We start from the raw sequence: 72089 nt of genomic DNA on the forward strand, positions 1-72089 counted from the left end.
GTGTATTAATAAAAAATTCTTAATGCAATTTATTTTCAAAAAGTAAAAAATAAAAAGACAAATAGCGCGCGCAATCAAAGAGCGTCTGGTGCCTAATCAAAGAGTAAATTTCTCTAAATTATTTTATTTTTCTTTTATGTAGTAGAAAGACCAGAAAATTAATTTATTGTAATAATTAAATTTTTTAATTTATCTAATTTATATTTAATTTTATTTTTAGAATAAGAGTCGATTTAAGATAAGAAATAAATTATTAGTAAATCTAATTTTTTGTATCCCTGCAATATAGGAAAGTCTGTCGCTAAGGAATTAGAACGCTTTGACGTATAGCGGCGAATAATTGACGCAAACGGATCATCTATTTTTTTGCGAGCTTTCCGACAGCCGTTAGTTTTCACGTTCCACCTGTTACAAGCAACGATACTTGGCCTGAGTGCGAACACATACGTTCAACTGGCATTAATTATGAAAGTAGATCGCAATTCGTAACCAATAACTGCCAACAGGTATTATATTTTGCCAAGAGATTTAATCGTTCTATAACGAATTACCGCTTTTTATTATTGTCCGATTTAATTGTGACGCTAAGCTGCAAAGTGATTTTATAGGAAAGCGATGAGAAAAAAGGCATTATATATATAATTATGCACTCTTATACATATTTAATACTTTAACTTGAACGAAAAATCCAGTAATGTTCGCTCGATAAAAAAAATTTATGCAAGGTACACATAATTTTTTGTTATCGAGCCAATACAGTATCGGACCAATAAAATATTATTTTAAAAATAAAATACTTCAAAAAAAATGTTTTCAAAAGTTATATTGTTAGAAAGGAACAAATAATGATAAAATTAATTTTTTCGAAAAAATGAATTTTATAAAATCATATAATAGTCTTAATCATATTTTTAAATGGGATTATACATATTTTTCACATAATATGATTCCTCTAATTACTTTGTATATAAAAGTAGATAAAGCTTTCAAATTTAAATAGAGTTATGAAAAAATTAATATAATTAACGAAATGTTTTATACTTTATTCTTCCATATATTTCGACATAAATTATAAAATATTTTTTCCAATAATTTCACCTTAATACTTTTATATGCAGAAATATTAGAGAAACCATATTATGTCGAAGAAATGTATAATTCTAATGCCTCGTTTTTGAGATATTTTACTCTAATACTTTTTGTTCATTCTGTATAATACATGAGATATAGAAATATATAATATTACACATTACATATGTTTAATTGCCTTTAAGAAGATGAATAAAAATAATTTTAAAAATAATTTTTGGTTGTTTTTCTTTAAAAAAACATAAAATTGCCATTATGTTATATAAGTTCTGTATGTATAAAATTACGTATACATTTTTATATCATAGGTATATAATTACATATGTACAATTATTTCTCATTTCTTCAAACTACATTTTTTATAAAAGAAAACAGTGCAAAAATTATTTTTCTAATTATTTTTCTATTTTTATTATTTTTCTTATAAATATGAATAAATTATATAAGAGAAAGAGGCAAGAAGAAAACAATACATGAATAAATTATATAGGGTGTCCGGAAAATTGTTACAAATATTTCGGGACGTGATTTGGGACCCCAAAAGAAGGAAAAAAAGCTATATAAACATAGGTCCGGAAATAAGTCGTTTCCGAGTTATAGCCACTTTTATGTTAAAAAAAATCGTATTTTATAGTCCGCGTGACATTCCTTCTTAAATTTTTTTATTAAATTCCTAATTTTTTCATTTTTATTTCTTACTTTTTTAATTTTTGAATTTTATTATTTTTTTATTTAATTAATAATTTTATTTTTTAATTTTTTGTTTAATTTTTCGATATTTGTAATTACATTATTTTTTAACACATTATTTAATTAAATAAAAAAATAATAAAATTTGAAAATTAAAAAAGTAAGAAATAAAAATGAAAAAATTAAGAATTTAATAAAAAAATTTAAGAAGGGATGCCACGCGGACTATAAAATATGATTTTTTTTTAACATAAAAGTGGCTATAACTCGGAAATGACTTATTTCCGGACCTATGTTTATATAGTTTTTTTTCCTTTTTTTGGAGTCCCAAATCACGTCCCGAAATATTTGTAGCAATTTTCCGGACATCCTGTATTTGATTACACATAGTTTTTTTATCGAGCGTGACTCTTGCATTTAATAAATACAATAATAAATAATTTTATTGAATAATTTTAACACGAGAATAAAAGGCCCATGTCAGTCACAGCGATTCTTGGTGCCAATTAAATAATAATTTTTAATTTTTACAATTTCTAACTCAAACTGGCGCCGCATATTCGTCAGACTTGAAACATAGTTATGAAACCAAAATAGTAATATTAATAGTAATTAATAGTAATATTAATTAAAAAGCATATATAATATCCCCTTTCTCCGGAAAAGTTGTAAATTATTTTGTTGCGAAAAAATAACACTTCAGCCAGGTTTCGAACCTAGATCTCCCGAATTCCGTGCGGGCTTACTATCATCTCGATCACCGAGGTCTGTAAGAATATTTTCTCGCATTAACCAATATAAATTAAATAAACGTCCTTTTTCAGGCGACATTTATTAAACAATACGTATACTAAACAATGAAACGTATAATATTTTAATAATATGGTATGCATCATATAATAGTAATTTAAGTCACGTAGTTGTGAAAGATTCTCATCTCTGTTATGCTAATTTTATTTTTAATTTCATATTTTTTGTAGCACTTAATGTACTAGGCTTTGTCTTATGAGATTCGATCTTCCTTAATTATTAGAATACACACGCACGCACACACATGCGCGCGCGCGCACACACACATACGCACACGCACACGCGCGCACGCACATTATTTTAGACGAAATAATATTGATGGGATCCAATCCTAATCAATAAGTATGTAGAAGAGAAGAGGATATACAGCATTGTGTGTAGATATTATATGTCTACTTCTAATATCTCTGTTTCTAAATAACAAATTCTAATAATTACTTATGGAATTATTCGTTTAGTAGCCCGCGGTTTTTTAGTGACTGATATGTCAATACACAGTAGTTAACAATTGTTATAATTATGTATTTTACTTTGGAGCACTTCAAAACTTTTTCATAATACACTTTCATAATACACTTTATCTCACATATTAAATTGCGCATAATTTTCTCATTGTTTTTAAAGTTGAGCGTATTATCACACGAATGTATATATAACAGAATAGCTTTCTTTTTTTTGTAATTTAACTTTTTATTTTGCTTAACATGTTTTGAGTTATGTAAAGTTAAACAAGAATATGGAATTTTGTTAATATGGTTTTTTAAGCGAAATTTTCATATCGAAATATTTCTTCGATAAATCGAATGTCACTCTAGAGGGCTGTAGTCAGGAACATTAGAGATTATTTTATGCTTGTTATAAAATAAAGATAAAACAATGTCTTTAATTTTCTTATATTTATTCATATCTTAAATGTTTCTGAACGCAAAAAAATTCTAAATCAAAAAAGTTCAAAACGATGGAAAATTAAAAATATATAATTTTTTAACAAAATACTGTTTTGTGAACTAAATCAGTTTTCTAAATTTATTTTTAGACTAGTCATATTACCGCTACTTTTTCTCTTTCACTGATTATGTAGTGCGTCACATTTTTATAAATCACATTCTAAGTAAATAATATTTCATTATTTTAAGTCTGAAATCTGTTGAACAACACTTTGATGGATATAATTGTTCAAGTTTTAATATAAACTATTGATTATGAACAAAGTTATTCAATAAAACAAAAGTAATCCATATTATCCTCTTTCTTCTATGATTAATGACGAGTAAACTTCACTTATATTAATACGCAAATTTCAATTTCCGTTCATTATGATAGTTCGCGACTTTTCAGCTTGTGTGCTCTTGACTGAACTTGGATGTCATGAAGCGGAAATTTCAGTCGAACATTTGTTTCGTCGGATTCACTTAAGCGATCCGTTCAATCACGCACGAGTGATCGCGGACTGTTTCGAAAACAAGAGCTGGAAATAAGAGCCGTGGGCAGGCTCCGTATAACAGATAACAACGCGATGCGTGTCCGATCCTTTTCACTTCCGTGGAAAAGAAAAGGGAAAGCGGCCGTTGTTTTAGAATGAGAAAACTTATTATGTGCTCAGGATTTTGTAGATCTTATATATTTGAAAAGTGAAAAAAAGACGTTAGATATTCTAAATAATGAATTTCAAAAGAGAAGAGAAAAAAATCATCTAAAGTGTAACCTATAGAAGATTTGAATCTGATATGTAATATAATAAAAATTTGATATATTATTTTCTTTAACTTTTTAATTTTTAATATTATTTAACATTATATATTTTTATTATTAGTACATTAAAATCAGATAAATATGAAAAATTTTAAAACTTAATTACTTCTTTTGTATTGAGCGCTGTATTATCCAATTTACATGTAGTTTACATATTTTATATGTTTGTATTGTCTGAAAATAATTCATGTAAACATTACGTATTGTTTACATGAAAAAAAAACCGCGTTAACGTAATCTTAAAATATACGGCATAATCTTAAGTCTTACCCGATGACTTGCCGGGGTTGGATTCCTCGATTGGCTGGAGAGTTCGCGACATTGTCGTCCTTTTTGACGTCTCTTCAACTTGAAACGAATGCCGCGCTACGGTGCTCGCGTACCGTGATCGAGACGCTCGTAAACCCGTCGTCGATGTCCATCAATCCGTTGAATTTCGTGTCAAGTCCGACCGATTCGCCGTGGCTGCCTGTCGCATTTTTTATAAGCGTACATTAGAACCGGCACTGATTAATATAATTAAAAAAAGCCAAGCAAAAGATCCGGAGATTATCCTCCAATAGTCCAGACAAAGTGATGTATCTTCGGTCGATTTTTTTGTAAAGTTACTCGAATTTTGTTCACGACAGTAACAATGATATAATTTGTTAAATGTTAAAATCTTTTTGTGGAGAATTGTTAAGAAAGTCCTTCAATAATCAACAAATATGCATTTGTTGGTAAATTGTCTTTACGAAAAAAATGAAGATAATTGTTTTAAATTTGGTCCGAAAGTTTATTGCAATTAAAGTTTCCTTATTAAAAATTTTCTCTTTCCTCTTCTGCTTTCTTCTACTTCTTTTTTTCTGTATTAATATTTCTGACTCGTTTTCTTTTTTAAGTGATTATACCAAATTTATAAGGAAATAATTATTCCGGATATTGAGATTTATTTCAACAAAGCCATTCTTATTTTTTTCATTTGTAAATAGTTCTTTAGGAATTTCTTTTCCCTAAAAAGAACCAACTCTTAATGAACGTTTCTTCAATAAAACGATTAATCCCAATTTTTTCCTAGATAGAACTTATTCTTTGAAGCGGACTTATTTCTTTGTCAAGAAATTAGTTTGATTTTCTTCCAAATGTATCTATCTTCTCTTTTATTAAAGTGTACAAAATGTTCTTTTCTCATTACGTAGATATCATTCCATAACAATCACTCTTCTTTTTCTCTGAAAACAAAGATATTTGTACAGACACTCTAAAGCATTTCCCACCGTGCCTCTTTTCAAATACTTCTCTTGGCCGAAAAACAACACATTCGTTTTATTTTTCTAAGAAAAAAGATTTTCACTTTTTTTTGTTTCTCCCAAAAATGCGTGTTTATTGGTCTCAAATTCAATTTCGCAGAAAATACGACACTTTTAGTAGCACGTGCGACGGCTAACACATCACGTCACGTCACCTCGCGCAAGTCACGTGCGAGCGACTGAGGCACGACGACCAACGACGCGCAACTTCGACACGCGCGGCTTCCGCGGACTTTCGAATAACGGGCTGACGGCTCTATGCTTAGTTGTCGCTGCTTACAAGAGAGAGTACCGCGTACCGCATGAGAGCTACGTCGGCTACACGTCGATCGGCACTGCGCCACCGCTCTGGTCCCGGAATCTGGCCCCCGTAGAGTGGACCCCGCTGGAGCTGGAGAAGCTATCTTGAGTCTCCACAAAGTGGGAGACGACAGCCACGGAAATCTTCTCCCTCCTTTCTCGCTCGCGAGAGAATCTCTCGAGAAAGGAGAGAGAAAGAATCCGCGGAATAAAAATATATTGAAGAAAGAGAAAAATTCATTACTTTCGTTGAATGGAACTTGAACTTGAGTGGATTGTCTCTGTGGGACTAATGATAGCGTAGTGCATATTATAATTTGTCATTAAAAAAATATATTTCAGTAAATACATAAAATAGAATTTAATGTTACATCCTTCTTAAACCAAAAACATTTTTTTTTTTTTAATAAACAGTTTAAATATAACATTAATTCTAAAAAAACTTTGTAAAAAAATTGTATTGAAATATTCAAAAACAAATATTAGAGAGAGAGCATACAATAAACAAAATATTTAATACACTAGACAAAACAGGTGCTCTACAAAACTTTTAATATTAGAGGAAAGGAGGGACTTCTGGACCATTTTGTTTTTTGATAATACCCAAGTAGAACAACAAGTCAAAATGACATCAAAGTGATTCACAATTGTGTCAAAATAACATCAAAATGAATCATAATTAATTGAAAAGTGACTTTTAATGATCATTTTGCAGTCACTTTGACATCATTTTGACGTCTTGATGACTCCCTGTTCTGCTTGGGTAACTTAGTAAATGTTAAGGCTCCTGAGTCCTCGCCGCGGCCATATTGAAGTCGTGACGTCAGAAACGAGAAATTGCGTGAAATAACACATAATTTTGTTAAATATGTTATTTGTAAATAAAGCTAATTTGGATAAAACAGACTAATCAGATGGCTTTGAAACACTTCTAAATATCGGTTACGACTATCCTTTTTCGCCTAGCAGTCAGTAAATAGTCGTAAAAAGCATGTAAAGTAACGCCTATTCAGACAAGAAAACACACGGATAGTTATTGAAAAGAGTGAAAAATGAACTTTTATGTATAAAATTTAAAGAAATTTTACTCGCGGTCCATTTTTACGAATTTACGAGTAATTACGAGACAAGTCATGCATATTTTCACAATGAAACACATAATAACAAAATGACATGCACGACAACATCTCATCATCAATCTGTCACGTTTCACGTGTATTAGTTCTAATTTTGTCCGCGACGGAATGTCGCTACCATCAGCGCGGAGTTCTCGGTTGAGGAGTCAGGACTCAGGGGCCCTATTCTTGAAATCATGCAATTAATTTTCGTATACGAAAATGGCAAAGTAACCAATGGGAGAATATTTTTGAATTATTCCATTGGCTATTCTGCCACTTTAGTATACAAAAATTATTCGCATGTTTTCAAGAATAGAGGGCCAGGAGCCTTAACGCGACACAATTCTAACCAACGACAGTTTATTAACCATAGAATTCTATCAATCATCCTATAGGTAGTTCATCGGGTATTTCATTGGGTATATAAAACAAATGTAATTTATAATTTACTAAGAAGAGAAAAAAAGGATGCGTTTTCAGACGGGGGTCGTAGAATATATATTAAAAACTCTATATTTTGCGGCTTTATGATCACCAAATTTAATATTTATAATTAAGCAAATTATTACATCCTATATTTTTAATACAACTTTATTCTATCATTGTATGCAGAATTTATTACTAAATATTTGTTTATTTTAAAATAAACAAGGTTTAAAGACTCATCTCAATCAATCTTGACAACATCCAATTTCAAAAATATTTTTCTTCAACGACTGCACACATGATCTAATAATGAATTTTCTATTAATTAGATTTCACCTTGAGAGTAATAAGTTTATGATAGTACCAACCACATGCGTTTATTAATGTAGCGGAAATCTCGCTACTCTTCATATTAAAAACCTATCCCATAATAGGCAACTTAACAGAAGTTTCAGCAAAAGAAAACTATTATATTTTCTTTTTATACATATAAGCAAAATTTAAGTTATTGAAGTATACTGCAATTAATAATTAGAGACATAAAATAGAATATCAAAAAGTTTATAGATTAAATATTAAATTATTCTTCAAAAACTTAAAAAAATCATATTTTCAATATTTTAACATTGAACCTTATTTTTAAAAAAATCTGAAAAAATTTAAGGTAAATAATGTTAGAAAGATGTAACAAAAAAATCTGAAGTTAGTTACTTAATAATTTCACTTGAAAATTGACAATTTTAAACTTTTGAATTTTTTAAAATTTGAACTTGCATCTTAAAAATCTCCAAAAATTTCTAGATATGTATCTTGATGACTGAAACATCACTGACTTTTTTCATAGTTTTTTGTGAATCAGAATAGGAAAAAATATAATTGAATAATTGTGTTTTTTGTCACTATTGCAATAGCAAGGATAATGGATTAAAACTTGGTGAAAATTGTTTTTTCATAGAGGGCTAAAGTTTGACATATGATGAATCTATTTTAGGGTTGGGGCAGGTTTCATATACACCCTTTTCATCACCATTCCTATCCTATATCTGAAAAAGTGCATTGCATCGATACTCGATTTCTGGAAGTTTATATGTTGCTTTTCCGATGTACTGATTGATTCTCATTCAGCACTTACTTCGTGAACGTTTGTTATCGCGAAGATCGCATATTTTGACTTATGTGCATTAAAAAGTTAATAATATTCAATTTGTAATTTGTATGAAATTATGTAATATTAGAAGCTTTGTAGCGTGTGCGGCGCGCCTGTTTTGTTTAGTGTATGTATGTATGCATCAGTCAATAAATAAATAAAAAATTGAACTCGGCAATAAACATATAAATGAAATTTTATTATAACATTTTTAAATAAAAAATATTTTTAAATAAAATCTTTATAAAAATTAAATGATAAAAAATACAATTTGCAATTTATTATTTTAAAGTCTTATTATTTTAATTAATTAAATTATATTTTTATCAGTTTTTCTGAAATAATCATTTACTGATGATTATTCAGCGACTGATGCAGTGACCCTACAATAATTTAATACTTCTATTATAGTTTCATGCAATTTTCAGTTTATAAAACAGGCGCAATTTTCAGTTTATAAAACAGGAGCCAAGTGATTAAAATGACCAATGGAATTGAAAATGAAACAAAAACTTAGTTTATATTACAGTTTTATTAGTTTTATATTATAATATAGCTAGTAATTTTGACTTCATGACTGAGAAGTAGAAATTATATATTGTGCACAGAATCAAAACTCAAGACATCTATATCTGTGAAGAAAATAATTAATATGCAAATACATATTCACAAGCTGTTTTTATTTTATTGTATAATTATGTTGGCTGTTTAATAAGATGCATAAAATTTTCTTAATTCATATAAATTATTTTCAGTCTTAGTTTAATGTTGTACAAGTATGACACATTCATTACACATATAGAAAATTTTGTCGGAACACTACAAATAAATTGTGACAAGAATACTGATAGAAAAATTCTCAAAAACTCGTGTTCTTTTTAATCTAACAATGATATTATTTTTACCATCAAAAATAAAACAAAAAAATATTTGAAAAAGCTAATTTCTGTAATTTCGGTAGCATTAAAACTCCTGAGTATTCGCCGCGGCCATATTGAAGTCGTAATGTCAAAAGCGAGAAATTGCGTGAAATGACGTAATTTTGTCCAACATGTCATTTGTAAATAAAGCCAATTTGGATAAAACAGACTAAGCTGATGGCTTTAAAACACTTCTAAATATCGGTTACGACTATCCTTTTTCCGCCTAACAGTCAGTAAATAGTCGTAAAAAGCATGTAAAGTGAAATTATTGAAACAAGAAACACACAGTTAAGCTAAGTTTCCGACAGGCTATTTGTAAATAAAGACAATATGGATAAAACAGATTAATCAGATGGCTTTAAAACAGTTCTAAATATCGGTTACGACTATTCTTGTTTGCCTAGCAGTCAGTAAATACTCGTAAAAAGCGCGTAAAGTGATGCCTATTCAGACAGGAAAACACATGGATAGCTATTGAAAAGTGAAAAATGTGCTTTCATGTATAAAATTCAAAGAAACTATACTCGCGGTCCATTTTTACGAATTTGGTAAATATGAAACAAGTCATATTTTCACAATAAAACACATAATAACAAAATGACATGCACGACAACATCTCATCATCAATCTGTCACGTTTCACGTCTATTAGTTTTAATTTTGCCCGCGACGGATTGTCGCTACCATCAACGCGGAGTTCTCGGCTGAGGAGTCAGGAGCCTTTACTTATGACATATGAATGATATATGATGAAATAGGACATTAAATTTTAACTAATTTATAAATTTTATTATGCGCAAAAACATGCGTTTTCTTTCAGTAACTTAATCAAGCTTAAAGTCTTGCACTTTGTAATATAGGGACTCGTAAAAAATATAGAATTGTTTCAAAGATAAATTATATATCTTACAAATTGTACCCAAATAACCTTATTTTTAATTAATTTTAATTAAATTACTTTTCAAGCTCATACGATTTGTTACACTGATAATATCGGATTTGTAATTAATAGTTTTCTTTGTTGTTTTCAATACATCAAAAAACTTGTAACAATAGTGGACTCTTGTAGTGAAAAAATAAAAAAAGACGTCATAAACGTACATTCACGAATCGTCAAATTCCAATTATAATTGGAATTAAAACTGTTGTTCACTCGTTTCGTTATCTTCAAATCGTCTCGATCAGGATCTTCTTCAAGGAAACAATATTTTTTCCTTCAAGTAGCGAAAACTGTTCACAATTATTCGACAGCAGCAGTTTATCACTTTTTTTTCGAGCCAAAACCAGAAAATCCCATGATCGCAGCCATCTCATCAGAAGGGCCTGCGTCATCCTCGGATAGCTCTTCAATCTTCCTCTTCTTATCTTTTCGCTTTTCCTTTCTGTACTCTTTGATTTTTTCTTCCTGTAGATAATAAGGAAAGATTAATATTTGCGAACATTATAAAATTGTAAAACAACCTCAAAATCCATTAAAGATTTAGTATCGCTCGTTAATTTGACCTAATATTCACATTAATTTATTGACATAAACAAGTTTGTCTGTTTGATATTTCTCATTGGGGCTCCTGACTCCTCAGCCGAGAACTCCGCGTTGACGGTAGCGACATTCTGTCGCGGACAAAATTAAAACTAACAGACATGAAACGTGACATTGATGATGAGATGTTGTCGTGCGTCATTTTGTTATTATGTGTTTCATTGTAAAAATATAACTTGTCTCGTATTTACCAAATTCGTAAAAATGGACCACGAGTAAAGTTTCTTTGAATTTTATACATAAAAGTACATTTTTCACTCCTTTCAATAGCTATTCGTATATTTTCCTGTGTGAATAGGCGTCACTTTACGTGCTTTTTACGACTATTTACTGACTACTAGCTGAAAAAAGAATAGTCGTAACCGATATTTAGAAGTGTTTTAAAGCCATCTAATTAGTCTGTTTTATCAAACTTAGTTTTATTTAAAAATGACATGTTTGACAAAATTACGTGTCATGTCACGCAATTTCTCGCTTCTGACGTCACGACTTCAATATGGCCGCGGCGATGAGTGCCGCATTTATGCCCTTTGGCAATGAGAAAATTAAGAGATTTGAAGTATGAATTTGGCTCCTTCTGACTTTTATCTATTCCCAAATCTTAAGAAATTTGTAGCTGGAAAACGTTTTGGGTCAAATGAAAAGGTGATAGCAGCAATAAATGGATATTTTGAAGACCTTCCAGAATGGCACTTCAGAGTCGTAATCCAGTTATTGGAGAAACGTTGGATAAAGTGTATTAAACTAAAGGGAGACTACATTGAAAAATAAATACATTTTTTAAATAAAAAACTCATTTCTTCACTACTAAGCCGAGAACTTTTCACCTTGCCTTAATTGAGCAGTTAAAAAATTACAACATATTTACAAATATTTACAATATTTACAATAAATAAATAAAAATAAGCAAACAAATATTCATCCTATTACTATATATGCTTCATTTTTTTAACAAAAGGGGACAGAATACAGTTCATATTTTGCATTTATGTTTACAATTTTAATGAAGTTAAAAAAGTAATAAATGGAAAGTTATTAAAAAAACAAATTATTGTAAAGAAAAAATTGATAAATACTTAATAAAAATTCATTTTTAGATATCTAAATTTTGACAAAACTGCAATTTTTTGTTTATTGTGAATATGTTATAAACTTTCGAATGGATTAAGGCTCTTAAGTACTCGCCGCGGCCATATTGAAGTCGTGACATCAAAAACGTGAAATTGTGTAAAATGATTTTTGTCGTAATTTTGTCCGACGTGCTATTTATAAATAGATAATTTGGATAAAACCAACTAATTAGATTGTTTTAAAACACTTGTAAAAATAAATTAAGATTGTCATTTTTCCGCCTAACAATCAGTAAATAGTCGTAAAAAGCACGTAAAGTAACGTCTATTCAGACATGAAAACAGACGGATAACTATTAAAAGAAGTGAAAAATGTACTTTTATGTATAAAATAAATAAAATTCAAAGAAATTTTACTCGCGGTCGATTTTTACAAATTTGGTAAATACGAGATAAGTCATATTTTCACAATGAAACACATATTAACAAAATGACATGCATGACAACATCTCATCATCAATCTGTCACGTTTCATGTCTGTTAGTTCTAATTTTGTCCGCGACGGAATATCACTACCGGCAACGCGGAGTTCTCGGCTAAGAAGTCAGGGGCTTTAATCGTTTGAACTCGTTCAATTTTGCATTTTGTCATTTCTAAAAAAAAATTTACAAAATTTAAAAAATATGAATATATATGAAAAAGTTTGTATAATTTTCTAAAAATCTTTATACGTGAATTCTGATATATTTTAAGATTTCTCATTCTATAGTTTTCGAAAAAAATGTTTTAAATATGGAAAAATTTAAAGCATCTAAAATATTTTTTTCAGAAATCTTCATAAAATTGAAAAATGTTAAAAATTCTGAGAAAAACTTATACCATTGAATATATACAAATCAAATTATGTGACTTTGCTTTTGCTTTTTTCTAAAAAATCATTTTAACAAATTGCACAGTGAATGAAAAATGTCTAAGCATGATCTTGAAAAAACAAACCTCTTCTTTTAGTTCTTTCACTCTTTGTTCCAAGTCATAGTCTTTCTTCTTTTCTTCGAGCTTCTTTTTGTTTTGTGCAAATCTTGCTCTAACCTGATCTAATGTAGATCGTTCTATCTTCATGGACATCCCCAGATTACGTTGATCTAATTAAAAATTATAAATTATAAATAAAATAAAAATATGTAAATTCTACTATAAATTTCTAAAGTATTTAAAAACTTACGTTTTGTCCCATTGATATGGTCCAAAAAGTTAATCGAATCTTTGACAACACAGTCGCAAACATTGCAGTAATACCTATGGACAAAAATTAGATAACATAACTATAATCAATGAGAAATTTTTTAAGATTATATCATAAAAATAACAAAAATAATTTTATATTGTATAATCTATAAAATTATACAAATTTACATAATTTTATAGATTATATAAAATAAATTTATTGTAAAGTTCAATATAAATGTAATAATATAATTGATATTTTTTTAAAAATAGTTGAATTTCAAATTTCACCCTCCAGTTTGTGATGATGGTGTATTTTTATTAATGACAACACTCTTTCCCAATTTAGATTCAAGATCAACTTTATAATCTCTTTGCTTCAATAATTCTCTTTTAACTGCTGGCTGCTTGGGAATTCCTAATTCTTCCTCTGCAATCTCATCTTGGAGTCTTTGAAGGGCAATCCTTTCATATTCCTCTCGATTCCATTTTCTCCGGTGATCATCAGGTCGCTATAAAAAAAAGTTATATTTTAACAATATGATTAATATATTAATATTAATGACAACATAAGCATGTACTGTTTTATTTCTTTGACATTTCTGATATTTTTCTATTTTTAATTACATTTGTGATATTTAACCAAATAATTTTAGAAACTAAACTTGTACTAAATATTCACAACAAATTATGAAGATTACACCAAAATATAGAAGTCAAAAATCGAGATGTAAACAGATTATGTATTAAAAAATTAAAGTTTAATATTATTTACAGTTAAGACCATTGCACGTAAAAAGGTTTTAATAGTAATCATAAGGCTGCAGTTATAAAGCTTGAAAAGATGCTGTTGAATTTTGGTACAAAATATGACGCAATCTGTTTTAAATAAATAACATATACATTTTAACTTTTTTTATTTCTCTTCTTTCAGCAATAAAATTTCGTTTTGAAGTTCAAAGATAATTAAGTTATGACTACGAAAGATTATGTTAAATGATCTAACCATATTTAAGCTATAAAATCAAATTTATCTGAAAGATGCAAAGAAAGGATATCATATATGCTACCAGAATATCATATATGCTATTATTTTAAAACAGTTAACATCAGATTTCGTATCCATGTTTAATCATATACCTTTAAATTTTATAACTATAGCCTTATGATTATGACTACAAACTTTTTACGTGCAATGGCCTTTATGAACCAAAAAAGTGTAAATAATTACCATAGACATGTTTGCGTTATTTTTCTTCTCACAATAATAGAATATTTATCAAATATTTATATGTGAGGTTAGCAAGAATATATCAATATGCCCCTTGCCACTCATGCCATCATGCCAGCCATAGAGAACCTCTAAAGGGCCTCGTACATGAAATGCATAACAGAGTATAAGCGTAGCATAAGGCCTCTGGACCAATGGGAATCTTATGTAAATCAATATGGCGATTTTATGTTGGACGCTCATTGGTACATCGGTCTTATGTTGTGTTTATTTTATGTTATGCATTTCATGTGCGAGACCCTTAAGCCTGTTCTACAATAGCATAAACACAAGACCGTAAGGTTGTAAGGCATGGTTTTAAGAGCTCGTAAGCAAATGAAAAATTTTCATTTCTTACGTTACGACCTTACGGTCTTGTGTTTACTGCTATTGTAGAACAGGCTTAAAAGGGCCTCGCACATAAAATGCATAACATAACATAAGCACAACATAAGACCGTTGGGCCAATGAGCATCCAGCATAAAGTCGCCATATTGATTTACATAAAATTCCCATTGGTCCAGAGGCTTTGTGCTATGCTTATGCTCTGTTATGCATTTCATGTGCGAGGCCCTTAAAGGATCTCGCACATGAAATGCATAACAGAGCATAAGCGTAGCATAAAGGGCCTCGCACATGAAATGCATAACATAACAAATGCACAACATAAGACCGATGGGCCAATGAGCATCTAACATAAAGTCGCCATATTGATTTACATAGCATTTTCATTGGTCCGTCGCTCTTATGTTGTGCTTATGTTACGTTAAGCATTTCATGTGCGAGGCCCTTAAGGCCTCTGGACCAATGGAAATCTTATGTAAATCAATATGGCGACTTTATGCTGGATGCTCATTGGTCCATCGGTCTTATGTTATATTTATGTTATGCATTTCATGTGCGAGACCCTTAAGAGAAAGAATCGCCGTGGGGGGGTCACGTAACCGACTCTGTGATTGGCTGGCGGAAATGTGCAGATTTTGCATTGCGACCCCAGGGGGTCGATTGTGTATCATGTAACTAGAGAGAAAATTACAAAAGTGAGCAAATTCACGGCGGGTCCCGATAGCGCACATCCCGATAGCGCACATTCCGATAGCGCACATCCCGATAGCACACAACCACTCACAATGGCAGATGCCTAAAAATTTTCCGTAGGTTGGGTTAGATAAGTCAAGTTGATTGGTTGGTGGGCTATCGGGATGTGCGCTATCGGAACCCTCGCCCGCGGTTTCAATCGCCTAGTTTACATCGAGCACTTGATACGCGTACTAACTCGTAACTTTCTATTAATTTATCTTACTGTCGACAATACGTGTATATATAATACATATATTTAATTATCTTGATTCATATTATACCAACTTAATATACTATTTTTTAAATTTATTGCCGAAATCAAAACAATTTAATAGAAAATTACTAGTTAGTACGCGTATCAAGTGCTCGGTACAAGGGCCTAGTTTACACCGAGCACTTGATACGCGTACTAACTCGTAACTTTCTATTAAATTATCTTACTTTCGACAATGCATGTATACATGATACATATATTTAATTATCTCGATTTATATTGTACCAGCTTAGTATATTATTCTTTAAATTTATTGCCGAAATTAAAATAATTTAATAGAAAATTACTAGTTAGTACGTGTATCAAGTACTCGGTGTAAACTAGGCCAAGGTCATACTTTTAATTGATCTGAAGTAAAATCTGTAGTGATAATAAAAAAGTTCTGCATTCTTAAGGCTGGTTTATAATTACTTAAAGTAGGTTTATAATAGCCGTAACCGTAAGAAATTGACCAATAGTTGATGTAAGATATTGACCATCATAGTTAATTTATAAGAAAATAATCGACGATTAACCAATTTCTTACGGTTACGGCTATTATAAACTTTAAGTGTAGTATTAAATTTTAAACTATTAATATCAATAATGACACAAATCAGAAAAAACTGTTCTGCATGTGGTACATTGCATTACAACAATAAATTTATTTTTCAGAAGGACGGTGTGAACATAAGCAGATATATATATATTTATACAGCTCAGTTAGTCAGCTAGTCGCTGAATTGTCATCATCACCTTGGTTTATCTTGAGCGCCTACTCATGCAGAAATAATATCGGCTAACTAGAAACGAATTGTGCTGGAGACTATTTTATTGCCAATTTTATCAGGCAGTGTAAAATGTGGATCACTCGCAAAAACTGAGAGACATCACGGTGAAAGACGAATGTAAATATGCTTATCATAAGGATTTCTTTGTGCTCGAGCGAAATAATCTAGGCCATCCCTGGTATATTTGCAATATTTAATATTAATTAATAATACTTAACAATTACCTGCCGATTCCGTTAGCTCTTCAGTTCAAATGAAATTAAAATCATAGCTTAATAATATATAAGATAGTATTACAGTATACAAAAATTACTTAAATGCAACGTTTCTATTGGAGGAGTCCTAGGGAATATTACGAAAATAGCCAAACGGCAAATAAGTACATCCAAGGACTTTGATTCTGTCCATGGGGAAATTTTTCAAACTGAAAAGTCGCTATCTTTCTACATACTTACAGTTCATGATTAACGTAACAACCAATAAGCTTTAGTCGTTTTATTAATCATGTACTGCGAGTATGTAGAAAGTGGTGACTTCTCAGTTTGGAAAATTTCCCCATGGACAGAATCAAAGTCCTTGGGGACAATCATGAAACTTTTTCCCTAGGGCGGAAACGTGAAAAGTGAAAATCTTTACCATTGAAGTTAATGGAGAAATTTTTCACTTTTCACGTTTCCGCCTTAGGGAAAAAGTTTCATGATAGACTCCCTTGGGTGTACACCCAAGGACTTTGATTCATGATTAATGAAACAACTAGAGCTTATTGGTCGTTACGTTAATCATGAACTGTAAGTATGTAGAAAGATAACGACTTCTCAGTATGAAAAATTTTCCCATGGACAGAATCAAAGTCCTTGGGTGTACAACGTTTAGTTGATCGGAACGAAGGTAAAGTTGAAGGAAAACAAAACGAGTTGACCGAAGATTAAACTGCGTTCAAAATTGAACGAAGTTCACATGAACTTAAGTTGAACCACATTGGAGGAAACGGGCATTAATGTTCTGTTCTTCTTAACTATAAAAGAATTTTTATTTATTCATGGAATTGAAGTTTATTTACGATCTGGAAAAGAATAAAAAGAACATTTTTAGAAACATTATTGATTTTTAACATATAAATTAATATTGATTAATGTATAATGTAGTTGAATAATTTCAAAGTTATTTTTACTGATTATGAGTTTATAATAAACAGGAATTCTATATGATATGCTTGAAATATTATATGCTTTAATATGTACCTAATAATTAATAATTGTTTTATTAATTTTGATTTGTTTCCGATATAACCACAAACTTTAGAATAGATTAATTAATTTTTACAAACAGAAATTTAAACGAAATCCAGTGTTTAGACAAAAAAAATTACAATAAATCTAAATTCAAATCATTCTTTGTAACTTAATCTTTGATTTTTTGTGTTATTATTTTAAAAAATAAAGAGACTTTTCAAGCATGCTTCTCGGTCTCCACGCTTTCGTCATCAATCGGATTACATTTGAGACAGCAATCGTCAATCCGATTAGCCTAGGGAAATTTTCTATACTTACGTTGAGTACCATTGTTCAATCCAATCCGAGATCCGATTAGTTATCGTAAACACCTTGTGCAAAAATGTAACTAAATAGAACAGACCATCGATTCGGAGTAGAGTCAGTAAATCGAACGCTTCTACTCGCTTAAATTATTATACTAATATAAAATCCATCATAACTTACTATAATACAGAAGAAATTTACATTCTTTTATTATATTTTATGATTTGAATAGGTTAGAAATAAAATAGAAAATAACGAAGACAAAGCTAATCGACGATGACAAGATGGGAAAATAACTAGGCAACTTTATGAAGTATGTATGGATGCATGTAACATACATATGCATACATATGTATACATACAAATGTTCAACGTGTACAAAAATTCCAGGACAGGTATACATACGTTTAATAAGTATTATTTTGATAATTAATCACCTGCTTTACTCTTCATGTTATAATTTTTTTTGCTAGATCTTCAGGATTATTTTCTTAATTTAATTTGTTCAGTTTGTCTCTACTTATTGTCACAATCAAATATAATAAATGTCACAGTATATAAGTGGTCAATACAATCCATGCATATGCATAATAAACATAGTAAAAAATTATTCAAAAATACTTTTTTATCTTTTAATAATTTTTATCTTAATTATTTCATCTTAATAGTATTATTAACTAAAAATAACATGATATTATGAAACATATGTGACATTTGTATATTGTGAAATATTTGTTGCTGTCACATATTGGTTTAATTTTTTTTCTGTAGATTATGAATCTTATTAATTTTTATCATTTTTATTTACATTCTTAACAATTATTTTTATAGCTCCAAAATATACAGTTAATATTCTATGTTTAGATGTATTATAGATTTTTCTTTTATTCATGACTTTGAAATAAAAATTATTTTATGAAGCAAGAAAAGTAATATTTTTATGAAATATTTTTTATGAAAAATTAATGTACATGTTTTAAAATTCTAGAAAAAATGTAGTTAATCAAGAAATACCTATAAGTTATCTTAAGGAAGTTAAGAAGACTTGTCAACATGAATAAGACTTCGCAAAGTCAGTATATCACTATTCTTTATGTACAAGTTATAAACAATATATCTGACACATGTGTAAGCAGCGTAGATATATGCAATTACAGGAACTGGACAAACATTGAAGTATGTGAGTTTGGTTACTCTCACGCTTCAAAATGCTACAGTTGGCCTCAGCATGCGATATTCACGTACTAGAGCAGGAGATATGTTCCTTTCTTCTACTGGTAAATATTATAAGTCATGTTATATATGATGCAATCTTATTTGCCATATTGTCTTATTGTCATTAATAAAAATTATTTGAATGATTTTACTAAAAAAATATTGTGTATGTAAAAATCTATTGATTTATTTTTTTCTATTTTAACTATTTTTTAATAAGTTAAAATTTTCTTAAGAAAGTGTTTAATTTTTATTTAAAAATATTTAAAATTCTGGCAGGTATTGCTATAGATCTCAGGCAAGTTAGTTAATGCTAAGGTTTGTGGTACCCACTAAAAAAACCACTAAAGAGATTAGAAGCAATCTCTGTAATGATTTATTTCAGTGATTAATGATTATTATATGATAATTTCATCTTCAATTTTTAAGAGGTCACATACTTAGATGCACTGAAAATAGCCCTATATTTATTATTTACTTAGAAAAATTATCAAAGCAAGGTTTATATTTTTATATAAAGTTTTCTCAAGAAAATGCTAAATTTTTATTTAAAAATATTTAAAATTGTAGCAGATATTAAGTATGTTGGTTACCAAGATTTATTTATAGTCTATTGTAGAATTTATATGGTTCATCTAAAACACAAAAACAGAATAGATAGATAAATACTAAATAAATTTATACTAGCTAGATAAATCTAGTTTTTATCATAGCTGATTTTTAAAATTTGCATTTATTACAAAATGGCTCTTACCTGAATATAAGAATATAAATTTTCACCTTAAAATGATTTGTTTTTTGGCTATAAAACAAAACTAAGATCTAAAAAAAGTTTCTGGAATAAAGACTGTGTATTTTTATGTTGAATAAATAGAAAAAAATTCAAATTTAATCCATTTATTTGTTTCCGAGATATTGTAAGTTTTGATTTAATTGAAAAACAGTTTCGAGAAAAAAATTTAAAGTCAAGCGACACTCGTCCATTTCTTTAAAATGCTATAACATTTTATTTTTGTGCATTCTAATTTGTAACTAGGAAAATATTCTTAAGACATGATATGAGAAAATGCAAATATTGCAAAATTTTTTTACCATCTAGGTATATATAAGCCACCCCTTAAGTGTAACTAAACTGTATAAATCCCAAATTGACTAATACATTCCTATACATTATTTACATTTTTATATTTAAAAGTGGAAAATGATTGTTGTAACATTGGCTGGATGATTAATGTCAGTTTTAATTGTCTTAATATATAATAGAAAATTTTTATTAATTTCAAAGATAACAATATTATTTTTCTTTTTTAGCTGTTGTGATGGCTGAAGTAGTCAAATTGCTCACTTGCCTTGTATTAGTATATGTCGAAGAGGGAAACTTTGAGAAATTTTACAAAGCACTACATTTGACAATCGTGAAGCAACCTTTTGACACCTTGAAAGTTTGCGTGCCATCCCTTCTATACATTATTCAAAATAATTTACTTTATGTCTCCGCATCCAATTTGGATGCAGCTACACATCAGGTAAGATACACCTGTTAATTAAGTGTTTTGTCATCCTAAAAAATATAAAAGTATAACAATATAAACGACAAAGCAATAAAGCGGTCGATACAAGTCCAGGCACAATAAGTAATGCGCAAAATAAAATAAATATTAATGATACTTAATGTTCAGAATTATATATTGTAAACGCTTTGATTCTTCTGCATCATCTTTAGTTTAAGTTGGTTGTACAAAAATAAATGAGTTACTGTCAACCTAGAGGTAGAAGATTTATTCATGGACGAGATTGTCAAAATATATCAATAGATTTCAAACCGTTTATATCTTTTAATGTGCAATTTAATATTATATGGTTGCGTTACAACTGCATATATTTTTGACTATTGATCCTGAATAGAAAATATATTCACTTTATCAAACTTAACACTTGCATATTTTGACATCTTGTCTACAAAGGAGTCTTCTACTTTGAGGTTGACAATAACCCATTTATTTTTATATCACAAAATTATTCAACTTGTGCTGAAGATGGCTTGAAAGGAGAACTAAAACATCAACAATATAGTTTAATTTTGAGCAGTAAGGTCCGGTTGCACTAATGTTATTTTGACTTTAACGAGACTTAAACATGTATCTGTCTTTATCTTTCTAAATAAATAAATAAAGACAGACGCATATTTAAGTTTCACTTAAAGTTAGTAACGGTGATGCAATCAAGCCTAAGTGTCATTGATATTATTTGGAAAACAATTCAGTGTTTATTTAAATTTTATAAAAGAATTCTTTAAGAATTCCCGAATTTTCAAAGAATTTTACACACATTTTTTAATGTTTTTTCAATATAATTTACAAAGAAAAATTATTTTAGTTGAAAGAGAGGAAGGGGAGGGAGGGAGGGGAAGGGGGGGGAGAGAGAGTGTGTCAAACAGAGAAAAAAATTTTTTATAACATACCTTTCTTTTCATTTTTTTTTTTACAAAATTTCTTGAAGTCTCGTTTTGATTTATCTAAGTGTGCATGCTTCCTTAATCAAAGATTGTATGGGCTTAGTGTAAGTAAATAAGTACTAAATAAAAAAAATGAAAATTTTTGTTTCTTTTTGCGATTTTCTTTAAAACGAAGTAAAACTGAACAAATTAAAATAAAGATTTTTTCTTACAATTAATTTATCAATTCTCTACGATGTTTCCGAAGTTGTAATATTTAAATTTGGGACATCTTATATAGTTTAGATTCATGATAATATTTTAAATAAATGTTATTTTTTAGGTTACGTATCAGTTGAAAATTTTGACGACGGCGTTCTTCGCAGTGACGATACTACGTAGATCTCTATACTCTACCCAGTGGGGTGCTCTCGTGCTTTTGGTCATCGGAGTAGTCTTGGTACAATTAGCGCAGACTGTAAAGGCGCCATTACCTTCGGGTATCGAACAGAATCATTGGCTAGGCTTTTCTGCTGCCTTGAGTGCATGTTTTCTATCTGGCTTTGCAGGAATTTACTTCGAAAAGATACTCAAGGGTTCCGACATTTCGGTGTGGATGCGAAATGTGCAATTGAGCGTATTATCTATACCATTTGGCTTGGGGACATGTTTCTTACAAGACGGCAATGTCATACGCAGACAGGGCTTTTTCTTCGGTTACGATTTATTCATTTGCTATCTAGTGGTCCTCCAAGCAGGTGGTGGATTGATTGTGGCTATGGTAGTTAAATACGCTGATAACATATTGAAAGGATTCGCCACGTCCCTGGCTATCATAATTTCCTGCATAGCTTCCGTTTATCTTTTCGACTTTCATCTATCGTTTCAGTTCGCTTTGGGTGCATTTCTTGTCATCTGCTCAATATTTCTCTATGGTCATCAGCCAAAAATTGTGTCCCTCGATAAACACACATCTGCTGAGAAAGTCTGATAGTAACGAAAATACGAATGTATTTTCAGTGAAGTAATACTCGACATCACGTTTTTCTCAAACCTCTTTAACTAATGTTAATTTGATAATATGGATTTTATAACACTTAATAATCAAGAGTAGAAGCAATTTAAATGCATTAACAAAAACAATGCATTAAAATGAAAATTATATTTATAGAAATTTAGATAATGCTATTTTTGAAAACATTGATAAAATCGACCATAAGCTTTATATCGTAAAAAGTAATGAGAGAATTATTGTACATATAAAAGAATCACGAGTGCAATCATGTTTTTTATATCCACTTTTGATTCTGATTAACTTTGATAATCAAGACGAGAAAGTTAAGAATGGCAAACGAAACATAGAGGCCTGTAGAAACATGTAGATACATTAAAACGAAATTATGCACTACGATAGATAGTTTTACCCAGGGTTGGGTAAATTAATATTTTTTTTTATCTAATTTAAATTACATTTAATGGTTTATAAAATTGATTTAGTTACGTTGAAAGTTATACGAATAGAAAATTAATTCAATTAAAAGTTATGTTAAGATTAAATTAAAAATTAATTTTGAAGAGTATTATTTATATTAAATTAGAAAGTCGTAATTTTTTCAAGTTCAAAACAGTTATGATATGAATAATCAAATTTAATATTTTATTTGTAAATTAATTTTATAAAATATTTTTTATGTGTGAATTTTTTTTTATAATTATTTTCTTTTTTACACAGATAAGTTTTTTAATTTAGGAAAAAAACTACTAAGTTAAAATTTATGTGTTTTAAAAATAACTGAAGTTAAAAATGAAATCATTTAAAATTAATTAAATGAAGTTAAAAGTTATTAACTTTTAACTTTCTAACTAGTTACTACTCAACCCTGGTTTTGTCTACTTGTTGTAGATACGACACGATGGCATTTGTATTTATTTTTGTATAGCTTCAAACATTTCCATATGTTTGATCAAAATGTATCGATAGGTCAGTAAGTTATTATATTCGCATTATGTACTTAATTAAATAAATTTTAATAAATATGGTTTTTACGAGAAGATAATATCGTTTCTTTTTGTAAAACATTTTCTTGCAGCCTTTAAAATATTTGCTAAATAATCACAAATAAAACTAGTATGTGTGTATTTCTGCTGTATAAAAATAAATTTTTAAAAAAATATCTAGTTAGATTATACCACAAGTTTTATGTTATATTCATATAATAGAAGAAAGTTGTCAATACTAGTATACCTGCACTTTATTTTCAAATAACATTTCTTTAAATAAAACAAAAATAAAACTTTATAAACATAGATATAAACTCAAAAGTGTTCCATTAGATGGTACAGCAGTTTTTATAATACTATTTCGTAACACGGCTCTATAAAGAAAGCTGTTTATTATATATATATATATATATATAACTATAAAATATTATATATAATATATATATATAAATAAAAAGTTTAATAAACAAAGTAATAAAATATATTTTTATATATTAAATAATAAAGTTTATAAAATTAAAAGGCTAGATATGAATTCCTAATTTATATTTTTTGGCATTTTATTAGTGTGTACATGCATAGATCTGCAATGTTTGATGCTATTTTTCTTACTTTAAGGTATTGAAGAAAATGCCCAGATAGCACAGAACGTTCTATGGATGTCTATGAACGTTCTATAAATATTTGAATATCCATAGAACATTCATAGACATCCATAAAATGTCTGTGTTATCTGAATGTGAAAAAAACATCTGTCAATATTATTGTTGAAGATGTTATTGCTTGTACTCACAGAAAGATATATTGCTTTATGCTGTACAGCGATTTTATGTTCGAAACCGCATTAAGAAAATATATAAAAGGGAAAAATATAAACAAAACAGTTTTAGAAAGCTATAAACACGTAAAATGATATAATAGCTGTTTTCCGAATAGAACACCAGATGTTACACTGTGTTCTATTGTGCAAGGTTTTTGTTGGAACACAATTAGAGCTCTACACTTAATTTCTGATACACTAATGAATGAACAATAATCTTTTCTTTCTTTATATTTGTTAGATTATGTTCATGTTGGCTGTTTTTCAATCAAATACACTGATGACACTGTGTAATATGTCCAACACAATACTCGATACTGTAAAAAGCCAAGTATGAGCATGTAAAATATGTCAATGTCATCAACTATACAAAATATTTTATGTTTACAGTATTGTGTTATTTGTGTACCTTGTTGGAAAATAGCCAAATTACTAATAATTACTAACGTGAGTAAAGTATGTAATTTGTAAGAGAAAATTATGTCAATTTTATTTTCATTTTTCAAGAATTCATTTTTAGCAGATTTTATAGAAAAAAAGCTATGAATGTATAAACTATAAATTTTTATTTCTTTATTTTAATTATCTAAATAGATTATCAGTTTTTATCAGTATTAATACATTGCAATGTTTAGTTTCCGAGAAAGGGTGTTGCTTTAGAAAGACTATGCCAGTATTGGCGACTTCTCTCTACACGGAAAAAAATGACTTAGTAGTGGTAACTAAATATCAGTAGCTAGTTCGATATTTTCTATCAGTGCTAAAAATTGACTATTAAAGATAAAATATATTTGCTGCAAAATACAGTTTTATTAGCTAAAATAAAATGTGTTTTAACACGTGTAGCTAAAAAAATGGCAGCTATTACTCAATATCTTAGTCCCGGACTACAATTAATGTTGCAAGCCTTAAATCGTAAAAATTGACCATGGTCAATTATTCTCCTCATATTCAACTACAATTGATCAATTTCTTACGGCTTAAGGCTTACTACACCTGTTGTAGACCGGGACTTAGGAGCGTGAAACTATATACGCATTTGCTAAACATTATTTGATTCTAGCAGCGAATATTTCTTGCTGTAACTGCTAATTTTAATAACTAATAAATTTAGTTCCGGCAGCAACGATATTAGCTGTCCCTATTTTAAAGACACATCTTAGTTGCTACAACTAAATTTTAGCTTTGTTGGCTAATCTTTTCTCTGCGTGTATATTTATGTTATTTTATTTTGGTTTCTACATTTATTTTCATACTTCATAATTGTATAATTTGAAATTTCTTAATTATAGTTCTTCTCGTCAGTAAAATTAGTTACATTTATGATGTAATTATTGGTGCCACAAGTCTCTTCTTTATAACTTCCATAGTTTTTAATTACTATAAAATATAATTTTATTTAACAAATATAATAAATATAAACGAAAATATCGTAGGTTGTCGGTGACTTATACAATATAAACTAGTTTACCTAAAGAATTATTTTGTATAGCGCGCGCATTTATGGATTTTTCTTTCGCGTGGTTAGCGAGCGGTTGGCCAGCCTATCGTCGAGTTTCATCTGACATACTATTCGTCAAACTCCGTTTTTTCGAACACATGATTGAGCCTTGAAAATTAAAGTTTCTCGGACCTTCGGAAACTCTCTATCGAACAGCCAATCGCTGTGTTCGACGAAACCATCGTATGATTCGAGATATCAATGCTTACGAAGCACTCGTGTGAGTGAGACGCTGAAATTTTTCATCTCCACGCGCGCGCACGCATAAATACCTACGACGACCATGAGCGAACCTCAGTCGAAGAAATCGAGGACCATGAATTCGTTGAGTCAGCTGAAGGACTTCACTACGGTGGTCGCCGATACCGGCGACTTCAAAGGTAAAATCCGTTGAAATTCGAATTCATTTAGAGACGACGTAGAATGTAGATGTTCGACAACAGTCACGTCACGTGGGAAGGGGATCAACAAGGCGATGAAGGGAAGGGGGATCTTGCAGCGCATGCACTTTTTTCGCGCGCATCCTATGTGACCTCTGAATTAAAAATGAATGTAAGGTTCGTTTTTCGTTTGATTATTTCAGAAATATTCGACAATTTTCTTTATTTGTTTTTTCTCGTGTATGCACATTTTTTGATGTCATCGATACCATATGAAATGAAATGAAATGAAATGAAATATTGCGGCTATTAAGAAGCCTTGACAGATTGCTCTGGTGAAAATTTTTTCTCAGAATTTTTCATATAATTTTTTAGAATATCTATATAATTTTATAACTTTTATACATTTTTTTTTTCAAGAATTAGAATACTTTTCATAAATACTCAGAATGTCTACATCTTTTCTCAGAATTTTTTACATATGTTAATTATGAAATATTTTAAGATTTGTAAGATTTTTTATTCTACGATTTCTGATGAAATGTTATAAAATCTAAAAAAGTCAAAAAGTATTTTTTAGAAATTATGGGATAAAAAAATCAGAACATCTCAGAACTCATATACGTATGAAAAATTCTAAAATAGGATGTAGACTTTTTAAGTATTTCCATGTATTTCTGAAAAATTCCAATTCTTACAAAAATTATTAGAAAAAATTTCATCAGGGTGATAATAATGTTGAAAATTTTTTTAGAATTCTTTGCATTATATTTTTTAGAATTTTATATAACTTGTTATAAAATTCTTTAGAGTTTTTACTCGAATTGATCACTTGAGAAAATCAGAGAGTCTACCTCATTTTCAGAATTCTTTTTATATGTGAAATGTTCTAATATTTCCTATTTTATGATTTTCGAAGAAAACTTATTAATATTTGAAAAAGTTTAAGGTATTTTTTAGAACATTTCATAATATTAAAATATATAAGATAACAAAATTAAAGTATCATCTGTTCTGTGTCCCAAAAATAGGTAAATTTCAGGAGTGTAATTTGGTTAAAAATGATTATAATAAAATTTTTCAAAAAGCATTTTACATCTTGAAATCTTTACTATTTAAGTATTCTAATGAATGATTCATAGATTTTTTAAATAAAACTACATGAATGGAGATGATCCAAATTTTTAACAAATTTTGCAAAGTTCCATAGCAAAAATTAAAAATCAATATACAAATGCTGCAATTTACAGCTTTTGAAAGTGTGAATCTTTGTGTACTTGTTGATTATGGTGTAATTTTTTTACTAAGTTATTTAATAATGAAACAAAGGAGACCATTTTTGCTTTAATATTAAAAATGTTTTTCTCACAATTACGCTCTGTTATAATGATGTGTTACGATGATGTTATTAAAGATTAATGCATTCTTGGTTTACATAAATTTAAACATATACGATATTGATATTATTCCTTTTGAATTTTTTGAAATTTTATGGCGATTTTTCGTGGATTCTTTAACAGATCTTCACGTTCGAAAAATGATATTGGATAGATCGATAAAACGGATATCAGTGCATACATACGAAATATCATGACCTTGTCTGTTGAATGGTGACCTCTAAAGTTGCGTTCAAAAACATCCGATCCGAGTGTCCCTATGTACTTATCATTTTATTCTTGTTTAATATTCGATAAAAAAGAGTAAAATATCTATTAATTCTATCTTTGATAGAGACAGATCAAACGAAAGCGTTTAAACAAATTATTTAATTAATAAATAATAATGTATATATAAATATGAATATATAATACTCAAAATAAAATGAAAATAATCGCGGATGATGCACATTAATATTATAACATCATGTATTATATTAATGTATTATATTGTTTACTATAGCTATGGAGCAATTTAAACCTACGGATGCAACAACAAATCCTACATTAATTCTTGCTGCTGCTAATCAGAAAAAATATGCTCATTTAATTGAGAAAGCCGCGGAATGTGGCAAGAAGTCTGGGTCGTAAGTATAACATTTACTATAATATGATTAAGGCTGCGTTCGGGGAATACACACCGAGTGCTTTCAAGTGAGCATTCAGTGAAAAACAAAGATAAAACGATACCTTAAGGTACTCGGTGTGTATTCCAGAACGTAACATAACTTCCCAGATAAATTATGAGAAAAAAATTTCTCATTCCTAAATTACATAAATGTGATTGTAAGTAATTGTAAAGTTATATAAGGCATAGTTGCAAGCGGCTATTGCCAATTGTAAGGTGTGTTGTGAAAGATGAATTTTATCTTCCATCCTTTCAACATTGCCGTGTTGGTATAAGAGTGAACCAATCAAAATGCTCAGAGGACATCACGTGTTTATGCCACCATCATTCATAGGAATCTTCGTTATAGTTTAACCTTGTACAACCGTTCATTACTATTATTAAGGTCATTACTCATTACACGTAAAAAAGTTTCAGTCGTAAGTCGTAACTGTAAGATTATACAGTCATAAAGTTTGAAGTGGTATTGTTGAACGTGGACCCAAATTTGATATAATGTACGATATTCTAACCTCTTTGCGTCTTTTTTGGCGATAAATTTTATTTTTAAGTTTAAGAATTGCTAAATTATGTACAGCTTACATAAAATACAAGGCGTTAACTGTTTAACTTAACAAAAATCTTGGGACTATGATAACAACTTTGTGATTATGTCACATAACCTAGCTATTTTAAGTTAAAATAAAATTATTTCTGAAAGAGATGTAAAAAGTTAAAATATAATATACGCTATTTTTTTAGAAATTGATAGCATTAGATTTTGTATTCACATTTGACAATACAATACTATTGAAACATTACAACTATGGCTTTACGGTTATGGCTAAACCATTTTTCCATACAATGGCCTTTATTCCTATAATTTTACAAGCACATTTATGCAATTGTAGAATTATCTTAATATGTATTGATTCATGTATATGATCACGTATGTATATAGGTTTTCTAATCATAAATAAGTTAATATTTAATCTCAATATATACAATCATAATTTTTTTTTACTTTACACGATCTATATAATTTGTGACAATTTGAAATAGAATTTTACCCATAATTTTATACAGAAAATATATGAACAAATTAACAAACAAGACACATGATCAGATCAAGTTGAGCAAAATGCTACCCATACCGCAATATTATGGGGACGATACAACCATTCTCCAAAGATTTAATAATGGAATTGTAAAAATATAAAAAGTATAGTATCAAAGATATAGAATAAAAAATTTAGTAGTGCATAACAAAAGACTTTGATCTTGTCTAGATAAATTTGCATAGTTGCATAACCATGGCATATGCATAAAAAAATTGATTGCAGGTCCATTTCCTTATGCATGTGCTAATAAATCAATTTTTTTATGCATATGGTTATGCAGCTATGCAAGTCTGTCTGAATAAGTCCTAATGATTGCATTAACAATCCTGTAAAAATTTTGTAATGGACAAACACATCTGAATATGAACATGGTCTGAAACTGGGGCCCTATTCTTGAAAACATGCGAATTTCTTACGTATACGAAAGTGATAAAATAACCAATGGAAAAATACTATCAAATAATTCCATTCGTTATTCTGCTATTTTCATATACCAAAGTTATTTAAATGTTTTCAAGAATATGGCCCCTGACTCTAAAAAAAAGTAATGCAGTGAATACAAGTCAGGCATGATAAACGCTTGATTACTACTCATTGTAGTAATCATAGATGAATTGTATTACATGAGTATTTAATGAACTTTTTGGCTTTTCCTTCGAGCTATCTTCAGTATAACATTGGTATTGTAACAATAGTAGCTACTGATATTGAGGTGGAGAACTTTCTCATTAAGAAGATGTTACAAGATAATATGAGTTGTTGAGCATGAATATAATGTACATGGCTCAAACTATAAAAGGAAAATAGTGTGAGCCATGGTATAATAAATAAATCTAATGAATCTTGGAGAAAAAAACTCACCTCAAAGTTAGTAATTATTGGTTTTGTAATTAATTCTTATACAAAAATTCACAACGTGTAATCTTTAAATTGAAAAAGAGTTCAAATTTTTATTATTTTACTAATTATCACAAAAAATTAAAATTGACAGGAAAGAAAAATGTAATAAGCACAGTTGGATTGAGCGATGAACACGTTTTATATGTAAGATGGTCAGAGATACACTAAACGAATAAATAGATGTTGCAGGTCAAACCAGTAATCTAAATATACACGTAAAGAAAAATAAATAAGGAAAACAAAACAAATCATAAATTATTGATAATAGACGAGTACGCGTAGGAAATCTGACTGATTTGTAAATTAAGGCCATTGCGTTATTGTTTAATATGTAAAATTTCAGAAATGAGCCGTTTATAATAAAATCTTTTGTGGTCAACAATCTTGACGTCATCCCAATTGAATTTGTGACCAAGCTGTGATCCTTAATAATAGAATGAATAGAAGTGTCTCTATAAATATGATTTTAATGTTCAGAGAGATGTTTTAATTTGTCTACTCGTTTATCCTATATATGACGCGTCGCGGTCCCGACAGGAGATTTTGTAGACTACATTTTTACAAGAAGATAGAAGAGTATTTTTTTTGAACTTTAATCAATTTACAGAGTTTATTCAAACTATAAAAAGCTGTTTTAAAGTCAAAAACATTTTTAACTCTGTTAGAGATTAAAGAGAAATACAGAACAGTAAACCAGGACTTTCACTCCTTCAGAAGTGTTTCCAGAAACTTGTTTTTTTTTAGATCTTGAAAAAAGGCATCTAAGTCATTCACGAGTGGTGTTAAAAATAAAAAAGGATAGTCATTATCTAAAAGGAAAAGCTAATGATAAGTTCTAAATTCTTATGAAATTTTGGATGGAATAAGAGTAAACGCTCGATCAACAAGGTTTATAACGATTTTACGCTTCTGTGAGACAGGGTGCCAAGCATGAAAATTTAAGATACCTGAGAACATCGACTTGTGGTACCAATCAAATTCGATGGCTCCATTGAGAATGATGGTAGTATCTAAAAAGTCAAATTTTTTTTATTTCTAAAGTAGAGAGAGATATTTTGACCGTTGCTGTATCAATACAAATTGAACAAGAATGCCTTCTACGGTCGTAGAATTTTTTATTTCTAATTTCTATGGTGAACTGTAATCGAGGATGGAAAGAATTAAAAGCTTTTAACGTAAGGTTCACCATCGAAAGATTCCGCCATGGTAATATCATTTACATATCTAAAAAAGAAGAGTACATGAAAATCAAAAGTTCTTAGCACCTTTGTCTCCAGATTCTGCAGCACCAAATCGGCGATGCGCAATCCGATTTTTATTTCGATTACAATTTTTCTTTAATAAATTTAAATAATTAAACTCAAGTGATTATACTCATATAATTAAACTCAAATCAATAAATTTAAATATTTCTAAATTAAGAATAGAATATTTTATTGTCACTATTTTTAGATCGGCAATGGCAGCACGCCGCGAATAGACTTTGAAATTTTTGTTTACAATTAGTCAATTAGTGAAAGCAACAAAGCAAACTTTCCTTTTTGTACATTAACATACTCAAGTAAAAAGTTTGCCCAATTTTAAAATTAAAAAAAATTTAATTTTTAAATTTACTGATGTGATAGATTTTAGAAACATTTCTGTTGCAATATTTTATATCGCAAGATTTCAAAAATATTTTTGTTGCAACATTTCACATGACATTAAACATATTGCCTTTTAGAAGTGTTACACATGAAATATAAAAGGTTGAAACTTTTCTGTAAGCTCTTTACAACAATCGGTGCTGTATGGGATTAATACGAGTAAAAATAAATTAAAATGTAAGGAACGACTAACATTTCGCATTATTACATCTATTTATATAAAATTACTTACATTTTAAGGCGCGCACGGCACTCCGTGTCACAAAACATACCTATCTTATTGATTTTAGAGTGGTTAAAAAGCTAATCATTTGTTAGGAAAAATATGATAGTTACAATATCTTATGACTGAAATATTGAATGAGGAATACACAAATCGTTAATAGAAAAAAGAACTGCATTATTAATAATTTTTTTGAAAAACAAATTTTGTGGCACTCAATGTCGCGGCGCACTCGTTTGAGTGTTAATTTTAAATGGTTTAATTTTTAATTGTAATTATTTATTTTTGAAACACAAACTTTAATTTATTAATTTTTTTCTAACAAGTAATAAACCTACCTTTGCGTGATTCGCTGATTTTATTGAAACTTTGTACATTTGTAGAGTAGACAAAAATAATAGACACGTATATTTTTTATTGGCAATGGTCAACATTAAAGGAGTGAAATCGACTCCTAAAGTTGACGGTTTTAGGGAATCATCATGGTGTTTTACATCCGTGGTTAAATCCCCCAAAAAGGTTTATTTTTGTAGTTTTTTGAATATAATAGAAGAAATTATTATCCGACTTTAATGAAACAAAAACCAAATTAGTTGGACATGTAAACTTCACTATCTAACATAAAAAACATTTCATAATGCTTTCGTGTTGACGTGTTGATTGGTACATTATTTTTATGTGAAACACCATGATGATTTCCTAATACCTTCAACTTTGGGGGTCGATTTCACTCCTTTAATGTTGGCCATTGCCAATAAAAAGAATATATGTCTATTATTTTTGCCTACTCTACAAATGTACAAAGTTTCAATACTCGCCAAAATCGGCGAGTCACGCAAAGGCAGATTTACTTGTAAGTCAAAAATTGATCTAATTAGAAAAAAAAATTATAAAAGAAGAAATACATTTTTACATCAAAAACAGTATTTCTTTGTTATTTTACATAAATATAATTTACAAATAAAACCTTAAATTTGTTTAATAATCAATATTATAATTATGTCGAGTAATTTAACTTTCAGAAATTACGAATTTTTAATTTAATATGAATAATAATGCTTTTTAAAATTAACCCTTACTAGCTAATTTAATTTTTTTTCTTTACTAGCCAAAGTAGGGTGACACTTTTTTGGACACAGCACGATTGGACACCAACCAATCATCTTGACTTATCTAACTAAACCAACGGAAAAACTCGAGGCATCGGTCGCTGTGAGTGGTGGTATTCAATCGTGCGGTGTCCAATCGTGCGCACCCCGCCAACGTAGACTCACTCACATTTTATGCTTCTATTAAAAAATACACCGTAATAAGATGGTTTTCAACCGTTATTGATAAAATAACAAAACAATTGATGAAACTATATAATTTTTGTAAATATGTGAAGAAAGTTACGATAAATGCAGGGTTATTTTTGAAAAATCATAACTCTTAAAAATTATCATAGAGAACTGATTTAAAAAAAAAAGAAAGTTAAAGGATTATATTTTTATAAAAAAAAATGTTTTATTGGTTTCTATATTAATATGGAAAATTTTGGTTCCATTGGATCCATAATTTAATGCAACATGAAAAATGCTTATTTTTATAATATGAAATTAGCGGATAATATAGGATTTTCAATAAATGTAGCTTCAGTTCTGTGAGTTTAATGAATTGTAATATAAATTTAGTGTTAAAAAGTAAAAATTACATCTTTATATTTATATATTTTTAAAATTATATACATATATGCAATATTTTTATAATAACATAAAAATTAAATACTTTTATTAATAAAAAGTTACTAATATTTTGCAAATATATTGATAAAATAATAGCAGATCGTAAAAAAGCGATCCAGAAAGGATTTAAGGTCATGTTGGGTCTTAAAATTGACTTTCCGAAACAAGGATTCAGTAATACTAATGACGGCAACACCGCTCGGCGTTTTTTTGAAGATGAATCGTTGTCTGCTCAAATTCTTGGAGTGGACGAAACGTTGATGAGGCAATGTCACGTTATCTTGCAAGTGATAGCGAGTGGTTTGCCTGTGAACGTGGAAAAGTTTAAGAAGTATTGTTTAGGAATCGCGAAAAAATTTGTAGAACTTTATCCGTGGTACTACATGTCCACGGCTATACACAAAATATTGATTCACGGACATCAAATTATAGAGTGGGCCTCGTTGCCAATCGCGCAAGAATTCTGGAACAAAGACATTAAAAAATCTCGGGAAGGTTTTTCCCGAAAATGTTCCAGGGAAAAGAGCATGCAAGATGTTTTTTATCGGCTCTTAGTATCTTCAGATCCATTTATTACGAGCTTGAGCAATATGCTGCCCAAGCAAGGAAAAAGTTTGTTATCTGAGGCCTTACAACTTTTATTGCCTCCAGATGGTTCTACAAATCAATGTATCCTTGATATTGCTGAAAATTGTGATTTTGCCTCAGACAATGATTCGGACTAATTTTTTAAATTGTATGTATTTGGAACTTTTTAAATACATTTTGACTTAGTTTTGCTTATACTATTGACAATGAAAAATTGATTAGTTTTGTGTCGCTGTATTTGTCATATTTATTAAACACTGTTTTATTTAATTTATTTCAGTTTTATTTATTTTATTTCAGTTTTATTTAATTTATGGCAACATTTTAAACTTAATTTTTTGACTTTTTGATTGACTTCAACACGTTGCATTTTAATATTGCCGAGTCTGTTAAAATTTTGTTTTTTAAATACAATTTTTTGCAATGTTTGAAAATAGAAGCTGTTGCGTTGTTATTGTGAAAATTGTTTTGAATTTGTTAATCCTATATTCGTAATCCCAAAAATCCTTATATACAAATTTACATTAATATCTAATAAATTTTTATTAAATAAGTTGCCTATTTTAAATCCGCCATTTGGAATTTTTGACTTTTATCCTTATTTTTAAATTCAGCGACCCCAAAAACCTTTATATACAGAATTCTAGTCATATCCGATTCTTTTTTGACTTTTGGTCAGCTTTTTGGGCGTTTCAGACCACTGTGCGGCGTACGCAATGCGAGAAATTTCGCTCGAATGCGAGTGACCCCATATTGGCTAGTAAGGATTAATTTTAATTTAATTTAACATAACTTATAATTGGATTAGTTTTTTGTTTATATAACTTTTAACGTAATTATATAACTTTTAATGTATATAATTTTTAATTAAATTAAATTAGTTACAATTTAACTAAATTAATTGTATTGTAAATTAATTTTATAGGTCTTATAATTTTAACTTTAACTTAATTTGGTTAAAATATATTAATTTATCCAACCTTAATATTAGATTTATAAGATCATATTGAAAAAAGATAAGTTGAATTTGAAATGTACGTGCTATTGTTTTATATTACCTTGTTTCTTTCGAAAAATCGTGAATAAAAGTATAAGTTCTGTTTTCTAACTATTAATATTGGTTGTCATTAACTGATTTTTTAGATAATTTCTAAGTGTATTTAATGTTTTACAACTGTTGAGAAATGTATATAAAATTAACAGGTGCTACTTGAATTATTGTTAAAACATTTTTTGTGATGTTATTAAGATTGTTTAAATAGACTTAACATCAACACATGCTTGTTACTTTAAGTATTATTTAATATAGAAATATTCTTTTCTAGCACTTTGGCCGAACAAGTTGAAGCAGCCCTCGATATTACATGTGTTCTGTTTGGCAAAGAAATCTTAAATATAATTCCTGGGAGAATTTCCACAGAAGTGGACGCTAGATTGTCTTTTAACAAGGAGGCTAGTATCGAGAAGGCGAAAAGATTAATCGCTCTGTACGAAGGACTTGGAGTGAGCAAGGAACGTATTCTGATCAAGCTTGCATCGACTTGGGAAGGCATTCAAGCAGCGAAGTAAATAAAAAAAATTAGAATATGCACAGACGAGTAAAACATTAGTGTTTTATTCAAACTAATACTTTATTTAACAATTATTGTTTCATATACAGGGTGCGAGAAAAGTTCCGGGACGGCGAAATATCTCGAAAACTAAGCATTTTAGGAAAAAGTGTTTCAGACAAAAGTTGTAGGGTTTAAAAAGATCTATTTACTGATCTTATCAGTTTGACCTTGGATGGCGTCGCCAAGGTCAGATCGAAATTACATTAACTTTTTTAAATGGAACACCTAACTTTTTATTGCATATTCTTGTAGCTTATCTCGAGACCTTTTCAAAACATTACAAGAAAGTTTATTTTCGTTGAGTACTTTCCGAGTTGTGAGGCTTGAAAGCTACAGTGTACTGTAGTGTGGGTCCAGCCACTCTTGCCTTAACTGGCCGGACACACGCCACACTTGCCTTAACTGGCCGGACACACGCCACACTTGCCTTAACTGGCTGGACCCACACTACAGTACACTGTAGCTTTCAAGCCTCACAACTCGGAAAGTACTCAACGAAAATAAACTTTCTTGTAATGTTTTGGAAAGGTCTCGAGATAAGCTACAAGAATATGCAATAAAAAGTTAGGTGTTCCATTTAAAAAAGTTAATGTAATTTCGATCTGACCTTGGCGACGCCATCCAAGGTCAAACTGATAAGATCAGTAAATAGATCTTTTTAAACCCTACAACTTTTGTCTGAAACACTTTTTCCTAAAATGCTTAGTTTTCGAGATATTTCGCCGTCCCGGAACTTTTCTCGCACCCTGTATAAGTAAGAAATTATACTCATGCTTATATATAAAACAATGATAATCCTACTTAGTACCAGTGGCTAATCTCTGGCACGCAATATGGGATTGTTCACGAACATCAAATTTGAGCTTTTTACATAATAGAGTATCTTTTTCTGCCTTAAGTTTTATCAAGTCATTTCTGTTAAATTTTTTTAGCGTTGACCGTAAAATTGGCATATTATGTTAAGTTTTTGAGAAAACCTCACAATCAAAGTTGTTAAAATGGGAGTTTTTAATACTTTTGTGTTACATTTTTTGATATAGAGATCTATAATAGAAACGACTTAGAGAATGTCGAGGCAAATAGTATTGAATAATGTAATTAAAAATAAAATTAAGTTTTTTAGGCCTGGGGTCGCAGCATTCTCTGCCCCCCTCCCTTGCCTATCGGTATTTACGCCACTGCTTAGTACATTATGTAATTTTTAAAAAATTTAGCAAACTTAAATTTCAGCAAAATATTACATTTTTATTTCAATATTACAATAGTCACGTAAAGCGCATAATATGATTGTTTCGAGAAGAATAGAAGATATTAAAAAATTCTAATTTTTTATTTAAAGATATTTTCTATTCGATATTTTTTTTTCAACTTATAAAAACTTATTGTTAGATACTAAATGAAGAGAATATATTTTTCTTGATGAAACTACGCGCGCGCGCATGTTCATAAAATTTTTTTATGCAACTTATATCTATTTAACTATTGCTGTATAATCTTATTAAGGCTCCTGAGTACTCGCCGCCGCCATATTGAAGTCGTGACGTCAGAAGCGAGAAATTGCGTGAAATGACACGTAATTTTGTCCGACATGCCATTTGTAAATAAAGCCAATTTGGATAAAACAGACTAAGCAGATGACTTTAAAACACTTTTAAATATCGGTCACGACTATCCTTTTTCCGCCTAATAGTCAGTAAATAGTCGTGAAAAGCATGTAAAGTGACGTCTATTCAGATAGGAAAACACACGGATAGGTATTGAAAGGAGTGAAAAATGTACTTTTATGTATAAAATTTAAAGAAACTTTACTCGCGGTCCATTTTTACGAATTTGGTAAATACCAGACAAGTCATATTTTCACAATGAAACACATAATAACAAAATGACATGCACGATAACATTTCATTGTCAATCTGTCATGTTTCACGTGTATTAGTTCTAATTTTGTCCGCGATGAATTGTCGCTACTGTCAACGCGGAGTTCTCGGCTGAGGAGTCAGGAGCCTTAAACTTTAATATTTAAAAAATAAAAGATATTCTCAAAATAAAAATGTCTAATTTTTTTTGTATTTACTTGATTAATATGTCTCACAAGGGGAGGATCAGGTGAGTCACCTTGGGATTTTGATCCCAATTTTTTTAGTTATCCTGGAGACGAAAAAAAAGTTTACGTCTCCCGGCGTTTGATCGAATAGGCCTTAGTTTCGGAATAATAAATTTGTGAAAATTGGCCATACCGCGGCGCACCATATGAGTCTTCTCGGTAAGTGTTTTTCCAACCAGTGTAGTCGGCTCCATGCGTTAGGTGTTTGCTTCACAATCGTAAGATCCGGCTTCGCTCCCGGATGTGTGCAATATTTTTTTTATTTTTTTCAATAAGTGCATTTATTTATCTTGATGATATTGATATAGTATGCAAATTTCTAAAATAAAAAAATTTAATTTAATATTACTTTCTAAACATTAATTTAAATTTAATTTGAAGGATATTTGAATTCAAGTAATAATATTTGAAATAATAAATAGGTAGTAATAATAATAATGTATAAGTTATTTAAAATGGATAACATAAAGGCAACGTATCTAAATTTTCAAATTGTTTAAATTTAACACTGATATTCTTCTACGATTAATTATTTTAAAAACTAGAATTTTAAAATACTGTTAATGTTATTTCCAATTAAATTTTAAATTAAACAATTTGAAAATTTAGATACGTTGCTTTTATATGTTATCCATTTCAAACTTATATATTATTATTATTATTACCTATTTATTATTTCAAATATTATTACTTGAATTTAAATTAAATTTAAATTAATGTTTAGAAAGTGATATTAAATTAAATTTTCTATTTTAAAAATTTGCATACAAGATCAATATCATCAAGATAAATACTAAAGAAAAAAAAAATATTGCACACATCCGGGAGCGAACCCGGATGTTACGATTGTGAAGTAAGCACCTAACGCACGGAGCCGACTGCACTGGTTGGGAAAACACTTACTGGGAAGGCTCATATGGCGCGCCGCGGTATGGCCAATTTTCACAAATTTATTATTTCGAAACTAAGGCCTATTCGATCAAACGCCGGGAGACGTAAACTTTTTTTTTGTCTCCAGAGTAACTAAAAAAATTGGGATCAAAATCCCAGGGTGACTCACCTGATCCTCCCCTTGTCAGTAATAATCATCGATAATTTTTTTGTTTTAGAGAATTGGAAGAAAAATACGGAATTCACTGCAATCTGACATTGTTGTTTTCTTTTGCCCAGGCTGTTGCTTGCGCAGAAGCTGGAGTTACTCTTATTTCGCCGTTTGTTGGTAGAATCCTTGACTGGTAAGTGTTTAACTTGTATGTAAAATTTTTGTACAAAAATAAAATTTAAAAAATTTTAGGTACGTGGCAAATGGAGATAAAAAATGTTACGAAGCTAAGGAGGATCCAGGCGTTGTTTCTGTAACAAAAATTTACAATTATTATAAAAAGTTTGGTTATAAAACGGTTGTAATGGGTGCTTCGTTCAGAAACGTTGGCAAGTATTTTGTCGATCCATATTTACAATAATGTATACTAGTTCATAGTTTTATACTATAAATTGTTACTTTTAAACGTAGGTTGTAAAGTGCCTTAATATAACGTGTATAACTATTATTATTTAATTAACATTATTATTATTTTAATTTAAACGTTCTGATAATTAGGTGAAATTAAGGAACTTGCTGGTTGTGATTTGCTTACTATAAGTCCTAAGTTATTGGAAGAATTGGAGAAGAGCAATGAGTCCATACATAAAAAACTGAGTGTGGAATCAGCGAAGAAGTGTGAGCTTCAAAAGATAAGCTTAGATGAAGCTGAGTTTAGATGGCTTTTAAATGAAGACCAAATGGCGACCGATAAGTTGTGTGAAGGCATTCGCAAATTCGCCGCTGACGTGCGCAAGCTTGAGAAGTTATTACAGGAAAAGATTCAAGATTAAGATCGACAGGATTAAAATGATACCAGAACTCGACGATGCACAGTTACATAATAGTTTACAAGGGCATAATATTGAATGTACAAATACATTCCTATTATTTACAATATCTGTAAAATAATTATTTTTAATAAGTAACGTGTATGAAAAATGTGACAAAAAAATATAAGTTAAGGGAACAAAGCTTGTATATTTTTAGAAATATAGAATTTACATTATGCAAATGTAAATGTAAAATAAATGCAAATAAGAAAGTATTGAATGAGAAAAAATATATTCATTGAAAGTAACGATTTATATTTATTATACAGGTTGTTCACTAATAATTGTACATACCTTTTACCATGAGAGCGCCTTAATTGCACCTTAACCATGACTTACCGACTGTACTCGATGTAATTTATATGGAGCGAAGTCGGTAAGTCATCTCTTATGCCAAAAGGTGTATACAATCATTAATAAACACTCTGTATATTGCTCTGTAGGTATATTTTTATATTTATGTTTTATTAAAATCAAGGAAAGGTCGATGAGAAGGATGATTGTCATCTTTAGTAGATATTTATTTCTCTTCAAGCTTATAATTACGAAAAGGAATGATTTACAGAAAATCATTTATCCAACCATATTATACCCTATTTATATACTAGTCTATACACTAATCTTGCCTATTCTTTCCTAATCTAAGCTTATACAGGGTTATTATTAATGGTTGTACTCAGTTCTTATCATGATTTCCCGATGCATTTGTAATTTCTAAAATAATATGTTAGAAATACATGTCTGTTGGTAAATCATGATCCTATGGTAAAAATTGGGTACAACCACTAATCACCCTGTATAATATCTATATCTATTCGCGATTGCTATAAATTATAGATGTCACTGAAATTATTAAAAATAGTCGCTCTAAAGATAAAACATTTGAATGCGTAATGTTGAGTTGGTTCTTTATAAAATGATGATGCACTTTTGTTTTATAATTTGCACTGAGGAGGTATATAAGTATCGAGTAATTTTTCATTTTTTTTTGCATTTTTGGTATTTTGTGTTATTTTTAATGTTTACTTATCCTTAGAGTGAATTGTTTAAACTTCTTCAGAGAGTGCCACTTTAAACTGCAACTGGCGTTTGTAGCGTTTGGCGTACTAAATGAGGATCAGTTGAAACCTAGGAACGATACACGGAATTTTGTAGAAAATCTCTTGCGTCTTTATTGCTTCACTTTTTTACAAAGCTGGCGACTGTTGCTATAAGCTGAGTAACGTTGAAAAAGATAGTCTGTTTTCAAAATGAGAGTGACCTAGTTTACGTCGTTAAAACTTTGGTACTCGTATTAAGTTTGGTGCGCATCAATGCTTTAATACAGGCTCGTTTACATCGAACGTACTATACGTTTCTTACAAGACATTTTTTAATATGTTATCGTTTCAGAGAGACCAAATAAGATTACTTAAGATCGGTCAATTAAGGTTATACTTAATAGGCCTAATCCCCTACAAAATACGTTTCAGTGTTTACATCGTCATTTGTATCATTTGGTACGCGTATCAGTTTAATACGATACTCCTGCTTGATACGTTCGTACCAAGTTGATCCGGCAATGTTTACATCGTGAGTATTAAAAATTTAGTACGAATTTGATACGAATATAGTGCTTAATACGCGTATCAAGTGCATGATGTAAACTAGGCCAGTGTCTACTCGAGGACGCTACTTGGCCATGTCATTTAAGCAAACAGTACATTCACTCCTTTCCGAGCGACTTACATAAGGTGCGAGATATATCATAAAGCTTAAATACATGAATATAGTTCTATAATACACAAATATAGACTTGGCTTTAAATTTATCACGTTTTTAACAACAAAAATTAGTCTTTAAATGTAACAGTCCTTTTTGGATTTATAACGGTCTTCTTTGAATTTATAGTAATCTTGGATCTGTAATAGTCTTCTTTGAATCTATAAGTCTTTTGGATCTACAACAGTTTTCTTTGGATTTGCATACGTCTTTATTGTTGGAGTGAGTTTTTTGGAGTTCGAGTCCTCTGGCGTTTCAACCTCGAAGAACGCTGGCTTGAGCCTTTTTGTAGAAATATTAGTGTGGCAATCTTTAACATTAATTAAAAAAAAGGTTAAATCAATTAATATCGATAATGAGGTTAACGATCGACTTTAGTCTACAAGTTTTAAAGTATAACCGCATCCCACGTAGCACATAATGGTTTTAAATACGTTTTTAAAACGTATCCATAGTTTTATAACCGTAAAGAACCATTAAAAAACAGAACGTTTAAACAGAAAGGTTTTTGAAACCATATAGATTAAGAAATGTATTTTTTACGATTTTTCTGTAAATACTGTAACAAAGTAATACTATGAAAAACAGTTTTCTTAACATTAAATAAAATAGAAATGTTTTTTAAAGTAAAAAGAATTGAGAACCTTTCTCAAGAATTTTTTCCGGAAATTTTCAAGCGGTTATCATTCAAGTCTTAATCGTAAAAGAGTATAATTTTACATATATTTATATAAATAATATTCTTTAATTATATATTTTATTTTTTTAATAACATATATTGACTCGATATACATGTGTTAACACAAAGTGTTCATAGATCAATCATCAGGCATCAATTCGCAGTAATCTTACAGGTCAAGCAACGTTCGGCGAGGTTACGACTTGAATGGGGGTGACCGCTTGAAAATTCCAAAAAAAATTTTTGAGAAAAATTTCCAAATTTTTTTTACTTTAAATAACATTTTTATTTTATTTAACATTAAGAAAACTGTTTTTGACAATAATTAAAAATTCTATTAGGAGTACAAATTGAAAACCGCCGTTTTTTGTCAAAATTTGAGGATTGATTGTTGAAAAATGGTTACATACTTATTCTTGAAAGTATTGTCCATCGCTGGCCACTACTTTCTTCCACCTTTTGGGCAGCATACGAATCCCGCGTCGAAAAAACTGCTCGTCTTTTGCGGCGATCCACGAATCGACCCAGTTTTTGGCCTCTTCGTAATAATGGAAGTGCTGCTCAGCCAGGCCATGCGCCATTGATCGGAACAAGTGGTAATCTGAAGGGGCGATGTCAGGAGAATACGGCGGATGAGGTAAGACGTCCCATTTCAATGTTTCCAGATAGGTTTTAACGAGCTGAGCAACATGTGGCCGAGCGTTGTCGTGCAGCAACATCACTTTTTCGTGTCTTTGCTCGTATTGTGGCCGTTTTTCCTGCAATGCTCGGCTCAAATGCATTAGTTGTGTTCGGTAGCGAGGTCCTGTGATGGTTTCACCCGGTTGCAACAGCTCATAATAAATCACGCCGAGCTGGTCCCACCAAATACACAGCATGAGCTTCGAGCCATGGATGTTTGGCTTGGCCGTCGATGTTGATGCATGGCCGCGGTAGCCCCACGATTTTTTTCGCTTTGGATTATCATAATGGATCCACTTTTCATCGCCGGTTACAATACGATGCAGAAAACCCTTCCGTTTTTGCCGTTGGAGCAGCTGTTCGCACGCGAAAAAACGCCGTTCGACGTCTCTCGGCTTTAATTCGTATGGCACCCAGTGTCCATGCTTTTGGATCATTCCCATGGTTTTCAAACGATGTGAAATAGCTTGTTGAGTCACGCCCAATGAATCTGCAAGCTTCTGTTGCGTTTGAGATGAATCTTCATTCAGTAATGTTTCCAATTGTGCGTCTTCAAACTTTTTCACCTGTCCGGGACGCTCCTTGTCTTCTACGCCGAAATCACCACTTTTGAAGCGTTGGAACCATTCTCGACACGTTCTTTCACTAATGGAAGCCTCACCATAAGTTTTTACAATCATTCGACGCGTCTCAGCTGCAGATTTTTTCGAATTGAAGGCAAAAAGCAAAACTTCCCGCAAATGACGCTTATTGGGCACAAATTTCGACATTTTCGATCACAAAAAAATATATAACGCCGATAAAAATTCACAACTGCAATGATAAGGAATTGTTGCCAAATGCCCAACCTTACATTTAAAATTTTTGATCTAACGTTTGGCGCCAGCATTTACCGCTGGCGCCATCTACTGGAAAACGGCGGTTTTCAATTTGTACTCCTAATAAAAAAGTAAAAATTAAAAAATTTTTTTATCCGTAAAAAACACGTTTCTATAATGGTTTCTTAACCCTTAAACACGTAAGTAGATCTGAGAAACCCCATATGAAGTTTTGAACGCTTGCTATGTGAAGACGGAATGAGATAGGAGGTTCGGACCAAGACGTAAAAAAAGTTTGAAATCTCCTCTTTCGATTGATATGGTTGATCAACTTTTTTGGTCAGAATTCGAACGGCATGGCAGCAAAGTTTTGTTAGGGTCAATGCGACCCATATAGTGTGTAAGTGAAACTTTTTTTGTATTTTACATAAAAAAGCTAGACAAAATACGTTCAAACTGGTCGGTTTGCGGATGTTACTCGCATATACTACTGTGTCCAAAAAGTAAGGTGACATTGCATTTATTTCGAAAATTCTTTATTTATTCTTGCAAATCAATTTCGTCCTCTTCAAAGTAATCCCCCCCTGATATAATACACTTATTCCAACGGATTTTCCAATCTTCGAAACAGTTGTAATAATCGATTTCAGGAATGGCCTTTAGCTCCTTCTTCGCAGCGGCTTGAATCTCTTCTATCGACTCGAAACGGTGATTCGTGATTTTTTAACCAAAAACTCTAATATCGTTCCACAACCACCGTATTCACCTGATTTGGCTCCATGCGACTTCTGGCTATTCAGCAAACTCAAGCAAGTCGATAGAAGAGATTCAAGCCGCTGCGAAGAAGGAGCTAAAGGCCATTCCTGAAATCGATTATTACAACTGTTTCGAAGATTGGAAAATCCGTTGGAATAAGTGTATTATATCAGGGGGGGATTACTTTCAAGGGGACAAAATTGATTTGCAAGAATAAATAAAGAATTTTCGAAATAAATGCAATGTCACCTTACTTTTTGGACACAGTAGTACTCTGTCTAAAGTTGGAATACTATAAAATGCTGTAGAAAAGGGAGTTTTTCTGAAATATATCATGAAACACATCAATTTTCAATTTTAGACACGATTTAATCAAAAATACCTTATATTCGCCTTGTTACATAAGTACATTTTTTAATAGAAATAACAATGATATAATTTTTTTTTGAAAGTATGAATTTTTAGCTTTAAAACGCCGTATTGTAAAGTTCTTCATAGTTTTTTGTTGCAAAGAAATGATTTTTTTTTTAAAGTGGATTTTTAGATGACCAGAAATACCTCCTGTTCTCCATGTTACATAATTATACTTTTTAAAAGAAATGATTTGCTAAATTTTATTTTGAAAATATGAATCTTTAGCTTTAAAACGCCTTATTTGAAAGTCCTTAAAAGTTTTTTTATTGCGAAGATATGATTTTTTGAAGGAAAAGTGGATTTTTGACCAATTTCTCATTTTTGCTTAATGGTTTTTCCTTTATAACTTCACAATAAATTATTTTTCGGCAATGCCGATTGTGCAATCACACTCCTGAGATTTTGAACTTTCGTTTAAAAAAAAATCGTAGAAAAATATTGATTGCAATCAAAGTTATAGCTTCTTAAAGTTGAAAAAGTTTCCCAGACCCAAAAATGTGTTTCCGTATTTTACAGGATCGGTGTGTTTAAGGGTTAAACGTTATTTTATCAGAAAAGAAACGTTTCAGTTAACGTTTTTCTGAGTGGACATTTTAACGCATGAAAAATGTTTCTAAAAATTAGTAATAAAACGTTTCGGAAAAACGTTTATAAAACGTTTTTGAAACGTATATGTGCTACTTGGGATAAGATCGATTTTAATGCCTGTTATACGTTTAATTTTACAAGTTGAGTTTTATAGGCCTTTACGTAGCGTATTTTTTCTGATTTCAGAAATTTGTAACTCGATTAATTGATAAGTAAGATAAATACATTTTAAATTTTGTTAATATTAAAGTTAATAAAGTTAAGTATAATGTATACTTTTACAATGTATATGAAGTTCACTAAACTAGTTAAAATAATACATGATATTCAATGTACTCGCTGTTACAAAATGAATGTTAATTGTAATTAAATAAAATGTGTGTTAATGTCGATGTGTTACCTGATATTTAATAATGTTTCTGAGCCTCTTATAAAAGGTAGTCTTTCTTATAAGAAATAATTTATTTTTTAATTTAATGCAGCAAGCATTATTAACATCATGTATTATTTTAACTAGTTCAGTGCATGAACTCTATATACATTGTAAAAGTTATACTTAACTTTATTAACTTTAATAAACAGATAAGTACATTCAAAATGTACTTACTTTACTTAATAATTAATCTACACACAGTTCCAAATTTCTAAAATCAGGAAGAACATGCAGCGTTGAGGCCTTTAAGACTGAACTTGTAAAATTAAACGTACAACAGGCATCAGAATCATTTTTATATCTTTATTCAATCATTTGATACTTGTTTCAAACATTAGTTCATTCAAAATATACATTTACATTAACTAGAGTTAAAAAATTATGACTCGGAGACAGATGTGAAAAAACGAGTCACATTTTTAACGAAAAAAGAAAGATAGGCATTGAAGGAAGGTAGAAAGACAAAAACAGATTTAATAATGCGCATTCAATCTAATTAGCTTTATTTCGTTAGCATATTTATGTCGCACTTTGTTAATTATATGTTATAACACTTGGAAAATTTTATGCATTCTTAAGAGTGTAATATATGACCTTGTCTATACAATAAACATTATTTTCTGTGGATGAAGCTGAGGATTTGTTGTTACAAGGACTTCCATTCTTTTTATTTTACATTGGTGAAAAATTGATTTTTGAAATTTAGTTGTATTCACGTAGGCATTTTTTTAACTTATTGTTTCTATTATATATTATTTACAGAAAATAGTGAATAGTTTGATTTCATTTGATGCATAGCACACGTAACAGCGTAATATATGACCTTGTCTATACAAGAGACATTATTTCTTGTGGATGGAACTGAGCATTTTTTACAAGAACATCCATTCTTTTAATTTCTCATTGCTGAGGTTTAGTTATATTTAAGTTTAGTTATATTTAAGTAGACAGGTTTTGAAATTTTGAATTTGTTGCTTCTATTACATATTATTTACAGAAATATAGTGAATAATTTGTATATCATAGTCAGATAACAAACTACTTATTCGTCATTTCTCATTTCATACTTATTTTAATAAAAAAATATTTATTTTAATAAAAAATATATTATTTATATAATATACATTTGTGCAAATTTTTATTAAATATATACTATCAAATATTACAGCTAGTCTGTGTAATATTTGACCTGTATGATTTTATAGCCTGTATTGTATAAGAATAATTGTCCTGTAATCCATTAATCCCTGTACTACGTTTCCTGTATTCCGTGTATTACTTTTCCTGTAATAAGTCAATTACAGTGTGAAAATATTACACAAAATCCAATAACATTTACGTGTAGTTATTGTAATATCTTTGTGTAGTTATCGTAATATTTGTATTGCATGTATTATAATACGCGGCCAGTGATTTTTTTTCGTAAGGAATGACGTCGATTCTATAAATCATTACATGCGAAAATCATTCTACTTTTCTTTCATGTAATAAATAATAAAAATGAACGATGAAAAAGTAGAAATGCAATTAATTTTCTTTTTGCATCATCGCATCGTCGAATCGATGTCGAATCGATATCGATTCGATCTTTAAACAAATTTTTCTAGAATATAAGATTATTTATTATATATACATTCCAAAAATATTAAAAAATGTATGAAACTTCCATTATACTTTTTACATACGCAACTTTTGGTTACTCGAAAATGTTATAATTTTGACGTAAGTTTTGAATCGATCCTAAGGCGATGCTGGAGATACCGACTGAACACTATTATTTTTAATTTTAGTAAACTTTTTATTGAATTCACAGAATGATAAATCCTTCTCTACAATTAAAGTATTGACAAAAACATAATACGCTGGCTACAATTTGACACGAAAAACGGAAAAAAGTTGCAAAACTATGTGCTTCTGTAGTAGTCTCAATAGTCGTGACAATATATATTGCGTATAAAAGTTCTAGACTTTGTACCTACAAAATAACCATCCAGCGTACTGTGAATTACACGTGAGATTGTTAGTGTGCTTTCAAAACGATCCTTTAGTATAAAAGATATTTCCAATCAAAAATATCATGTTTATGTGTGCGTGCAGAATCGATGTGAGATCGGTGAAGAGTGAGACTGAGTGAGACAGAGCACTAGTTTAGTTCCTCGATGTTGCATTAGAGGCGCTAAAGTCAAAAGAACAAGGAAAGATGAGTGCGTTTGATAAAGAGCGTTAGCCTATTCCCCTTACTCTTTGCCTCACGCGCGACCCACAGTTCGTAGAAGAAAAATCTGCAGCAATCTGAAGTACCGACGTCGAGTGAGTTTCACCGTCAGTCTAGCATCGCCTTAAGAGGATGCTATAGTGACCAAAGAACTTTCTCGACGTCAGCATTGCAGATTATTTTTCGAGGGAGACCAGACATCGCTCTTTGTCCAACGCATAGATCTGTCTTTGTTTTTCGATTATTTCGCCATCTGCGAAAAGACCTATCAACTATAGTCACTACTCTGCTTGCCATTGTTTACAAGCGCTAAGCGAAATTTGTACACGTACAGCTGTTTACATGTTAAACTTTTTGTTAGGCTTTTGACTGGAATGACACACAGTCAGTTTTGTTCGTTAGAGTTTTCTAAAGTGCGGCCTGGTCTCATTTCATACATAAGAGCTGCAGAACGTTAGTAAATGACGAAAGTTAACCTGGTCGACTGATCCACGAGTCAAAAATAAATAAATTTTTAATTTTTTGTTCGATTTTCTTGTAAAATTTACCAGCCCGCACTTTGTTTTGGTGCGTACTTTTATTCTGTAAAAGGATTTTGTGATCTGTAGAGACAATTCAAAAATTAATGAACACTGTAATGTATCGGTAATTCTCGTCACTATAGCATCCTCTTAACGATGTCGAAACGACATCGTTTCAAGGAACTACTTCTGACTGGGATTAAATCGTCACTTTATTATAAGTAATATAATAATAAATGCGTGGACAAAGGCGTCACTTTGAAGTCACTAATAAATAAGTGATTGACGACATAACCGCTGGCAAATCAGTGTGTCACATCGGTCTCGCTATTTGCATTCGGCTCCGTTTAACTGATTCATTAATGATATATGGCGTTACTGATTCAATCAGTGACTTTTTCATTGATTCAGATTTAGAGAGTACAAGTTCGGTAGTATACAAACCGTTTTTCGCTTCATTTCAAGTCGAAGATCAAATAAGAGGTCAAGACGCAGGATAGTTGCTCCACGGCGACGTCTTCAGATTCATGACGGCTGCCCTTAAGCGTTGTCGAGATAAAAATACGCGCCCTTGTCGACGGTGTAACGTGGTATACGCAAGTGGCTATATGCGTGTTTGTCACGGTGACTGTATTTACGACAGTGTGAATAAACTCGTTACAATATCAAACGAAATCATGTGGTGAAAAAATTAAGTTTATTTCCCGCTTAAACGATCACTATGGATTGTTATATGACAATTGACAAATAGAAAGATTAATCTTTTTGGTTTAAGATTAATTCTCATTTTGATGTTAAACGTAAATTGATAATCCGAATTTACACCAAACTTTTAAGGGAGTTTTTAAATGCAAAATTTCATATTTTTTATTTTTTGATAAAGTTTTTCAATATTATTTTTTAAACCTTTATTTCTTTTTCTGTATTTCATTTTTTTTATTTTTAACATTTTTTTCTATATTTATTAACACGTTTTTGCAATTTTGTTTTTTTTTATTATTTACGTCTCTGAAAGTGCCATGAGATTAAGAAATTTCTAACATTTTGTTCTCTTGCGGATTCTTATTATAAAGTGGAATAAAGTAAATAAATTATTATTTGTGAGATTTTTTTTATTCACCAATAAATTTGTTAACATATTTACAACAATGATAATACAATAAATCCTCCATGGAGATCATACAATCACCTACATATTCAAAATATTAATAATTAAATCTAATTATGCTTCAAAGTATTTTAAAATACAAAGTATTACATTATTAAAAGTATTATTAAAACAAACAGTATTAATAAAATAAAAAGTATTACATTATTTTTATTAAATTATATAATTTGTGTGCACTGAAGTTTTTGCTTTATTTATAATTTATTTATAATTTAAATTTATATGAAATAAAAAAAGAAATATTGTTTTTGTGACTAATCACGAATACAAATCACATGTATTCATTTAAAGAGATATATTTTGAGAGTAATTTTATACAGATTATATTATCAGTCATAAACGTGAACATCTTCCCAAGGCGAGCGGGGCAACCAAGTAACATTCTGCGTTGTCAAGTGGGGAAAAAATAAAAACGTAATTCTTTGTTCTTCCTTCTGTCACACATCCTTCAGTCATCTATAGCAATCTATCTATATCCCTAGGAATTAAAAAAGACTAAAGACATAGAACATAAATGATAAAAACAATATCCCACAATCCGACCCCTTGATTTTATCAATCCATTGTATTTATGATCTTCTTTATATGTTTTGATAGAGTCGGAGCTCCTAGCGGCTTTGTCAAACAATCTGCTGTCATATTCTCGTTGGATACGTGCTTGACTATAATATTTTCCTTTCTAACAGCCTCTTGGATGTAGTAGCATCTTCGGTTCATCAATTTTGATTTAGTTTTAAAACTCCCTCCGTTTGCCAATCTAACAGCGTTCAAATTGTCACAATTTAATTCTCTTTTTACTTCTTCTGTATATCCCATCTCATATAGTAATCTGGAGGTCCATATTATTTCCTTTAATCCCTCCAGCATAGCTTCTAGTTCGCTTTCCGTCGATGACAATGCAACGATTGATTGTTTCTTACTTCTCCAATGTATCAAGTTTCCGTTCCTGTATAATAGCAATCCAGTAAAAAATTTTGCGTCTTCTGTTCTGTCCCACGATGCATCAGATTCACATCTTATCTTCGTTGTTGAGTTCTCCCTTTTAAATTCCAAGCAGTAATTAATAGTACCTTTCAGGTATCGAAGAATTCTCTTTAATGCTGCCATGTGCATTACTCTTGGTTTGTTGTTGAATTGTGATAAACAACTCAATGCAAATGATATATCTGGTCTAGTATGAACACTCAAGTACATTAGCTCCTTCCCATCAGCTCCTGATACGCTTGAACATCAGCTTTCTCACTTCCTTCACAATCTTCCATTTTCGTGTTTATGTCTATTGGCGTCTTCACAACATTACACTCTTTCATTCCATAGAATTCAAGTAATTTTTCAATGTATTTCTTTTGATGTACAGATACTTTTCCTTCTTCTTGATCTACTTGCATTTCTAGTACAACTTTTGCTTCTCCAAGGTCTTTAATGTCTATATATTTTCTAATCTTGTCAATATAGCTCTTCTCAAAATTATTATCACTTGACACTGTCGACATATCGTCTACATGTATTCCGCAGTAAAAGAATTTATTTCTCTCTCTGGCAAAAAATAAACAAGGGTTTTCCTTAGATTGGCTTAATTCACATTTAATTAGAGCATTGGTGAGAAATTCATTCCAGCATCTACCAGCTTGTTTGAGCCCATATATACTCCTTTTTAATCTGCACACTTGTTCCTTATTTACTTGTAGTCCATCTGGTAACTCCATAAGTATTTCCTCTTCTAATCTTCCATGTAGAAATGCTGTCTTCACGTCGTAGATTTTCATCTTCCTTTCTTCTTGTGCACTTATACTAAATAACAGTCTTATGGTCTCAATTCTTACTACTGGAGCAAACGTTTCACCATAATCTACTCCTGGTCGTTGCCCACATCCTTGTGCAACTAATCGTGCTTTATATCGACATTGTCCTGTATTTGGATCTTCTTTTATATTAAACACCCACTTGCATTTAATAACTCTTTTATTCTTCGGTCGTGGTATAATGTCCCATACTCCATGTTTCTTCATTGATGTCAATTTATCGTTAATAGCTTGTCTCCAATATTTCCAATCTATTGACTTTTCTGCCTCTTGAACGTTTCTTGGAATATCTTTATCTATAATTATCATTGCAGATTGCTGTTCTTTAATTCTTGTAGATCTTCTGACATTTTCCTGTTCCTTTCTTCTTTCCTCTTCTTCTCGTCTTAAATTTTTTCGCATTTCCATCATAACTTTCGTTGTTTCTTTTGGTCTTCCTTTGATCTTCATTGCTGTTGGCTGCATTTGGATTTCCACACTTTCATTTTCTCCTATGCGTTCTTCAATTCTCTCATTTGTAGAATCTTCATTTTCCTCTTCTATTTCATCTCTATCATCAAGTCCTCCCATATCTGCATCTTCATATTCACTGCTTTCTGATTCTACTCTTGCTTCTCCTTCATTTTCTTGAATTTCTTCTTGATTTTCTCCCATATTATTATCATCTTCTGATTCCAGTCCTACAATAGTCAATTTATTATCTATTATATGTTCTTCTTCTTTCTCTCTTTTAAATAATTCAGATCCATTTTTACTTTCATCGAATTTAACATCACAGTCTGTTTTTATTCTCCCTGTTTCAGGAATGTAAACTCTATAAGTATTATTTGCTGCATATCCTATAAATATTCCTTTAATAATCTTTGAATCAAATTTTCTTCTTCCCTGTTCTTTATTCATAATATATGTCATGCAGCCGAATCTTCTCATATACTTGACATTTGGCTTTCTTCCATTCCACATCTCATATGGAGTCTTTCCATGCACAGTCGATTTGCTCCTGTTCTTGATATGTACCGCCGCACATGTTACTTCAGCCCAAAAAATTCATTGGCATCTTCGAATCCGCCATCATTGTTCTGGTCATTTCTATTACGGATTTGTTTGCTCTTTCCACCACTCCATTACATTGTGGGGTCCGAGCAGGACTAAATTCATGTTTTATTCCCTTCTCATTCTTCCAACTTTTTTCCTGTAAATTCTCCTCCATTATCCTGATCTGATTGCTTTCAATCTTAATCCAGACTGGTTCTCCTTCAGAATGATTAATCTTTTTAATTTTTCAGTTGCTTCTCCTTTTTCTTCTAATAATTCAACAAATATTACTCTTGAATAATCATCTATAATTGTGAAAATGTAATGTTTTCCTCCGCGTGATGAAGGATTAATCGGACCAACTAAATCAATGTGCCATAAGTCCATAATTTTACTCGTTTTTCTACTTATTAATCTAGGATGTGCCTTGCGACACATTTTACCTTCTACGCATGGTTCACATTGCCTCTGCTCTTTGTTCTTGTTTATTCCAATTACAAGATGTTCCCTTTTCATTTCTTCAATGAGCCTTTTGTTTGTGTGTCCAAACCTCTTATGCCAAATATCGATATCTACCAGTGTTGCTGCTGTCTCATTTTCACTTACCGATGATTTCACATAGTATGCATTCTCTTCTCGTACAGCTCTCATCGTTATTTCATCTTTATTTCTGTAGACAACAGCATCATATTTATCAAATTTAACATTATATCCGTAATCGGTTATTTTTGCTACAGATAAAAGATTCATGTTAATATCTGGTACACACAATACATTTTTAAGTCGTATTCTATTATTTAAATGTTGCGTCATTATTATTTCTCCTCGACCATTAGAAATTAATTTTTTTCCATTCTTATCTGCTAACGAAATATCTCTTCTATCATTTACTATATTTTTAAACATAACTTCGCTATTTGCCATATGACTTGTCGCACCAGAGTCTAATAACCATGTATAATTTTTATAATTATTATGCGTTACCTCATTTTCTTTCTCGTCATACGCTGTACTCACATATGCTTCGTCTCTTACCGATAACATCGCTTCATCTGCAGTTTTTAATGTTACCTCTGTTCGTCCATAACCTCGTCCTGTTCCTCTTCCTCTTGATGCTCCTCTATAACCTCTTCCTCGTGATGTGATCCTCTTCGGTTCCTTGCAGTCAGCCGCAATGTGATTGAATCCTTGGCAATTAAAACATTTCTGCTTGTTACGGCATTCACTTGAAGTATGGCCCTTTATTCCACAATTGTAGCACACGATGTTACTTCTTGGTTTCTCTCTCACTTTTCTTACATGTTCATCTCTCGATGTTTTTTCCTCTTTGCGATTGTTTTTTCTTAATTCCTCCTGTTTTAGTGCGTAACGTATATCATTAATCGTTATTTCCTTTTGAGTTTCCAATACTCGCACATTTTGATCGAACTCGGGCCTTAATCCTCTAATGACATACATCCTCAGCTCATAATCTTCTATCATTCTTCCTAGTTGTACGCACTGATTGCGTAATGCTTCAGCTCTATTCACATACGCGTCTATGCTTTCATCTCTTTTCATTCTTAGAGTCGATAATTCAGATAACGATCTCGCCTTTAATTGTTCTGTTTCAGCTGCCATATTATTCTTAATCAAGCTCCACAGCTTATCGGCGTTTTTTTCATGACTGTATTTTAGCAATTGCGCTTTACTCATCGTATTAATAATTACCGTACGTGCAGCATAATTATCGTCGTCCCATTCGTTCCATAGTTTGAATTTTGCATCATAATTATTCTCGCCTTCTTCGGGTTTCTTTGGCGGCTTCACATTTATTACCTTCTTCCATAGTTTCTTCGTTCTTAAGATTCCCTCGATCTTTTCACTCCAAAGGAAATAGTTTGTGTCGTCAAGCTGTTCCACGTTTGTGAGATTCCAATTCTCTGCCATTTTGAAAAATCTCTTTACTCACGTTTCTCTTTGTCTCTCGTTTATCTCTCAACACTCGATAGCCTCGAAAAATGCTACACTTTTTCCAACCACGCTCTGCTACCAATTTGTGGCTAATCACGAATACAAATCACATGTATTCATTTAAAGAGATATATTTTGAGAGTAATTTTATACAGATTATATTATCAGTCATAAACGTGAACATCTTCCCAAGGCGAGCGGGGCAACCAAGTAACATTCTGCGTTGTCAAGTGGGGAAAAAATAAAAACGTAATTCTTTGTTCTTCCTTCTGTCACACAGTCATCTATAGCAATCTATCTATATCCCTAGGAACTAAAAAAGACTAAAGACATAGAACATAAATGATAAAAACAATATCCCACAGTTTTTTATATAGATATGTATTATTTTACAATTTTTACATTTTACGATTAATTTATTAAAAATATAATTTTACATATAATGTAAAATATAACCTTATATATGTATATATATATATATATATACAGGGTGATTCAGAACGACCCATGTGTCCCTGTAAAGACGTGTTCTTGGATAAATTCTGAGACGATTTTTCCTGTACTAAAATTTTGTCCGACGCTTACTTTTTGAATAATGAGAGGATAAAGTTAGCAAATCACGGGCCGTGTACACATGGTAGACAAAGGCGGCGCAACTCACCGTCCGATACGGGTAAGCGCCCGCGTCGGACGGTGAGTTGCGCCGCCTTTGTCTACCATGTGTACACGGCCCGTGATTTGCTAACTTTATCCTCTTATTATTCAAAAAGTAAGCGTCGGACAAAATTTTCGTACAGGAAAAATCGTCTCAGAATTTATCCAAGAACACGTCTTTACAGGGACACATGGGTTGTTCTGAATCACCCTGTATATATATATATATATATATATCTTTTTTAAACTAGTGAAGTGATTTTGCTATACCGTCAAAGGATTATTTGAATTAAGGTATTATGATTTACAGAACTGTCAATTTATTAAAGAAAATCTTACAAACGATTTATTCTCACTCCTTTTGCTTTAACAACTATGTGTATTAAGGGTGTATTTAGATTTAATCAATTTTAATATTTAAAGGGGTGTAACTAACAAATTACCAAATGTTACCACAAAACTCAAAATGTCAGACATTGTATATACTTTGAACTTTGATATCCAATTAGTTTCGTTTGCATATATTTGCAACTTAAACAACTTCTGTAGCGCATTTAATCCATTGCGTCACGGCACGGCGCAGCGATTTAGTAAGTTAATAATTATTTAGTTCTGCTGACAAATTTATGCAGACAGACGCAATAACTTGTTAGGCATAAATGCCGATAAATTATTATTTGTATTTTACAACATTTAATTATTTAACTTCGACTATTAGGCTGCGTTTCATTTAGACGCTCACATGCTTTATTCTATCTGCCTTCCATATGTAATGAGTGATATAAATAGATATTATTGAATGCAACATGTGATAAATATGATATGTTCTTAAAGAAGAAATATATATTATTGTACATGTATATAGGGTAAAATCATCTATTATAGGATAGATTTCTAATATAAGGTAGCGAGGTTCCTGCTACATTAATAAACGCATGTGATTGATACCATCATAAACTTATTACTCTTGGGTGAAATCTATTTAGTAGAAAGTTCATTATTAGATAATGCGTGGAGTAGTTGGAAAAAACTTTTAAAAGTGGATGATGTCAAGATTTATTGAAATGAGTCTTTAAACCTTGTTTATTATAAAATAAACAAATACTTGATAATAAATACTGCATGCAGTGATAAAGTAAAGTCGTATTAACAGAAAAATACGAGATGTGACGATTTGCTTAATTATAAATATTAGATATTTGGTGAAATATTTGGTGATCGTGAAATCGCAAAGCGTGAAACTCATAATATGAGATACTCAAAAATTGCCATTTATTATTGCATATTCTGATTTCAAGAGTTTTTCAAAATGCTATAGTAAAGTTTTTCATTGGGGTTTCACTTTTGAATTATAAGGCTTGAAAGTTATGATTTTCAGCATTAGCACTGAGACTTTAAAATATCTCGAAGAGAGTAGATTTTGGAGAATAATGTTACATATAAAAGTTTTTGAGTATTAAAAGATCAGCTATTTAATTGATCAACTAGATTTTGAGTCTGGAGGCTAATTTAAACCTAGTAAGATCCAAGTTGATATAAGACCCATCTCATATAAAAAAAATCTTTGTATCTCATATTAGGAACCTTTCTTTGAATCAGCAAAATCAGCAATTTTAATAAAAAATTGCATATACGACAAAGTAACAATTAGTATCGGTTGCTAACTTTTGACGATAAAACTTAAATATATTTACTATAATTTGGATATAACAACTTAGATAGCCAAATGATTGCAAATTGTCGGCAACTTGCCACAAATATCGCTCATAAGTTGTCAGCAAAGCAACAGAAGGGGGTATCCTCTTTTCAGTATGTTTTTGTCAGTAACAATTTTCAAAATATAATAATGGCAAGTTTCCAACAATCTATTGGCAATAGACTTTAAACTCAGTTTTCAGCAACTTGCCGGCAACTGGCGCGCAACACGTCAGGAATTCTTAAAATCTAAACAATGGGTAGGAAACAAGTGTTGCTGTTAGGTTGCCCTCAGATTGCAGACAATGCAAGAAACTTGTAGAAAATCCGTCGGCAATCTGATGACAACGATTTTCAGCAATTTGTGAACAACTGACGTGCAACATATTGTGTTTTTAAATTGCCATCATGTTATAAACAACAGGTAAAAAGATTTTTAATCCTTTTCATATCCCTTCTATAAATACCATTTTAAACAATCTTTTTTTTCAAATAAAAGTTTAGAATCTTAGAAATGTGACTACATAATCGACATTGCCGAAAAATAATTTATTGTTAAGTTATAAAAGAAAAACCATTAAGCAAAAATGAGAAATTGTTCAAAAATCCACTTCTCCTTTAAAAAAATCATATTTTTGCAACGAAAAAACTTTCAAAGACTTTAAAATACGGCGTTTTAAAACTAAAGAGTCATACTTTCAAAAAAAATTATGTTACTGCCATTTCTATTAAAAAAATATATTTACGTAACAAGGCAAATATGAGGTATTTTTGATTAACTCAAGGTGTTTAAAATTAAAAATTGATATGCGTTTGATAATATATTTCGGACCCTACGCAGAAGTCCTCTTTTTCACGACACTATAGTATTTTAACTTTGGACAGAGTAACATACGCGAACGGACCTATTTAAACGTGTTTTGTCCAGTTTTTTTTTACATAAGATTACTCACAAAAAAGTTTCACTCACACACTATATGGGTCGCATTGACCATAACAAAACTTTGCTGCCGTGCCGTTCGTATTCCAATTGACTAAAAAAGTTGATCAACCATATCAATCGAAAAAGAAGATTTCAAACTTTTTTTACGTCCTGGTCCGAACCTCCTATCTCATTCTGTCTTCACACAGCAAGCGTTTGAAACTTCATATGGGGTCTCTTAGACCCACTTATGTGTTTAAGGGTTAAAAACGGAACGCAGCTCACTTCAAGTGGAAAGCTACTATAGTATAATTTTATTAAAAGATAATAAATTATGTAATAAGAATATTTGTGGATTATGGCAAGTATCATTCAATAAATTCTAATGTGATATTATCTTCTAGTGAAAATAAAGTTCCTTTTTGAATTCTCTAATATTTCTTAATATATTATGTAGTTCAGTTCTCAACGATTAACGTATAAATATATTATTTGTCACATTAAATATTATATAAATAAAACGTTTAAAAGGAGACGCGATCACGTCTCGCGCCAAGCGGTCTGAGCAAAGCGAGTCGCAGACCAACCCTCTTTTATTCGAGTCAGCGACTTTAAATATTACGGTCACATTAAAATTGCTATTAATGATTTTAATAATACATGAAGGTCATTCTACAATGGCAGTAGTAGTAGTGGATTAAGGAGTAAGCATTAGACGTAGGCTATAAAATTAAGAAGTTTATATGTCCGAGTGTCCATAACGGCTGGTAATAAAGGTTATAATGATGAGTCAATCGTACCAGGTTTCGTATTATTATTGAGCTATCATTAGCTAAGAGTAAGAATAGAATCGTAGAAAATGGTTTTTACTCATTTCGTTTACTCCGACGTTATTCCTTAATCCAATATTACTACTATCATTGTAGACGGACCTCTTTGCATAAAAGTACAATTTTATGCATCGAAGCTTCGCAAAGACCCTCCCCACTTCATCCCCAAAATGGCTGTATCAATGAAGACACGCTGAAAATTCGAAGAGTCAAACTTTCGCTGAGGTAACGCTCATGCCTTATAAGCGGTATGATATTCCTAAAATATTATATGAATATTATTAAAAATTAAAATAATATTAAAATAATATTCCGAGAATATTATTCTAAAAATACATTTTTTAATATTACAAAATCAAATGTTGCATTTAATATTATTAATGTGAATTGTTATGCATAAAATATTCATAAATTTTATAATTATTACATTTAAGAGTTGTAATATTCTCGAAAATATTGAAGTAAATAATATTATTTATTTTTCATATAATATTCATATAATACTTATAATCGTACAATATTATCAGGGGCAAACATATAATCACTTTTTATTAATATTAAATAATATTTTAGAAATATTATTTAATATTAAATAATATCATAGCGCTTATAGGGTATGCGTTTACGCTAGAAACATGCCGGTAAAAGTAAATAAATTTTAATAATTTGTAATAATTTGTAATAGAGTTAAGAATTATAGGTTTAATAAAAATATTGTACAAAGAACAAATTTGATAAAAAATCCAAACGAGATAAATATATGTTATAATCCATTAGTTGATTAGTTGATTTTACGCGTTGATAAATAATTTTTATGCGTTATATAGGCTCAAAGAAATGACACTTTTTAATTGTGCTAACTTTTCAATGCTGCACCGCGCTTTGCAGTTGCATAAAGTGGGGGGATCTTTGTATCTTTTGGCTACCTGAAGGTAACAGGAAGGACAATAGCGTATAGAATTTATTCATATAATTTTTCAAATAATTGAAAGACAATAGCGTCTCTGTCGGAGAAATCCAAGAAGAAGAACATTGTATGGAATTTATTCCATATAGTACAAAATTTCTAATAACTTGTTCTAATAAATAATCATTATAAATTGAAAGTCATTTTCCTAAAAAAATATAGTGACTCAGACAATCTACTTTGATCAAATTGATAGTAATATGCTAAATAATAGCTAATTTAATTAAGGTGAGTCAAGAAATTAATTTTATGTATTGACATTAATCTACGTAACTTGTTACGTAGATTAGGGTCGCCGCACACAAATTTCAAAAATTTCAAATTTTTTACATTTTTTTACATTTAAACTATTTTATAAATAAGATAATAATATTATTAATTTTAACTAAATTGTCTTTTTGGATTAAAAAATCTGATTATCTTAAACATAAAAATATTATTCAAATAATAATGCAATATTCGGTGCACTTACGGTACATAAATAACTATAAAAGAAAAAATAATACTTAAATTATTAATGATTCTTGTACAAAATAAATAATATGTATATTTATTTAGTAAATATTTCATTAGTATTAAAATTGAATAAATACATATTTATTAAAATTTAGTAATTTTTCCTTTATTGTCAGTGTACATACGTATAATGGTAATACGGTTATCCCCTTGACGACGCGCTACTGATATCGCGACGAGGATAAATCGCATAGTAGCGTTTTCGTGCTGTCATTTATTAATTATTACTTTTGTCCAAATCTGATCCTCGGATATCGTAAGTGCCGATTAAGAACAGCTAATTTAATTAAAGTGAGTAAAAAAATTAATTTTATGTATTGATATTAATCTACGTAACGTATTAGTAAAGGCTGCCGCACACAAATTTAAAAAATTTTAAATCTTTTTTACATTTTGTTTATTTAAATGATTTCATAAATAAGATAATAATATTATTAATTTTAATTATTTTCTTTTCAGATTAAAAAATCTGAACATAAAAATAGTCTAACAGTAAATATTTTCTAGAACTGCAAGAAAAAGTTACTTAATTTAAAATTATTTCTCTTTTTTATATACATAAATATTTCAATTAAGTAATAAGTAGAATACGCGCCAAATATAATTTGAAAAGCTTGTATTTTACGTTACGTGTACCAATATGCTAATGGATTAAGAACAATTGGCTGTTGTTCACATATTGCAACAATTATATACTACTTGACGCATGCAAGATATTTATCTCGTATTGCAAGACCAGCGGAAGCGTTAATCAATCTTTTTAATGCTGAAAAAGTTAATCTCTTAAACGACGACAGTGATGAAGACCGACACATTTCTATTTATATAATAACGATTAAATGTGATCACTATGTGATATGGATTTTTGCTTTTATTTCTTTATTCGTATAAGTAGACTTTTAGGAAGTCAATTAAGAAAAATTTATCCATATGAAGCAAATTTAAAGTTTTTCATCTACAAAGGTCAAACATAACTTTGTATATGAAAAACCTTAACTCTCTTGCTGTTATGTTAGTGCATAAGTAGATAAGTTTGTCATATGTATTATGTGCTTGATGAAGTTAAAAATTTATATATATATATATATATATATTTGAAGAAAACGAAAAAAACTGCAAAATCAGTTAAACTTTCTGACTGGAAAAAATTGAAACCTCATAGTTTAAATTTTGTGAATTCTATAATTTTATACTACTGTTTGCAGATGTGTAATTGTATTTAAAAACATCGTAATATACGTCAATCAAATGTACTTAAGACCGAAAAATGATTAAAAAGATTGGTTTTTATTTTTATTCAACACGTTCCACCAAAATCAAAAATATGAAAAAAATATGGAATATAATATATCGTATGATTCATCTACTAAATTAAAAAAAAATAGACACTATTTTAGATCAATAGGTAATGCAATTATAAAAATTCTAGATTTTTTTAAAAACAGAATTTTTAGCACAGAACAACAAAAAAATTAGAGCTTATGCATATAGATACCATTTATAATCATGAATTTTTTTGTAAAAGTTAATTTAGATTTAGCGGAAAAAAAAATATTAATGAAAAATCACATTTCTTGCGCTATCTCAAAATTGTGGGAATCTTTTGAAATAAAATTTGGCACAAAATTTTTTTTATCTACGTAGATATTTTGCCCTATATAACGATTAATTACGCGCAGGGCTCAAAATCACTTTTCTTATTCCGCTATACCCTTTTGGATTATCAGAAACATTTAGAGATTACCGGGAAATACTGGAGACCTTTGATCTATTATAATACACTGAGAAGCCATTAACTGAACTAAAAGCGTTTAATTGGTTTAAAGTGATTAGTTCAAATATTAAAATATTTGAGTCAAATATACTGTAGTAACTTCAATTAATATCCGCAATTTGATACAACAAAATAATTTTGTTGCCGTTTTTAAATAAATGAATTAAGTTCTCGTTTTACTAATTAAATTATAATCAATTAAAATAAGCGGCAATATTAAACCAATCACATATATGGAATTGGTTTAATATAAATATTGTTATGTTAAAGTAGTTCCTTCGTTTAATCCAAATAATAGTTTAGTGGCATAGAATGAATATTAGTTGTTCTGACTAAACATTTCAATCGTATATCTTGTTCGTTTATTACTTCAACTAAATATTTTATTCTATACAACTAAACAATTATTTGATTTAAATAAGGAAGTTGGATGAACACAACAAACTTTATGTTGAATTAATGTCACATATAAGTACAATTGATTCAACATTGCAGCTTATTCCAATAGATTATAATTTCATTACTACAACAAGAGAGAGTTTATTTAATTAAATTCAGTAACAAAATTATTTAGTTGTTTCAATTTAAAGATTAATTTAAATCATATACTATTAAGTTAAATATGCGATCAATAATTAACAAAATCATATAATTTGAAACAACAATATAATTTTGCGAAACTGTTTCATTTAATTATTGTTTTTGTTATACTAATCAAATAGTTGTTAATTTGATAAAACCAATGTTGAAGAAGTTAAATTTTACAATTACTAAGTTAGATTTAATTAAAAATGATTTATTTGAATAAAATAAGTGTGTGTGCGTGTGTGTGTACGTGTGTGTGTGTGTGCGCGCGCGCGCGTGTGTGTGTGTGCGTGGCGCGTGTGCGTGTGTGCGTGCGTGCGTGCGTGCGTGAGTGGGTGCGTGCGTGCGTGCGTGGGTGGGTGCGTGCGTGCGCGCGTGTGTGCATGGGTGGGTGGGTGCGTGCGTGTGTGCGTGTGTGGGTGTGTGTGGATTAATGATTACTTTTCTGTATTACAGTTTATTATAAGCTAATTAAAATAAAGAAAAAATTACTAGAAGAAATACGCCATTATTGAACAAACTATAAAACATTCACTGTGCCAGCAACAAAATAAAGTTTTATTTATAAAAAATAAATAAAATTTATTTTCTGATTACATCTCTGTCGTGGAACGAGTGAAAACTGAAGTTTGAATTATGGAAACATGAATTATGGATTAGATATTTTAAATAAATAGTAAAGAAATAAAATTACTTATCAAACAATTAAAGTTAAACATATCGTTTCAATCTATACAGTAAACAAAAAACTATTAAGAAATTAATTATAATAAAAATATACATATTCATTAGATAGCAATGTTAATGCTTCTTGTATGTTATTTAACACTAGCACTTATATTTAGTCGAAATTTCATTTTTAATTAAAGATATACACACACATCTTATCTAATAATAAACTATATTGTTAAATAATATACTATATTGTTTTTTTTATATAAGAATATATTTTTCTTTTTACATACATAAGTAAATTTACAACTTATGAAAAATTCACTGAACAAAAACATTAAAATGTAATGTTGTACTGTACTAGTTGACATACTTAAAATTTAGTTTGTACAGTTTCATTATTAATTATAGTATACCCAGTGCTCATAGCAATGGCGTCATTAAATACGATTTTACAGAGTAATCACTATCTCTTAATAAAAGTCTATCCCTGATTGCCCCTTGTTTAAATATACCTTGCAATCGACTATTATTAAAAATGGTACTATCGTGTGCCAATCCAGGCCACCGAACTACTATATCAGTTATTTCTAAATTACTGTTTGTCACCGCTTGCACATTTAAAGAAAAATATTTCTATTTCTAAATAGTTCTGCATTCTCAGTACCTACAATATATAAGTAAAACAAGTGTAAGATCTAATAGTTAGACTTGTAGTTTTACATATGTAAACATATTTTAAATAAACCATAAAGAAATTTTTAATATAATTGTTTACTAAACGACTGAACTCGAACGTGTGAGCAATCTATTCAGCCTACAACTTTTGGAAATCGAGAGATTTTATAAAATTCTAATTGTTCCATCTTTATTTCATTATTAGTCGTAGGAAATTTTATAAAATGTAGCCGAAGTCTGGCAATTGCGTTTGTAACACGGTGAATAATTCTATGGGCACTGGTTGTAATATATGAATCTTAGATTCTGTTGTTTTACACATCGTTGTTGGTTAAAACAAAAATAAAGACGACAAGAAGATACTAATATATATTTCCAGCATCTTGGAATATTTAATTATAGAAATATGAATTCTGTTGTCTGTATTAATATTCATATTACTATAATTAAATATTTCATTCCAAGATGCTGGAAGATGTAGATTAGTATCTTCTTGTTATTCTTCATTTCCGTTTTAACAAACAACAATGTGTAAAACAGCTTATCACAAATAGTTGCTTATCACAAGTGACACTATATAATACTTCTTTCATAAACTTATATGTACTCGTATACAGGGTGACCCATTTTAACTTAGGCAGCCAAATAACTCGAAAAATAAGCACACTACGAAAAAATGTTTAGAATCAAAATTTCGTTATTTTGAGGGGGACGTACAATGACGTTAAAATTAGCCCCCCCACCCCTCCCCCTGGGCGGTGAGGGGGGGCAAGTTTGAAATCTTAAATAGAAACCCCTATTTTTTATTGCATATTCGGAATCTTTGGCTAAAAACACATACAATTTGTCTGAAACATTTTTCTCGATTCATGATAGATGGCGCTGTAATCGACGAAATTCAATTTCTTCGATGTCTCTTACTGAGAACCCATGCTTACGATTCTGCAATAAATTAACAATAAAAATATCACGTTTTTATTGTTAATATTTGAAATTAATCTTAAAACAAACTTCTCATTATTTTTTATTACTCATTAATTACTTCTTAAGAAACTGCTTTTAGCATAACCCAGAAACAACGACGTGGACGTAGCAGTTTTCTGTTCCCTTCGGGGTGCTTGATTAACGTGAGTCCCCTCGCCTCTTACAATTCGGGGTGCCACCACACGACCTTGCCTTCACTGGCTGGGTTACCACACGTTCAAGCACCCTGAATTGTGAGAGGCGAGGGGACTCACGTTAATCAAGCACCCCGAATTGTGAGAGGCGAGGGGACTCACGTTAATCAAGCACCCCGAATTGTGAGAGGCGAGGGGACTCACGTTAATCAAGCACCCCAAAGGGAACAGAAAACTCGTCATTGTACGTCCCCCTCAAAATGACGAAATTTTGATTCTAAACATTTTTTTGTAGTGTGCTTATTTTTCGAGTTATTTGGCTGCCTACGTTAAAATGGGTCACCCTGCATAACTATATATAAGAACATAATTTTATTACAAATAAGCCTAGATCATGATGCAGACATCAGCGCTTTGACATCGAGCGTTGATCGCTGAAAAATGGGTGGTGGGGGTAAATAACTTGCTATTTACTCGTTTTTCACCAATCAGCACTCGGTGTCAAAGTGCCGATGTCTGCATGAGGATCCAAGCTGATACACCTTTGGTTTTATTTTTGGTAAAAAAATACTTGTAATAATAGGAAAAAAAAACTTTTTTAGAACATAATGAAGATAATTGGAAAATCAAATTTTCTTTAAAACTAATAAAACTTAAAAATCTTTTACTTATTAAAAAACAATTATATTCGTAATATGTTTAATTTTCGTTCTCTTTCTAAGATAACATTTTTCAATTCTAATTCTTTTTGCATTATTTCTACTTTTTAATGTTCTTTTTGCAGTTGCACTTGTAAAAGTTTAATTTCTAATTCGTGTTTTTCTTTTCCATTATCCATTGTTAAATTAATTAAGTCAACTTTATTATCCACTAATTTTTCAAATTCGTTTTTGCTATTGTTATTATTTTTTTGTTTTAACTGATTGTTTGTTTTTTTAGCTTCTTTAAGTATTAACGATATAGAATCATTTACGAGGTGTGTTCAAAAAGTATCGCGAATTTTGTGTTTTTTCAAAAATTATTTATTTATTCATGAATATCTATTTTGTCCTCTTCAAAGTAATCCCCATGAGATATTATACACTTGTGCCAAGGATTTTTCCAATCTTCGAAGCACTTCAAAAAATCATTTTTTTTTATCTTGTTCAGCTCCTCCTTCGATGCCGTCTTTATCTCGTCAAGCGTAGCGTAACGTCGTCCTTTCATGGGCCTCTTCAGTTTAGGGAACAAGAAAAAGTCACAGGGGGCCAGATCTGGGGAATACGGTGGCTGCGGCATCATTAGTGTGTTGTTTTTGGCCAAAAAGTCGCGCACAAGCAACGATGTGTGAGCAGGGGCGTTATCGTGGTGCAAAAGCCAATTTTTGTTCTTCCACAAATCCGGGCGTTTCTGGCGGATTGCTTCGCGCAAATTGTGCATAACTTGCAGGTAATATTCCTTATTGACCGTTCTACCCTGTGGCAAGAACTCATGATGCACCACGCCCCTGCAATCGAAGAAAACTGTCAGCAAAACTTTCACATTCGACCGAACTTGGCGCGCTTTTTTCGGTCTTGGTTCGTGCGGCAGCTTCCATTGAGATGATTGAGCTTTGGTTTCCACGTCATAACCATAAACCCACAATTCGTCACCAGTTATGACCCTCTGGAGCAAATTTGGGTCGTCGCGGACAGAGTCCAACATCTCATTAGCAATGTTCATGCGATGCTGTTTTTGGTCGCAATTGAGCAATTTTGGTACGAATTTCGCGGCGACCCGTCTCATGCCCAAATCATTGATAAAAATCGAATGGCACGAGCCAATCGATATGTTTAGGTCCTCAGCAACTTCTCTAACGGTGATTCGACGATTGGCCAATACCATTTTCTCCACTTCATTAATTTTTTCGTCTGTTGTTGAAGTGCTCGGGCGTCCGGCACGCTCTTCGTCGTTCACATCTTCTCGGCCTTCTGAGAACATTTTGTACCACCGATAAACGTTGCTTCGGTCCAAGGTAGCTTCTCCGTATGCCACAGTCAACATTCGGAATGCATCCGCGCACTTAATTTCGTTTTTCACACAAAATTTGATACAGGTTCTTTGATCCATTTTTTTGAATAGGTAAAAATCGAAGACGATCCAAAACACGTGCAAGCAAAGCAGCTGTCAACAATTAAGTGAACATTCAAAATGGCCGAGCTTGTCAGCATAAGTGAGAGACATGAGTACCAACATAACGCCACAAAAAGATCGAAATTCGAATATACGTAACCCGCGAAAATTCAAAATTCGCGATACTTTTTGAACACACCTCGTACTTTCGACTTTTTTTCTTCACTACTGGCTGAATGATCTGTAGATGTTCTTTTAGTCGCCGCAGATGTTCTAAGTGGTACATTAATTTGTGTTTTTAATTTTTGTGGATTCCAATTTCTCCAGATCAATTTGTCCTTTTGAAGAAACTACAAGGTACAAATATAAATGATTACAACTTTTATCTAATTTTTTATTTATTATTATAAGTAAATGTAATTATAAGCATACGTTTAATACTGGTTCTTCCATGTTAAATTCACCATCATCTTTCGTATCACCTATGTCTCCTTCCTTATCATCTTCACCTTCTATATCGCTCTCACCTCCTATAATATTCATTTGAATAGTTCAGCCATTCTTCTACGAATTTCACATTTTTATAAAAATTGTTTGTAAAGTAAATAAAGTAACATTACAATAGGAAATGCATATAAGAGGAATAAATTAATTATATAACATTAAAATATAACTACGTTTCAAGATTAGTAATTTATGAAAAATCTGTTGAAAATTAATTAAACATTACAGAAATAAAATAAAATGTAGTATATCATATAATTCATATGCAACAATTCTTTGAGATTCTTCGATGCAGTCACTATCAAAAACATTCGATAAGGCTTCTACTGACGGTCTTATTATTTCCCGTACTTGCTCAGCTACTGGATCACTTATAGCTTTATATTATCCTCCGCCTAAAAGTATAATTAAATATTAAAATCTAATAGTTTATTCATTAATCTTTTATTGCTTTTCTTTGATTGTAAATGCAAATAGATATCAACCTGTTTTATAAATTGCTTGTTTCTCCTCAGCATATTGCTTTTGGTTCTCTTTTTCATATTGTCCCAACATGTTTTTAGAGACTGTATACATCATGAAACTCCATTGGAACGGAACATGAAATGAAGTCTCAAGTCTTCCCAACAATCTTCTTTTTCTTTCACAGAAACTGTATTTGTTGCTTTATTTTCTAATATTTTACATCTTTCACGGAATAATTTAATGAGAAGCATTTTCTCCGATTCTGTAAAACTCTTGGTTCTTCCTTTTTTATTTTGCTCCATATTTTTATAAACAAAACTGTATGAATTTTAAAAAAAGAATTTTTTAAGGATTATTTGATAAAATATACCGCCTGACTTTTAAGGTTATCTTTAAGTTTATTCAATTACATCTAAGTAATTATGCAAATTTGTATTATTTATTTGTTATACATATTCTTCCGATTTATTTCACAATATTAAAGATTATTTAAATATTTTTCAATTTTTTTATTTAATTACCTCAAAATTTATTGCCGTCCAGATTTTTTCCAGAGTTTGTTACCTATGCCGCTGCGGTTTCAATGCCAATTACCCAACCTTGCCCAACCTTTCCCTCTTTCCGTCACACTCATTAGCTGTGCACCAATCACATTATTTGATACAAATTTGATTTGAGTTAACATGCACGAAGTGTACAGTGCGTTGCATTGATGCCTGGGGTATCGATTTTAAGAACCACGTTTCTTTCTTAGTTATTTTTACGTTCATGACCAAATGCTGCTGTCAACGATCACCGCAGCATTCAGTCATGAACATAAAAATAATCAAGAAAGAAACGTGGTCTCTAAAATCGGTACCCTAGGCATCAATGCAACGCACTGTACGTTCAGTTGATCGGAACGAAGGTAAAGTTGAAAGAAAGCAAAACGAGTTGACCAAAGATTAAACTGCGTTCAAAATTGAACGAAGTTCACATGAACTCTGAGTTGACCACATTGGAGGAAACGGGGATTAGTGAACGGATGTAATCGTTCGCACGATTGCAGTGTGATTTTTGTATTACGCTTCTAAGAGCTAACGAAGGATAAAGGAAAACTTTGTAAGCTATTGTGAGAGTTAAATTAAAAATTTTTTTTTTGTAAATAAACCATTGCGTCATCATTGTTTAAATTCTATTTACTTTATTTCATAAGTCTATTCCCAACGCTCGCGTCGGTGAAAAAAAGAATAATTTGAATGGGACGATAAGAATCGGAAGTATCGCTTCAGTTTTAGAAAGCATTTTCATTTTATGTAAGCATAAATTCTGTGTCGAGAAAAACTATTTTAGTCATAATAATTAAAATTTTATTGAATGAACTATTTGTTTCGTTGATAGTTTTGATGCAATAAAATATACTTATTAATATATTTTAGTTTACCAATATATATAATATATATATATATATGTATATATACGAGTATGTATCTGTATAATATACATATACATATACATACATATAATGAAATTGACTGAATGAAATAAATAATACAATAAAACTAATAAATTACAATATTTGCATACTTAATTGTAATACATTTTTTATTTCAATTAATTTTTTTTTCTTGTTATGAATAATAAAGACTGATTTACGTGCATTAACAATGTAAGTACTTTTATTACTCAGCATTCTTCAGCAAAAGAAGAAAAAACAGATATCATTTTGTTTGAACTAAAAACATGTTTATTTCATACAAAATAAATAATTACATGAAAATATTTAGCTTTATGGATGATATACATAGTAATTTTATTTCATTTGAATTATATTAACTAAATCTTTTTTTCTTTCAACAAAACATTGATTAAAATAACTAAAATAGTTTTCTTTTAATAATGAAATTTATGCTTGCATGAAACAATTATGTGTTTTAAGGTGACAAAATATTTTGTTGAATTGTGACAAAAAACGATCATTGTTAATGTTCTGTCCTGCATATTTTTTATTTAACAAAATAAAGGTATTTTGCCACGAGATATGATTTGATTCTTAGCGTTAGCTAAATTGTTATAGTAATGTAGAGAGGTTTTATATTAGTTGACAATTTTAGTATGATTGTTTATACTATAAAAATGAGATAAACAAAGATTTAATCCTTTTGTGATGTGAGAGTACTCTATGTTGATTTATTCGTGATTTTAGTGGAGTTCCCTTGCCACTTTTTCTGATATTGAGAGTTTGAGAGAAAAAAAAGAAAAAAAGAATTGAAAGACCTTTACTATTAATTAGAGTTGTTGTGGAATATAGAAGGGGAGTCATGCAGGATGACTGTGAAGGCTCAGAGAGTTTTCGCTAACCTGAATTTCCAGACTGTGCTTCTTTTCTAAATGATATAGGAGAGAATTATTTTTAAGGAAATAGATATTCAGGAAGATGGCTCGTAGATTTGAATAATTAAAATTTAGAAATAAATTTTTCGATTATGATTTTAAATTTTAAGAAAATAAATTACAAGAGATCATTTTTAGAGAAACAAGTTTGAAGGAATTAAATTACAAGAAAAATAATTTTTAAATAAATATAATTTAGAGAGAATAGTTCTGAGAGGAATAAATTTCGGCAACAGCTAAGTATATTCTAGAAATTAACTTTCAAGAAAATAAATTTCTATTTTAAATAGATTTCGGTGAAACCCCATGATTTTAACTAATTATAAGATTTAGCCCGTCCGTAATCTTACTAATAATCTATAAGTTGGTGAATCGCCTATGGTAGGCGCCTTACCGATTATTAGGTAAGGTAAAAATGATACTATGTTCTTTTAGATGTAAATATAACGTATTGTTTGCTTATATTTCATAATAAATATTATATTGTCTTGTTTTTACAAAATAAACTCTTACACTGACAAAAGAGTAGTAGGCTGTATTTGTAACTACAATTATATAATTGAATGTTAAAGTAAATATAGTTAGAAACTCCATTTTTATATTATTGCTATTACTTAGTCAATAACAATAAAACACAATGTGTTATATTACCAAAAAGGTGGAATACATTGTATGCTATTATTACTTACAGTAATAGCAGTGATGTAAAAATGAGATTTTTAATCATAATTATTTTAACATTTAATTAATTAAATAGTAAACATATCAAATATACTTTCATCAGTGTAACAGTACGAAGCCGACATGAAAATATATTAGCCCTGGAGCACTTGCCACTAGTGGTATATACTCACAAAGTGATCTAGACGACTTCAAGGAATATAA

General features: G+C 30.2%; 4 protein-coding genes across 5 annotated transcripts; 2 read left to right on the forward strand and 2 right to left on the reverse strand.

Moving 5' to 3' along the window:
• Positions 1-9134: 9134 nt before the first annotated feature.
• Positions 9135-14758, reverse strand: LOC105198102 (zinc finger matrin-type protein 2). The gene is made up of 5 exons (XM_011164749.3): positions 14609-14758; positions 13669-13889; positions 13376-13449; positions 13150-13295; positions 9135-10948 (listed from the first exon to the last, which is right to left on the reverse strand). The coding sequence occupies exons 1-5, from the start codon at positions 14615-14617 to the stop codon at positions 10805-10807; spliced, it is 594 nt and encodes a 197-aa protein (XP_011163051.1). The 5' UTR covers positions 14618-14758; the 3' UTR covers positions 9135-10804.
• Positions 14759-18339: 3581 nt separating this feature from the next.
• LOC105198106 (UDP-galactose translocator) lies at positions 18340-24010 on the forward strand. 2 transcript variants are annotated; one of them, XM_039457148.1, is made up of 6 exons: positions 18340-18423; positions 18542-18704; positions 19298-19381; positions 19467-19586; positions 20836-21050; positions 22302-24010. In XM_039457148.1, the coding sequence occupies exons 3-6, from the start codon at positions 19363-19365 to the stop codon at positions 22947-22949; spliced, it is 1002 nt and encodes a 333-aa protein (XP_039313082.1). In that variant the 5' UTR covers positions 18340-18423; positions 18542-18704; positions 19298-19362; the 3' UTR covers positions 22950-24010. The 2 variants fall into 2 exon arrangements, with proteins under 2 accessions (XP_039313082.1, XP_025995976.1); XM_026140191.2 differs by having other exon boundaries at positions 18370-18704.
• Positions 24011-26455: 2445 nt separating this feature from the next.
• Positions 26456-40677, forward strand: LOC105198101 (probable transaldolase). Its single transcript, XM_011164748.3, has 6 exons — positions 26456-26660; positions 28560-28683; positions 36231-36470; positions 39732-39857; positions 39917-40053; positions 40223-40677. The coding sequence occupies exons 1-6, from the start codon at positions 26564-26566 to the stop codon at positions 40495-40497; spliced, it is 999 nt and encodes a 332-aa protein (XP_011163050.1). The 5' UTR covers positions 26456-26563; the 3' UTR covers positions 40498-40677.
• Positions 40678-51125: 10448 nt separating this feature from the next.
• Positions 51126-51764, reverse strand: LOC120359484 (secreted RxLR effector protein 161-like). Its single transcript, XM_039457067.1, has one exon. It carries the CDS (start codon positions 51762-51764, stop codon positions 51126-51128), a length of 639 nt encoding a protein of 212 aa, XP_039313001.1.
• Between the last annotated feature and the right edge of the window lie 20325 nt (positions 51765-72089).

The sequence above is a fragment of the Solenopsis invicta genome, chromosome 14 (genome assembly GCF_016802725.1).
Source record: "Solenopsis invicta isolate M01_SB chromosome 14, UNIL_Sinv_3.0, whole genome shotgun sequence".
NCBI classification, from domain to species: Eukaryota; Metazoa; Arthropoda; class Insecta; order Hymenoptera; family Formicidae; genus Solenopsis; species Solenopsis invicta.

What these genes read in the sequence shown, in the direction of transcription:
- LOC120359484 (XM_039457067.1), bottom strand. Translation starts at nt 51,764, where the DNA reads ATGTACTTGAGTGTTCATACTAGACCAGATATATCATTTGCATTGAGT.
- LOC105198106 (XM_039457148.1), top strand. An exon ending in TATGTTCCTTTCTTCTACTG is followed by an intron (nt 19,587 to 20,835) that starts GTAAATATTATA and finishes TTTCTTTTTTAG; the next exon opens with CTGTTGTGATGGCTGAAGTA. An exon ending in TGGATGCAGCTACACATCAG is followed by an intron (nt 21,051 to 22,301) that starts GTAAGATACACC and finishes GTTATTTTTTAG; the next exon opens with GTTACGTATCAGTTGAAAAT.
- LOC105198102 (XM_011164749.3), bottom strand. An exon ending in CCATCATCACAAACTGGAGG is followed by an intron (nt 13,450 to 13,668) that starts GTGAAATTTGAA and finishes TTTTGTCCATAG; the next exon opens with GTATTACTGCAATGTTTGCG. An exon ending in TGAAAGAACTAAAAGAAGAG is followed by an intron (nt 10,949 to 13,149) that starts GTTTGTTTTTTC and finishes TATTATCTACAG; the next exon opens with GAAGAAAAAATCAAAGAGTA.
- LOC105198101 (XM_011164748.3), top strand. Translation starts at nt 26,564, where the DNA reads ATGAGCGAACCTCAGTCGAAGAAATCGAGGACCATGAATTCGTTGAGT. An exon ending in CGATACCGGCGACTTCAAAG is followed by an intron (nt 26,661 to 28,559) that starts GTAAAATCCGTT and finishes TGTTTACTATAG; the next exon opens with CTATGGAGCAATTTAAACCT. An exon ending in TGCTTCGTTCAGAAACGTTG is followed by an intron (nt 40,054 to 40,222) that starts GCAAGTATTTTG and finishes TCTGATAATTAG; the next exon opens with GTGAAATTAAGGAACTTGCT.